Below are 66291 nucleotides of genomic sequence, written 5' to 3'. Positions count from 1 at the left end.
CCATCTTTTCCATGGCACTTTTATCTGCCTCCTCAGCCTGCTGTTCTCTCAGGCCAGGTGATTTGCTGCAATGCTTGGCCTCCTTTCCAAGACCTTCATTCCTCTCACTGTTGTCCTGGTTGCTGAACTATAAACCTGTCCTCTCATCTGGTGGTTGCTCACCAGCTTTGTCAAGAAATTCTGGTTGGATTTCCAGGAAAATTCTTGATTGGATTTTCAGGAATCCTGGAAAAATGGCCGTGAAACAGCATTTCTGTGTATGTGCAGTGAATCTGATTTTTAATTTGCTGCCTGTGCAATCTGGTGGGGCTGGGAGCAGGTGGCACCTGGCAGATTTGCTGTGTGTGTTCAGACCAGCCCTGGCTGTCTGGTAAGGTCCACACAAGGAATGTGCTGAGTTTATTGTTCTTGGTAGCAGATAGTGCTTTCACTGTGAGGCTTTCCCCCTCTTCCTCCTCCTGCTGTGCTGAGCTCTCCCTGGCTGCTGGGCTGGACTGTCTTGTCCTCACAGACAGACAGAAACTGAGCAAGGACAGACTTCCCCTTCTTAAACCCCACTGCTTCTGTAGGCTGGGCTCAGAGCTGTCTGCTCCCTCCATGCAACCAGGAAAAACCACAAAATTTGGTGTATCCAAAAATTGTCTTTCTGTGAATTAGTGCTGTCTCTTGCTTTTTTTTGACTATTTTTGCCACCAGTGTCAGACCTCTCCCAAGGTTTCTGTAGCTTTGACCTCGAGGGTCTGGACCACATGAATTGCCGAAGAGACAGTGTGTGTGTCATGCTGCATCCTCACCCTTGGCTGCTGAGCGCTGCCCTTTCCAGAGCTGCAGAAGGAGCCCAGGGCCCGCTGCCTTCCCTCAAACTGTCAGCAAGATTGTCTCCTTTGATCTGCATTCAGTGTTGGATTTTATCCTAGCAGCCAACAGGCTAATTCCACAAGTTTATTCTACAAAGCTCAATTAGAGCAGCTGGCGCCAGCAGCGTCCCTGCTGGCTCCAAGCCTGCATCAGGAGAGGAAGACTGGTGCAGTGGCTGGGGTATGAGCTTGAGAGTCCACAGGCTCAGCTGCAAATCCCTGCTCTGTGGCTGTTTTCTAGGCGACACCAGTGAGCTTCTGCAGTGGGAACTTGTCACCTCCATGCTGTGCAGGGAGGGACAAGATTCCCTGCCTGACTGAAGGAGATACAAGCTATGGTGATGGGGAACCCTGTCAACAGAGGCTGCTGCTGGGAAATGCTGCATAGATGCAGCCAGATCTACAGCAGGGAGGAGGATGTGGCCCTGGGAGGTGGAAGGCACACAATGCCTTCTCAACACTGAGTTAGCAGTTTGCTTTTCACCTGCTGGAGCCCTGCTCTGTGCCCTGCCATTATCCAGTGCCTGAGTCGTATGCTGCACTGCCCTCAGAAGGATCTCAATGTGAGCAGAGCTATGGGCAACATGGGTTTTCTTCACAAGGGCCCTTGCCCAGCACATAAGCACTCATGGTTATTTCCTTCAACATCATCAGTGTTAGAGTAACCTCCATGAAAAATCAGAATCTTCTGGGGCTAAACATGCTGTGCAAGTGCTCTTGCCTGGCTGGTCTCTTCTCTGGAAGGCTTAATGTTTATGCCAGCCAGGAAAAGAGGTCTAAGCAGAATATTGGGAGGCAGAAAAAGAGTGCAAGCAATTTCTGCTAGGAAACACAGTTGAACCCTATTTGCACAAGACCTACTTTCAAGGCAGTAAGGAGCCAAAAGCTGATGCTACCTATGTGTAACAAACTATTCCCTTCCTAGGCACTGTCAGGAAGGTTCCGAAAAAGAGAAAGGCAACAAGGGATAAGCAGCAGCCCAGCAAGTCCATGGTAGCCATTCCCTTCTCTGCTCCTTGGTAAGTCAGAGACAGGGCTGGCCGACACGCTTGGCCGCGGACAAATGTGCCTCTCGGGGTACAGGGAGTGTGGAGGGTACAGGGAGTACGGAGCCTCGGGGCCATTCCTTCCTCTCCTCTTGAGCAGATTTCAGCGCCATCTGCTCTCTTCTGTCTTTGGAGGAGTCAGCCGGGTGCTTTTGTCCCTTCTGGCAAAGCTGTGCTGCGTATGTCCCCCATCGGGCGGCAGGTACCCCGAGGCAGCTGGGACGGATGCACACTCTCAGCCTTGCTCCAGAAAGCTCCCACTGCAGCAGTCCAAGGTCTTTCTTTCTCTCCTTTTTCCTGTCTGCAGCCTGTTCCTCTGGATCAGGCACTTCCCAAGGTCACAGCTGACTCCCAAGGTCAGGCCCAGGCTTTGCACTTGGCCCCTGCTGTAGGGGATGGGAAGGGGTTTGGGCTGGGAAGGAACCTTCCCTTCACCCCTTTTTCCCCAAAGGATCCACAAGCAGCACCAGATACTCGAGGGAGAGTAGCAAGGGCAGAAGGAGACATGGGGCAGCCATGGGGCTCCCTGGCCTTGGAAATGCTTTGTGGAATTATTCTTTTCTCTGCATGTATGAAATATTACCCTATTAAACATTCCTAGATGATCCCTGGCCAGGCACCAGTCAGAGCTGCAGATTTTAGAGTAGGAGAAGCAGGGGGACTTGCTGATGATAAGCAGCTTCCTGGGCCATGCTGCCTCCTACCTCATGGCCACACCAAGCTCACACTAAGAGCTTTGCTGTCTGCCCTCCCTTCCTAAAATAATATGTCCCCCTGTGCTGGCTGGAGCCCATTACAGGGTGGGTCTAAGCTGAACCCCCGTGTAAATTATGTCCCTGTGTCCCCTTCTGAGATGCTGTCAGGAGAGGGAGAATGAGGAAAGCAGGAAGTGAGGAGCCCTGGAAGAGTGGAAAAGTCTGCTGGCCACCCGTGTGCCCTAGGGGGACACCGGGCAAGGGTCCCAGCGCTGCATCTTCCCTGGAAGCTGTGGGGCTGCTCCAGCTCCCGCACAGTGCGGCTGTGAGGCTCCGCTGCTGTGTCGAGCTCGTCCCACGGGATGGCACTGCCTGCTCAGGAACAGGCAGCCCGGCCGGGGCCCCTGGCAGGCATAAATGCAGCAAATTAAACCGTGCTGGCAGATTCTGATTGACAGGTCCCTAGAGAGCAAAGTCCCTTGTTTTTTCCATCCCCGAGGGGATCAGGAGCAGCAGGAGGAGCAGCAGCAGAGAAAACCCTTTCCCAAGCCCGGTACTTTGCCCTTGTGGATCTGTTTCTGGGACTCAGCCCACAGCCGTGCATCTTGACCCCTTTGCTGAAGCCGTGGGTGTCGGCCAGCCGGCTCCTCCACTGCGGGCGCTCCGCAATGTCAGCAGCTGACCGCTGCAGAGGATGCCGAGCCTGCCGGGGCCCGGCCCTCGTGGTGTCCATCAGCCGTGGCACCCTCGTCGCTCCGAGCCCAGGGTGCAAGGCCCGGAGGTTTCAATAAAGGGCAAGCGAAACGAGGTCAGCGGGGTTTGGCGTCATTCGCACGTTACTCCTCTCCACGGTGTAAAATTGGCACAAGTGACAACGCTCTGCCAGAATGGTTCACGTCTGTGTTGGCTCTGCCAGAGCCAGGTCAAAGCTGGGTTTTGCAGCCAGGAAGATGGAGGCAGTCACCCAATTTTTGCTGCTGCAGTTGTGGGAAACAGCATGGCCCACTGGGGTGTCCTGGATCCTCTGTCAGGGTCCTCAGTGTGGCTCCCATGTCTGGCAGGTTCTCAGCACCCCTCTATGGGCCAGTGGTGGATGGCTTGAGTAAGGCATAGTCACCATGGACACTGGGACATCACAGATGTCCTCCCTACCCTTGTGGGCACAGATCCCCAGCTAAAGGTCTTTTTATGGCCATGTCTGGGTGGCAGGACCCTGTTCCCTCTCTCGGGCTGGAGGGGAGTTTCTCATCTCCGTGGGGCATCTTGGTTGCACAGCTACTCTGGAGCTCTGTGGAGCTGTCAAACTGTGGTACAGGTATGCTTGGTTTGATCAGAAGTTCTGTAAATGCCCTGCCTGGGTGAGGAGCTGCACACTGCACAGCAGCCCATGTGTGGTCCAGCTCCATGCCTCAGCTTAGTGTGAGGGTGACTTGTTCCCCACTCTTGGAGGTAAAACTCAGGCTGGTGGCATTTAATTCACATCTGCTTAATCTGCATAGGTCCTACTCAAATTTTATCCTCCATCTGCCACTATTCCCTACCAAAACTGTTGCCTCTTCTTTCTGTCTCTCCAGAAGGTGTCCAGAAGAGCCTGGGGAGAGGAGGGGAGAAGGCCCCAGCAGCTGGAAGGCCCCTGGGAAGGAGATGCCAAGATGTCTGGACCCACCTCTACCTTTGGGAATACTTCCAGGCCATTCAGATAGCCTGTCCTTTGCCATCCTTGCTCACCTAGCAGCTTTAGTTATGTTGACTGTACCTCTTCACAGACCCTCCTCCTCCATCAGCTCTGCTTCTCAAACCTTTCTGTGTCCTTGGCCTCGGTGCTTGGCTTTTGAAAGGCGAGCTGTGTGGCTGTCTCCTTCCCCTGTGGCAGTCCTCACACACAAGCAAGACAGCAGGCTTGCGTGTCTGACGCTTGGCCTCTCTCTGTAGTCATCTGGCACTAAAAATTATCTGCAGAGAAAAATACTGGGCTCCATACCTGGGACTTAATATCCTCCCTCACCAAACCATAATTACTAATTACCACTCCTGGGTGTTTAAACCATTTGAATGATGCAGTTAAATGCCCGATGTTAATTTAATAGCCAAGTATCTGGGTTTCCCCACATGAGGAGCTCTCAGAGCGCCTCCCACTGAAGCAAAACGCAGCCAGCTCTGGCTGTGGTCCATATGAGAGAGGCAGCTGAGGAGCAGCAAGCACACGTTGACAGCAGACCCACACATGTGAGGGCCTGGGCATTACTCAGCAGCAAGTGCTCCCTTGCCCCACACCATCCCCCAAAGGGAGCCTCCTCTCCAGCTATGCTGTGCCTTCATGGGATAGAAGACCTGTCACTGCTGCCAGTGCAGGCCAGCATCCCTTGGGCATTGCAGGCCCTCTGGAGTTCAGATCCTTTGCCAGAGCCATCCTTGCAAATTGCTCTGTCTCAGTAGGGCAGCACTCTCTCTGGCAGATGCCCTGCCTGCCTTCTACCCATCCCTGGCCAGCACTTGAGAGTGTGTCCTCAGGTTTGGAGGGGCACTGTCCAAAATCATCCCTGTGCAGAGCCAGACAATGCATTCCTCTGGCACCTGAAAGCAGGGAAAGACCATTGGCCCCAAAGAGGTCACGAGGCCGGGGCATGACAGGGACCTGGCTGAAGGCATCGGACCAGACTCTGCCTGCTCCATCTCCACTCTGGCTGTGTTGCAAGGGGCCTGCTGTCTCTCCTTCCCCACTGCTGGGGCTTGGGACTGGGGCAGGAACTTTTCCAACCCAAATATTTTAACTGACCTCTCAGTCACGAGGCCTCAGTGGCTCAGTGCTGTGGAGGAGAGGACCCTGGTGCCCTGCTCACCCCTGGCATACTCAGGGCCTGTCAGAGCACACAGTCAGCAGTGGGAGAGGCAATCACGTGGAATGGGGAGCACTGAGAACTAGGAGGGGAGCAGGAAAACATATTAGGGTCTCTCACCTACCTAAGTGTTAACGTGCCTGGGGAGAGATGGGGAATGAGAGCTTCTGCCCACGCACAAGTCGTTTGCTTTCGATGCTGCCCCTCTAAGACATCACTTAATATGACATTAATTAGTTAATGTTTGCAAAGTGCTTTGAACATGAAAAGTGCTGTATAAGTGCTGAATATTAGTACTAATTACTATGGCATGGAGGCTGGTGCAGTCTGAAGAGAATTCCCCACACGTAATTTCAGGCCGGAGCTGCTTCGCTGCCTCATCCCAGAGAAGGGGAGAAGCCTCTGCAGCCTAGGAGGAAATGCACCCCTCATGGAGTTGTGTGGAGGGGGCGAGCTGTGCACCCCCTTCACTCCAGGCAGGATATTGTGTGGGAAGTGTAGCCACATCTCCCCAGTGCCTCACTGGCACTGAGGAGGATAAGGGAGCACACTCTTGCCCCAAGCTCTGAAGCAGACCAGGATTGGAAACATCATTGGGTGGATGGAGGATATGCAGGGAGGTTCCTTCAGCTTATCCCACCCTAGCCCGAGCAGGAGCACTCAGCATGGGGGGAGGCTTCAGAACCAGGCAAGGAGATGAGGAGGAGGTGAGAAAGTTTTGGGGTCTGTGCACTAGATGGGGTGGGAAGACAGGTGCCTCCTAGATGTGCATGTGGCAGGGCCAGGAGCTCCCTGGTGTCCCCCAGACAGGCTACTGGCCTGCTTTGCTGCCTCTCCCCTCCCTGTGCCCTCCTTCTTGGTGAGGACGCTGCTGGGAAGGGTCCCTGGAGGAGGAGCAGAAATGGGTCGGCGGGTGCCCCCGATACCTTGGCAGTGGAGCGTCCTGCCAGCTGGAATGCTGGGGTGGGTGTTAGGTGCTACCAGGGGCCCAAAGGAGGGGGATGAGCTGGAGGAGCTTGTGCTAGAGGGGGTGCAGTGAGGGCCAGAGTGGGGACCCACTGGTGCTGCCCAGGGGGTAGAGATGCTGAGCACAGGTATCAGCATGTGTGAGGTGCATTGGGCAGCAGGGAGAACTGCAGTGCTGTGATCACAGTGCGACCCAGCAGCACCTGCTGGGACTCCTGGAGCCAGCTGTGCCTTCCTTGCTGCTGCCAAATTAACTGCCCTGCTCTGACCTGCTCATTCAGCTCACTTGTGTGCTGTGGGTCACACACAGAGAAGCTTTGTCACTCAGATGGCTGTCCTTCCATGTCATCCCTCCGAGCTAGCAGTCACAGAGTCTGATGGGGATTCTGGTCTGCTTCAGAAAGCCACGGAGGGTCTCATGGGAAGTGAGAGCCCAGTGCAGGGTGAAGGGAAGCTCATTGGTGACACCCTTGCTGCCAATGGTGAGTGGGAGGTGAGGGGATGTGCCTAGTCCCCTTTGTGGGGATCTCGCCTCCCTGCTCTGCTGCCACCTTACCTGTTTCTCGGTCTGCATCTCCAGCTGTAAGTTATTCCCCCTCTCCAAGCTCCTACCTGAGCTTTTCTACCAGGCACCCACTGCCAACCCAGCTACTGAGGAAATTGCCGTGAGTGGCTGAACAAAACCCCAAAACAATGCTGGAGTCACTTTCTTTTTCCTTTTTGAGCTCTCCAGTGTGTATGAATTCTGACCTTGCTGGCAATTCTCGGCTTGCCATGAAACCACTGTTTGCAGTAGGAATTGGAGCATCAGCCTTTGTGGTATCTCCACACCAGGAAGAATGGAACAGGAGGGGAGATGCTGGAAGCTAAAGAGAGGCTGGAGCAGGTGTTTTGGAGGGCAGCAGAGAAAGCCCATGTATGACTCAAGTTTACCCACACTTACTTAGAATAAAAAGTTTTGGCAAAACACTCTTCTCTTGCCTTATCCATTCCTGTATCTCGAAGACTATCTTGAAGCAAGCCCATCCTCTGAATTTCCAATGAGGATGAAATTGTCCACAGCAGTACATTCTCTTGCTGGGTTTTGAGGTACTCTTCAGGCACTACAAATCCCCCCCAGTAAATCCACATAAACGAGGACCAAGTTATAAAAAAAAAATCTTTATTTCATGTACCAGGATTTTTTTTTTGTCATTTTCTCTTTTTAAAATTTTTTTCTTTTTAACAGTCTGAAAAAAACCCACGAAATAAAGGAAATGGAGGTTGGTTTCTTGTACTGGTTTGAGCTGGACATGAGCAACACCCTGGGGAAAATTCTTCCCTTCCAGCCCTTGCCTCCTGCCCACGCTCTCCCGGCGCCCTCCCGCACTCTTCCCTTCCCTCCTGGCCCCGGGGCGCGCTCAGCCCTGTGAATGCTCCCCAGCTCCGAGCAGTGTTGGGTGGGGATGGAAACCCCAACGCCACCTTCCCTCTACGCTGGAATCTGGGGAACTGGCTTTGACTTATTCCTCGGGAGGCATTCGAGGGGGTGAATATCCCCTGTGAATCGTTCTGAAAGGGCTGGGGGGCCACGGGAGGGGATGTCATTAGTGGGGTGGGGTCTGAACAGCCAGCCGAGGCGCTCGCATCCGCCTCTTGCCCCGTGATGCCGTTTCTGGGGGTGACCCCGTCCCTCTGCTGCTCCCCGCCCTACCCCGGAGCGGGGAAGGGGGGGTGGAGTAGCAGCGGGTCGGGGGTGCGGGGAGGATCTGGCTGCTTTACAGCAGAACCCCCGCTGGGACCTGGAGCGGGGACTGCGCAGCTCCTAAAACTGGAGCAGCAGGAATGGGGACGGACAAAAAGTCGAAAAGTGGGTCTGAGCTGCCGAAGGGCTCAGCGGCCCCATCCTGCAAACTCTCGGCTTTGTGCCTGCCCCGAGCGCTTCTGCTCTCGGGGGCAGCCCCAAAGGGCTCCCGTCCTCCTGTCCTCGCCCCGGGCTGGCCGCTGTCTGTGGGTGTCACAGGGGCACCCCATCACCCCTGTGCCACCTCCCCTCCCGCCTCCATCGGCAGCGGCTCCCGCGGAGGGAGCTGCATGGAAAGGAAAGCTGGCACCCCTGTGCCCCCTTCCCCTCCCCGAGGGGCGCCAGGGAGGGAGGGGGCGGCAGCCAGGCCAGGGGCCGGGGAGGCTGGGGGGCCCAGCTGGCCTTGCCCTGCTGCTGCGGAGGGCACCACGGCGGTCGGGGACCCCCAGGAGGAGGAGGAGGGCGCAGCGCGGCGGGCGTGGGGACACCCGCTGGCTTGGCACCTCTCCGGCACGGCTCGGGGCCTCTGCCGTGGGCACTGGCAGGGGCACGGATCGAGGCCGGGCAGCCTGTGGCCGGCTTTGGCTCGGGGTGTGCTCACTGTGCCCAGGCCAGGACGGGAGCGCTTTCAGGGGCGGCTGGGCGGCCTCACCGTGCCCCTGCATGGCTGCAGCCCCGCTGATGCGGCCCAAGGGGGATCTGGGCAGATTTGAGGGGTGCATGGCCACCCTGGGGAGCCTCTGGAGCATTCACAGGAGAGCGTGCGCCCACCAGGGCAAGAGTGTGTGAGCGTGGGCACACGTGTGCGCGAGTGCTGTCCCTCCCACAGCATCCCATGTGTGTCCCCCCCACAGCATCATCACCCTGAAAGGATGGGAGCCCCAGCTGCCCTCCGCCAGCCCTCCCCACCCTCTACCTGTGCCTCCCACACAGCTCCCTGCTGCCTCTTTTCTTTTTGTTCACAGTTTAAAGCTGAAGAAAACAAAAATTAAAAGAAAAAAATACTATCTGTTGTTCTTGCAAGTAAATCCACTTATTATATTTACATTTATTTATAGCTGTTGTTTTATTAAAAAATTGCCACTTTATTTTTTTAAGAAACCTCTTTTGTCCTTTTTTCTTTTTTTGTCTGTGTGTGTGTGTCTTTATTTACTGTGTCTGCTTGTTTTTTGCACTGTCACCATTAACTCCAGGGTCCCCAGGGCTGGGGAAGTGGGGACCTCCCTGGGGACACTGTGGAGGGTGACTTAGCATCAGCTCCTGCACTCTCTGGGGTCACTTTAAACCCCTATGGATCTGTGGAGGATGAGCAGATCCCCACGGATCCCAGGGGAATGGAGTGGATCCCCGTGGGTCTCAGGGGAACAGAGTGGGTCATGGCTAACTCCGGCACCCAGGATCCTGCATAACTGGCCCAAGGACACCGAAGTCACTGGTAGCCGAACCCCCATTCCCTGTTCCCCAAGAAGCCAGTGCTGGGTTAAAGGTAAGTGGGGAACAAACCATAAAATAAAAGAATAAAACCTCCCAAAATTAAAAAAGCTGCCTCCTCCTCCTCTTCCTCCCACTTGATTTATTGTCATTTGTTATTTCTTGGTTCCCTTTTATTTTTTTAATCTGTTTTTATTAAATGTTAAAATAATGGTACATGGGAAATCATGCATTTTCTTTTAAATTTATTTCTATTTTTTAAATCTCTTTCTCTCAGTTTTAAGGATTTTCTTTTTTTTCTTTTTTCTTTTGCTTTTTTTTTAAATAATTTTTTTCACTGTTGTCTCTTTCCTCATGTTTCCTTTTCGTTTGTTTGATTTTTTGTTCACTCACTTGTTTGTCTGCTTATCTGCTTGTTCCTTCGTTGTTGTTGTTTGTTTTTTTTTTTTGTCAGTTTTTTGTTAGCTTTTGTTGGTTTTTTTTGTGGATTTTTTTTTTTTTTTTTTGCATTGGGAAGGTCCCCACTCCACCAAGGGGCGCTTCCACCTCCTCCTTCCCCACCCCCCTGCTGCCCCCTGCCCCCTTCCGCCCTCCCCACCCTGCAGCCCACCCCTGTCTCCTCCTGCCCGTTCCTGCCCCATTTTCAGCTCCTGGCGACGGCTTCATACCGGGGTGGTCCGGCGGTTGGCTGTGTTGGTGTGGATAGAGTCCTTGTTCTCTTTCTGGATACAGTTGTGAACCTGGAGGAAACTGTTATCCCTGTCGGAGTTGTAGGTGGCGGTGGGGGTGGTGCTTGCCTTCAGCGGGTCCCTGGTCAGGGTGTACATCGAGATCTCTGTTGATGGCAGGGTGTTGAACCCTTTGATCCCGACGGGAGAGGCATCCCTGGAGTGTGAAGGCTCGGTGGAGCGGGAGCTGGAGCGACTGCGTCTCTGATAGCGGTACCGGTAGCTGGGGATGCGGGTGATGGCGGAGGACTGGAGGTAGTCCGTGGCACGAGCGTTGGCACGCAGCTGTTTGTGCCGGTCTATGAACATGTGGACAGCCAGCACTCCCACCATCTCGGCTATAATGAAGGACAGGGCCCCGAAGTAGAAGGACCAGCCGTAGGAGTAGCTGTTCTTCTTGGAGTCACTCTTGGAGGGGTCTCCAGCGTTGGCTGATATGTATACGATGATGCCAATTATATTACTCAGACCTGCAAGCCATCCGGAGGGGGAGAGAGAAGGAGATGTCAAGAAGGTCACACATGGCAGTGGTGGGGCTGAGGGGTTGAATCCCCTCCTGGATGGGCAGTTTGCCTTGGCAAACCCTCCTCATGTGCCTGCCACATCCCTGGATCACACTCCTGGTCCCTGAGAGATGTCAGATGTTAGAGAAACTCTCCCTCTGTCAGCTCCCAAGCAGGAGGAAAAGCCTCTGCCTGCCTGCCTCTGCTGGGTGAGCAGGCAGGATGGAGAGGTGTCCTTGTGATGCTGCTTTCAGCCCAAATAAGACTTATCAGGGCTGGGAAATGCACACACTCCTGCCTAGGCAACTGTACCCCAATGTCCTGGCTGGGCAGCCCCCCAAGCCCTGGAGCCCACCCCTGGGGCATCAGGCCCTGTGCACCCCTTTACCTGCAGACACGAAGAAGATGCCGGCACTAAGGATGATGTTGTGTCGGGTTTTGTAGAACTCGCTGGCTGCAATGCAGAGTCCACCCATGAAAAGCAGAATCACACTCAGGATCGGGAAAATACTAGAGGCTCTAACAGCCCCTGCAGAGGAGAGAGGGAGGGCAGGGCAGAAAGAACAACACAGGTGTGAGAGAGAGGAAAAGAGGGCATGGAAATGACACCAGAGTGAGGGGGACACGCAAGCGCATTTAGTGGGTGGGGGTGAAGGGGAGAGACAGAGGGCAATGTGCAGTAGGGGAGTAATTTAAGGAGAGATAAAGGCATTGGGGAATGGAGGGAGGGAAGGAGAGAGAAACAAAGTGTGTCAGAAAAAGAGAGTGGTCCAAAGCAACTCTCCCATGCCCTGGCCACTGCTGCTGCCACAAAGCTGGTGGTTCTGCATGGCGAGGCAGAGGAGGCTGTGGGGCTGGTGACTGGGCTGGGAGCCTGCCTGCATTGTCTGTACCCCCTCACACTGTTTTTTCCTCTGTTTTTTGGGGGACTGTGGGCTGGAGGGGGAGCCCAGGCACCATTCAGCTTCTCCTTCTGCAGGGCTCTGCTGCTCAAGCCTGCACTTCAAAGAACAGCAACCCAAATGCTTCCTGCAGAGTTGCTCAATCTCGAATCCTCCCAAAAGGGCATGAGCATCTCAAGGAGATTTTTTTTTTTTTTAGGGCTGAGAAGGAGCTCGTGGTGCCATGCACTGCTCTGCAGCTGCAGTGAGGACTGAAAAGAAACAGTCCCAGCCCTGTGTGCTGAAATGCGGGGCTTAACCTAGTGATTAAATGACTGGGCTGCTTCCAGAGGGCAGTGATGGTTTGGATGTGCCAGCTCCCACACACGCACACTCTCCATCGGTCGATATGGGAAGAGCTCAGCCAGCAGAGGGCAATGGCATAGATGCACAGATGCACGTATATGCTCGTATGTGCATGCAAAACATACCCCAAAGCTTCTGGGGGGTCTGACTCGTGTTCCTGCAGTGAAAGGCCACGTCTGTGTGTACGCACACCCACACACACGGGCACACACGCACACACCGCTCGTGGGCGGCTCGGTGGGAGCCAGAGCTCTGCCTGAGTCTGTGTTGCGAATATTCCTATTTTTTTTTTAACTAGGAAGGCCTTCTCTCCTCCCTTCACAAGAGAAAATAAGCTGTTAAAGTGTGAAATGAAGCCTTGCTTGATAAAGAAAGGTATCAGACGGGCTGGTGCAATTCTGCTTGTGGAGCAAAGATCTGGGAGGGGGGATGAAAGCTAATCCTTCCTTGCCTGCAAGAATGAACCCAATGAAGCAAATGCAGGACTTTTCCCTAAGTGAGCAGAGACCCCATTTCAAAGACCCTGTTGGCCTCTGGATCCTGCTAGGCTCAAGCAATGAGCTTTTTGAGGGGGGCCTAGCGCACTGCTTGTGCATGGGGAATGCAGAAGGCAGGGAGAAACCTCTCTTGCTTGCTTTCCAGCTCTGCCTGGCTGTGTTTCAGGGAACAGGATAACAGTAATAACCATCTTAACAGCTTCTGGAAAACAAGGTGGCATTTCACGATGGGAAGCTTAAATGGCAGGAAGCAAACGTCAAGCAGACACCCACTGTTGAGAGCCTTTCTAGGGGGATGCTTGATCAGTCCTGTAACCTGGTCCTGACTACATCAGTTTTATCTGTGTCTTAATTCTGAAATTCACATCTGTGGGGAGAACCCAAAGTTGCTGACTGACATGGGAAGCTGCAGGTGTCATGTGATGGAGAAGGACAGCAGTCTTCCTCATCCTTTCAGGAGGACCATGCCAGCAAGAGAGGAGGAGAATATCATCCAGCCTTCCTGGCTCGAGAGCCCGTGGCCTAAAGAAAAGGGGCTGGTGGCATATGTTCCCTAAACTCACCTGTGTCTGCTAGCAAGGAAACACAGGGATGTTTCTGCTTCCTCTCTGATAACAGGCATTTGATTTCAAAAATCCTAAGACACCTTATGTGGACGGCTGGCAGAAATAATGGCTAAAACCTTCTAGCCAGGCCATGGACCCTGCTCCATTACTGTCCTGGTCCCCTGGGACATGAGGGAATTGCCTACTCTGTTACAGATAAACAACTTCCTAGCTGTTTCTGATGGTACTGCCAGGCATTGCCCATGCAGAGCACCCAGGGACTCTGGTTTGACAGAAATTCTGGGAAGAAGCTGTTCAGTGGGGTCCTTCTTCAGGCAGGTCTAAGCCAGCAGAAATCCCAGTTCCCTCAGGAATGACCCAAATCATCCTTTATTGACTTGCCAAATCCCTCTTTGAACCTGGTTCTTTCTTAAAAAGGGCTCTACCCTGGGGACACTGTCAGGTCCTGACATTGGGCCAATTTTTGTCTTCAGATCTTGTTCTCTCTGAGGGAACAAACTCGTCCTTCTTGTGATGTTTGGCCCCTTCCCCAAACTCTTTTTTCTGAAGTGCAATTGATGCTGCAAGCAGCTTCTTTGCTCCCAAGCAGCTCTGCAATGGCTGATTTGCCCTCGGAGGCAGCCTGCAAACCTTTGGCATCCCTGTGCCAAACCGGATCAAACCTCTGTGTTCAGCTCTGCTGTTCAGGCGCCATGCAGCAATTAAGAGACCAGTGCTGCAGAAAAGCAGCTGAAAGAAGCAATCTCCCTCAGTTATTTACAATTTACAGTGGATGAAGGACTGTTTGAGAAACCAAGAGGAAGCAGCATAAGATCTGCCTCTTTTCACATACAAATGAGCCTCACAGATCCGAAATTATCTCTCTCATCCCTGCCGCAGGGCTGGGTTTCCACATCTGGCTTGGAGCACACCCGGATGACAAGGAGCTATTCTGAAAGACTCCCGGTCTTTGGAAGCCTCTGATGATTAACCTTGGAAGGTCAAAAGCACTTATCTCAAATTTCTGTTGGGAGAAGATCTCATGATGTCAAAAGACATTGGGCTTGTGGAGGGAGGGCAGGATAGCAAGGTGGAGACCTAAAAGGAGTGTTCCCTGTTCAGCTGTGCTGAAGGAAGAATAAGCACCTGCCTCTAGGGTGGGTGGAAATGCTGGCTGGGGAGGCAACCAGACAGGGCAATGCATGATGTGGATCTGTCCTGCTGGCCAGGGCGCTGCTGTGCAAAGCGGTGTGAGCTTCACTCACACATCTCAGCTGGGACTTGAAGCTCAGACTAGGTCTCATTACAGACATGCCTTGTGCCTAGGGTTCAGCACCTCTCCTAGGGCCTCTGGGTGAGCACCAAGTCTTTTCTTCCAAGGGCTCTGCTGTCCTTATTCCTGCTGCCTGCTCCCATCACTAAAACCAGCAAAGGTCAGACCTGCAGTCTCTGTAGAGAAGCGGTGTTTGGGGAAAGGTGAAGACAGCAATAAGAGATCCTCAGACAAAATCCAGCTAATTTCTTAAGTCTGGTGCCACCAGAGTATCAGATAAGGAAATATAACTTTCTCTGCTTTAGGAGGACATGCACACTCACACACACACACTGCCCCAGCTAGGCCAGTCTGACCTTAGGCTCAATCAGCAGCTTTTCAGTGGGTTTGAATTAAGACTCTAATTTTATATCACAGTTAATTGCTGCTTATAAAAAAATGCCATTGGTTGTTTCTGTGAGTTCGAGTTTGCACTGTTTCATGGGCAGAGCCCCTGGGAAGTGAGTGGAGTAATTTTTAGGGGGTGATGAGGCTCTGGGGTTTCCACTGAGCCTCACAGGTCCCAGTGTCTCCACCACCCTGGGTTCAGAAACAAAAGGCACCCAAGCCATTGCAAAAAGAGCCCGTGGACTTACGGAGGAAATATTCTGCTGTATCGGCTTCATAATCTGCATCCTCAGGGAAGTGATCGATTTGCTTACACAGACCTTTAAAATTCCCTAGGGAACAAGAGAGAAAAAGAACAAATGAGAACACCAAAACCTGCCTTGCAGGAACAGCTGCCCTCTGCGTCACCTTTTGTGCCCGCCTGCCTTCCTCCAAGGCAGCATGCCCACTCGGGTGTGCACGCCTGGGAAATGCCCAGGGCCACTCCTTGCACACTTGCACGTGTATTTGCACAGGAATGTGGGTTTGCTGTCAGGCTCCGGCCTGATGCCCATCTAGCCCAGCACGCCTCACTCTGAGAGGAGAGCCCCAGGAGCTCCGTGACTCCTGCTGCAGACAGGAGGGAGAGCACTGCCCGCCTGGATGGGAATGGGAGCCAGGCTCTGGGCAAGCACAGGTGTCAGCGTCCCCTCCCTCAGCATCACAGGCACAACTGTGAGTTACAGCATCAGACCCCAGTGTTTCCCCTGGCGTGGCCTCCCTGGATCCCAGCAGTGAGGGCATCAGGGCAGGATGATTAGGTGTGGGTTGCAAAAGTATTTGTTTCTCTCAGCTGTGAATTCATTGCCCTCTAATTCTGTGGGCAGGATACATCCTTTTGTTCCGGTTCGGTGATAGAACAAAAGTCCTTAATCTACTTTCTCCATATGACTGCTTGTTTCTGCATACCTGTGTCAGGCCTGCTCATGTGTCCTCTCATGGACCGAGGCTACAAGAAGCTCGGTGCAAGTGTGTGTATGCAGCTCAACAGCAAAACACCCTGGTGCTGGGAGAGGAAAATCTTCCACCATAAGTGAGGGAAGCTGGGCTGGACACAGTTCCATCAAGCTGGTGTATATAGAAACTGAAACCGCCAGTTTCAGTTATGGGACACCGTTTTTCACACTCTCCATGACCAACAAGACCATCCCAACAAGGGGCCAGTGACATCTTCCAAGTCTTTTGTTAGCTGGGATGTCTACCAGGCTCTTATTTTCATCACTCATATCTCCTCTTGACAACAGGAGTACCACTCCAGAGAGGTACTCCTCAAGCCACATCATAATTTTCACCATGACCACTGATTAATTAGTATCTCAAATGATCAGGTTGTCCATTCTTGTTCAGGGTTGCCCATGTGAAAGACAATTTCATTATGTCTCCTGGGGTTCCCACAATTTTTTTCTCCTATCCTCCATTCCATTTCCCTCTGGACACTTGCCCTGACTGGCCATTAACACAGAACTGATGGACACAGTCTGTCCAGAAAGGAGAAATGCATTGTCTGCATGATGCGCGTGGGTAGGCATGGTGGTCCTGTGGGCCTCCTCACCAGATGTCAACCCACAAAGGTGCTCAGGCTCACTGGTCCCTCAGCAGAAGCATTTGGAGCCCAAGTCTGAAAAGTGGCAAATGCTGTGGCAGCCTGGGTAAGCTCCTGCCACCCTGACCCTGAACCCAGCTTCTGGAGCAGCTGGGTATGAAGGGCAAGGGGAAAATGGAGCCACCACACTTGAGGCTGCTGCCTCTGGGAAGAGCAAGAGAGCTCTTCCAGACCAAACCTTCCCAGGCTGAGAACTGCAGTCACCATGTCAGGTCCCCAAGTCATGTCTTGGAAGGTCTATTCCAGATGGATTTGAATGAACTTTCAGATATTTGTGAACACATGGAAGAAGGACCAAGGTCAAAGGATTGTCCCTGAGTTGCTTCTTGAGGCCAGCCCTTGATGGATTAACATTTGGGATGCTTTGGGAGGCAATCCTGAGTAAATATCTGAGTAAATGAAAGGCAGGTAGGTGGGTTCCTTTAGGTCTACCTCCAAGTTTGGCTTCTTCTGCATCCATCTGGCTTGTGTCTAATGCCTCCAAGGTGCCTATTGCATTTAGCTACTTATTTGAAGAGCTTGCATGAAGAGACTGGAGACAGCAGAGAGGAGTGCGTGCATGCATTAAGAGGTAAGTAATATGAGAAGAAAGTAGGAACAAAGCTTCTCTGTGTAGCTCTGACATACTATTCCCACACTAAAACTGTGGGTTATGAAAGGTTATTAATCACCCATCCCAAATCCAGTTACCTTGTTCAAAAAGTGTCTGCTTCTCAGCCACGGCTCTTCTGGAAGGAAAGCTTCATAGCCAAGTAAATTGCCTTGGCAAATTTCCACCCTGCTACTTGCCCACTAAAATCCCCATGAGGCAGGCAGATACAGCATGAAGGGGGTCCTTTCCCTGCCTTGCTCCTGACTGCCTGGGGCCATCTGCCTGTGACAGATGAGCAGCTCCTCATCCTGGTCCTTTGGCTGCTGTCACTGCTGTACAGTGCATGTGAACACTGGCACACTCTGGGGCACTGGGGAGGTCTCCAGCTTCAGATTTCAGTTCCTCACCCAGCAGATGCTGAACACTGAGTTCCTCCTGCCCGTACATGCTGGGGGAGCAGGCAGAACCTGCATACACCTCCCAGGTGATGTTCCTGGCACACAGCCGGAGCCTCCCAGTTAGAATCAGCCAGGGAGGGAAGACGCAGTGCATCTGGAAACCCCCTCACTGTGTGACATCCTTTCCCTGCTTCCTTTTTCTCCCTCTCCCCCGCTCTGTTTCTTGCTGAATTTGAGGCTGATTAATTCCTATGTAAAGAATTGAGCTGCCTGGGGAAGATGCTGCATCTGGTGCAGGCTGTCTTTTCTATGGACTTGCGTGGGATAGCTGGTTAGAGGTTCAGCCGCTGAGGCAGGCTGAGGGGATATGCAGGCTCTTCGAAAATCTGCTCCTGGTGCTCAGTGTCCCACAGGCTTTGCTGACCTGGCTCCGCAGGGTACTTGGCCATCGGAGTGTCCAGCCTTGGCTGGCTTAAAATGCTGTGACATTGTGGAGCTGCCCTTCTCCACAGGCTTGTATGCCGTTCCAGGTTGATTCCCCTCCCTGGATCAACCCTACTGGGGTTCATGAGGGCAGCGTTGGTGCCACTTTAGCCCCTGCTTTGTCTGTGCTCACCCAGTGCTGTGGGTTTGGATGCTGACTGTTTGCCTGTGCTACCGCACCCGCTCCTCCAATGCCTCCTAGTTCCTCTGGGCGATGGATGGGGAAAGGATGCAGAATTTAGGTCATTAATGCGCTAACTGGGAACATAAGAGAACAAGATTCAGTTTTTGCTCTGCCACAGGCGTGCTGTTAAAACCACTTCTCTCTGCCTCAGAGTCCCACCCTTTAAAATGGGGGTGACAGTGCTCCTCTGCCTGGTGCTGTACGGGGATGTGTTAAACAGGGCATGGTGTGGGTGTGCTGTGCCAGCGGCTCCCAAAGCGCACAGAGTGAGTGAGTGATGGATGGCAGCGGTTCAGGAACCCGCTCGGTGTGGGGAAGGCCTTGATGTCACTTCTCGTGCCAAGGTCACTCGGCAATTCTCTGACGGACATCTGTGGCCTGCTGAGATGGTACAGCAGCTTCCCTGGCACCTGTGCTGGTGGAAGCACAGAGGGGGGATGGAGCAGCTCAGCAGTGCTGCTGAGGTCTGACACAACAGCCTTTTCTTGTGCTGCACGTGTGGTCTGCGAAGCCAGGGATGGTGAGAGCCGTGTGCCACCCTACAGTTAATACTCCTGAATGCCTGAGCAAGATCAAATCATTATGTGGGAGGGCATGTATGGCTCTGAGAAACCCCAAGGAAGCAAGAACCACATCTCCTCTCTGCTTGAGTCCCTTTGCCCTTCACATTCTTCCCAACTCAAGATATTTCATGCTGTGAACTTTGAAACGTGGCACGTATCTCCGTCTTCTCCCATACACTTCTCTGAGACACTTAAGCCACATGCTTCCACCTCCTCCCTGTAGCTCTCCCAGTGCAGTCTGGGCTCTCTCCTCATCCTTGCTCATGTTGACCCATCAGATCTTTCTCCTGTTTCTCAGTCCCTCTCATTCATGCAGCCACCTCCCTCTCTGTGCTGTATCAGTGTGGCCATCCTTCGAACAGCCTGCTTTGGGGTGTGCAGGCTGCAAAGAAGGTGGGGATGAGCATCAGCCTGTCTCAGGAAAGGAAGGATGCAGATGCCCAGGTCCATAGAAAAGCATGTAGCAGTCTCCACATCCCTTGTGTGTTACTGGGAGTTGTTAAGCAAGACCACCATTGTTTGCTTGTTGCCTGTCCCAGCTTTGGAAAATGCAGTTTAGAAGAGCCAGGACTGGTGCAGTAGGCACCCCTCCAGTGCCTGGCCAAGGACAGAAGTTGCCCGGTTGGGTCATTAAGAGCAATCTCTCATACTGCCAAGAAGGACTAAATGTCTAAATGTCTAAGATGAAATTCAGCATCAACTGTGTGTTCATCTGTGAGAGAGACCTCCTCCAGTGTGGCAGGATCATTGTTTGGGTATAAGCTGTCTATCCAGGACAGCTGGCAGCCACCAGCCCTGCTGCAGCAATACTCAGACTGAGCTACCCCCGATGAGAACCTGGCTCTGTATTGTTGGTGATAGTTTATTTTTGTGCCTCTTTGTGCAGCCTTCTCTCTTTCAGAAGTCTTGCTTGCCTGCAGAGTGCAATCCATTGCAAAATAGTAAGTTCCAAAGAATGAAAAGCTACTCCCTTCCTGCGAGGTAGGAACACTTTTAAATGGTCAGGACCATACATCTGAAAACTGTGAGCCAGAGGCAGAGGAAAAGACATCCAAAAGGAGAGAAGCAGACAAAGAGGGATGAGAACAGAAAGACCTGTTTTCCCAGAATGATTTGTGATATTTCCATTTATGGAGAAAAGCAATCCGCTGAAAGCTTTCCTTCAGTCTCACTCTCTAATTTAGCAGAGGTTTTGGCATGATGGCTTCTAGAGAAATAAATAAAGGGGGCTGGATATAGCTGTTGTCTCTAAAAGCTGAGAAAGATGGTTTGGTGTTGGCCAAGGATTCAGTATTGCTTTTTGTCACATGCTCCCCATATCATTTTAGGCAAGCCACTTACCCTCCCCTGATCTCTTCTTTCACTCAAAATGGGAATAATGTGTTTCCCTGCCTCAGGAGAGTAGGCTGAGGTTATTTGTATTAAAAATATGAAAGTGATCAGACACTGGATCATTTGGGCCAGATAATTCTTCCCACCATCTAGTTCAAATGTGACATGCTCATTTTTGATGTGACCTTCTGTGCATGAAGGCTGTGCAAACATGACAGTTCTCGGAAGTTCCCACTTGTGCTGCCTGCCCTAGGAGTAAACTTTGGTGCAGATTAAACTGTTTGTTATCTGCCCATGAAAGAGATACGAGAAATGGCACATGATGGGCAGGTAGTGAGACACAGACACAAATGATTCTGCTCCAGGATTCTGTTTCTGAGCAGTGTCCCTTTGGTACCAGGTGGTGAAGTGGGGCTCAGAGCCAGCCTCTGGGCTACGGAGACAAATTCCACAGCTACATGGCAAACTGCTGGCATGCCTTTCTTACTCACAAAAGGCTTCCAAACCAGGAGAAGAGCCTGGTTGAAGAACCCTAAGACCATCCCTGTCAAAAATTGACACCAGTGACACTGAGTTGTTAATGCCCAACCTGACATGACTGCAAGAGGAAGGAGTGAGGTTTCATGAAGTGACAAAGAGCACAGGAAAATCCTTTTGAAGGCATTTTGATTGCTCTCCTCCCTTCCAAGAATGAAGCACTTGAGAGCACACATAATTTTGGGGGATTTGGAGCTGATGAAAAGTGCGGTGGCAGGGAACACAGACAGTGCTTGTGGGAATCTGCTTTTACCCACATGTCCTGATACTCCCAGAAGAAAGACTGGCCCTTCAAAAGGGCTTATTATCCCTCTCTGGGGATCTCTCCATAGATAGCACCTTACAGAAATTAGGCCATCTTTTCACCTGCCTCAGTATGCAGGTTACAGGGTGTAGGGCTAAACCAGCACACAAAGCATAAGGGATGGTCATTCTGGGGCTGGAGCAGGTGCTGCTCTTGCAGCTCTGACCCTGCACAGTGACAGGGGATGCTGTGCTAGGCTAATACCTTTTGACCCAGCTGGGTAATTTTAAGAGTGAAGAATGCTCAGCTGTCATTAGGAACAAAGGGATTTTCCACCACAAGGTGAAGGTCAGTGGGGCAGTAAATGTGGTGTGAGGAGTTGACCCTGGGACAATAGCAGAGATCCCATGGGAACTACAGGCCATCAAAAATCTTGCCACCTTTCTGTCCTAATGCAGTGCACCTGCTTTGATGTGGTCTTCTTCAATGCAAACACGCAGCAAAGCATATGTTAAAAATCCCAAACAAAACCCTAGCAACATACTAGTACGTGGCATACATAATTCTCTCCCTGGGGAGAGGATAAAAGAACAAACCACATGTGACTGATATCAAGCTCCATCACTTCATGTGCCAATGGAATTCATTCAGATATTGTGCTGAAGAAGCCTGTAAAAGAACTGGTGCAAAATAGAAATTGATCTTATAGTTATGAAAGCATATCTGCCCCTGCCTATGAGGTAGAACCACTATGCCAGCTCTCTTCACCTTATTATTAATAATCATGTTTATTACGGCTGTTGCCAAGGATCAGATGATAAAGGGAGTTGCAGTAAAAATGTTACAAACACTGTCTTACAGACCACTGCTGCCTTGATGAGCATGGAGGAAGAGGTGTATCACAGCACATTAGCAATGACCAAAGCTACAGCAGTAAAACAGCCTAAAACATACTGGCTCTGAGGAGATTAATTTATTTCGGAGATGGCTGATAAATAGAGAAAGAAATGCAGACAGAGATGGGAGAAATAAGTAGGAGAAGCCAGTATGGCGTAGCATTGAGGAGGAGATGATGAGATGGAAGGAGAGGGGTATAGAGAACTGCCAGTATTGAGCACCAGGGAGATTAGTCTCATTCAAAACAATACCAGGCTCCTGCTCTGCCTTTTTCTGCTCTTCTCCTCATTTACTCTCTGCAGCCATCCCTGACAATCACCTGGCAAAGGAGAGGGGGCTGATGACAGAAGGGTCATAGAATCATTTAAGTTGGAAAAGATGTCCTAGATCATCGAGTCCATCCTTTGACTGATCACTATCATGCCAACTTAACCAAAGCACTAAGTGCCATGTCCAGTTGTTAAATAAACTCTTCCAAGGATGGTGACTCCATCACTTCCCTGGGCAGTCCTTTCCAATGCTTAACCACCCTTTCAGTGTGATGTCCACATGTGCAGCTGGAGGTGACTCAAGTCCCTCCTGTAGAGCCTCAGCAGTGTGGGAGTGCAGGAGAGCCCATCCCACCCTGGCATTGCCCGCATGGTTCCTTGCACAGCTCTGCTGCAGCAGCCAAGGGGGCCCACGCTGTACTAGGGCTGGACTCTGCAGTGCTGTCAGCCTGGAACCGTTTTGCATTTTTCCTTGGAGGTGGCAGCCTCCCTTCCTTCCCACCCTGCTCAGTGCTACTGCTGCACGCTGCTAAGTAGCCCATAGACTGTGCCTCAGAGCTGGCTACAGCTATTCCATGTACGTGGGTGGAGATGCAGTGGTAGCAAAACCTATTATTAAGATTATATGAAGATTTCCATTTATAAACACCCTCTTTTTACAGGGTTGTAACTTTCAAAAATATCCTTGCTGTGGCTTGAAATTTCCTGTGCTTTGTCACAGGCAGAGAACTGAGATTGGCTGGGAAAATTGGGCAAAGGCTCTTGAATTCGTTTTGGTGCAAACGCAAATCCAGCATGTTTGAGCTTTACAAACTGAAACATTGCAGGTGGCTGCATTTCAGAGTCTGCTACAAATCTGTCCAAGTCACAAAGGAAAGATCTCAACACAGCAATAATAAAAATAATTCCAAAAATCCTTTTTTTGCAGACACCCAGTACAAATGTCTCCCATGGTAAACAAATGCCTCTGTTCCTAGACTTTGCCAGAATCAAACCTGGACTGAATTTCTTCTGAAAATAGTACTTAACACAAAAATGTATTAGGCTCATCTGAATCATTGAAAGCTGTGGATAACTGTGCTACTCCTAATGTTCTATTTCTCACATTTGCCTTCGGCACTGACATTGAAAATAATTTTACATATACATATGTAACAAATGTGTGATTTCATTTATATGTCAATGAAATAATTTAGTTCTTATAATGATATTTGCCTGTGTGATTCAATGAATGAGTAAAGCATGAACAATATCTCTGGTTCCTCAACAAAGAGATCAGAAACTATTTCTACTGCTGTTAGAGTGACTAGTGTCACTCTAGGAAGGAAAAAATATATGAACCTTCTGGCTTACAAGCCCCATAACAGTTTTCAAGGTATATTAGCTGAGTTAGTAGAAGTACTGCCTTTGCCTTACAAGAAGAGACAGAACTAGATTTGAAATGAGCTGGGAATCAGAAATAGAATTCAGAAAAATGTTTGTAAGTAGTTGTGCTCAGATGTTGTAGCATGATGTTGGGTTTCAAATTTGAAGAACATAAGTGCTGGACTTGCTGTGGTGGAGGATAAACAAATAAAAGCAGAAGTTGATCAGGACATGGAGAAAAGTCCAAGCAAAACAGGAAGGGCAAGTAAAAGAAATAAAGAAATTATAGATGATTAAAAAAAATCTATCAATTTGTAGCAAAACCATTTATATGTATGTGTGTGTGTGTTTAACGAGTCAAATGTGACACTACAACTGTGAGTCGAGTGACAGGAAGGGTGATGCAATTATCTGCAGTGAGAGAGAAGTGATGTGCATAAGGTGTGGGAGGAGAGGAGATGCTCCATAGCTACCACAGGCAATCCCAATCCACGGCTGCATATCCAGATGTGACAGGAAGGAAGACAGTAATGTAAGCCTGCATGGAAAGGGGTGGATGGGATGGAGGAAGTATTTAAGAGCTGGTTCTTCTGTTTTCTTTTTTTTTCCTTTTCCCTATCACGGCAACAATATTGTAACTAGGACAGTTTTTGCATATAGAGTTACAACATCAAACTCTCAGAAATCAGAGCATGTAAACAACATCCTAGCTGGATGAGGGCATAAGGACTGAACCATCTCGAATTTGAACTCAAAGATCCAGAGCTCAAATGGATTAATCTTTCCCCAGAAGTATGTAGAGGAAAACCATGGACTAGAAAATTTCTGATTTAGTTCATCCTATTGTGTTGCATTTTTCTGCTCAGATGTAACTGTGTTGCTGATCTATGAGTGCGCATAAGAGGACAAAGCCAGGCTCACCTTGTACAGTAGGTCATGTTTTAGATCAGTGATGAGACTGTAACTCTAGTGGTCACTGGAAGTAACTGTGCACAGACATGAATTCATAGGCAAGAAAAGAGGGCAAACCAGCCCTGCTTACACGGTGAAAAGTGTCCTGCACAGCGTGGGACGAGCCACAAGCTGCGCATGCCTTGGTACAGTTATGAGCTGAGCCCCTAACTCAGCAGGAGCCAGGGCTTAGCTGTTCCCAAACTCCAAATCTTGAATCTTGCAATTGTAATGCTGTATTCACAAGGCTTTTTGAATGCAATTTCCTTAGTCATTTTTAAATTATGAAGGAGGAGAAAAGGCACTTCAAATCTTTCATCTCCAGCTCCACATTGCATTTGTCTCTGACATATCCAGCTGGATCTATAGGGAGACACTGTCCTCAGTTAAACTGGTGTAAATCTAGTGTGACTCTGAGCTGCTCCTTCAGCATTTAGGGCCACAACCAAGAGAGGAATTAGGCTCTCAGCTGTTAATTAGCTTATGAAGTATGTGGTGTGCTTTAGGGTCCTTCAGAATGCAAAGCGCTATATAGAAATTATTATTAGTTATTAATAACAAAAATACCCAAGAACCCCAGGGAAATAAGCCAAAGAATGGAACAAGTCAATGACAGAGGCAGCTTTTAATCCATCCTCCCTCTTCTGTGGCACTTAAGCTCTCCTCCCCCGTCCCCTCCGAGGCTCAGACACATGGAGGAAGGGACAGCCCACCATCACACATGTTTAGCAATTTGGCAGTCTCAGCAAGTCTCCTGTGTTCTCCCACACAACATCATCAGCCTGCAGTAGGAATTGTGAAATCTGTAGCAGAATTGACACCCAGCAGTAAAAATTTTGGGGAATAACAGTGTGTGGGAATTCCTCAGCTTGCCTCTCATGGAAAATTGCAATCCTGCTCAGTGGTCTTCAGGGTTTTTCATTTCATTGCCCTCCCTTCCTCTGGGGAAACGATTGAGAAGGTAGGCACCACTTTCTTTAAAGGTGAGAGATGAGACCCCCCTAGATGAGAACTAGGGCTCCATTTGCTGTTGCCTGAGTTGGAGCGAGTGGCTCCACTGGAAATTCCCAACCTGTTCTAGCCATTCCAGCCCAGGAGATGATTGTGAAGTCTATTTCAGGTGAGGAAACAGAACAAGGGAAGGGCTGGACTTTCTCCAGTTGTTTTTTGCCCCAGGGAACCCAAGGCCCTTCATGCAGCGCTGACAGAGGTCCCGCGGTGCGGAGGCTCTGCGGATGAGTGTGGCAGCCATTACGCGCTCACTGAGCGCGCACACACTTGCCCTTGGAGAGCGGAGGCGGCTTTGCCCAGGCAGGGAATATTGGTTATCCCTTAGTCTGTTCAGGAAGTGTGCTGGGAATTTTGCTGTCCCTCCAGGCAGCCCACCAGAGATGGCCAGGAGGGAGCTGGGCATAGGATTTCCTTGGTAGGAAGCCCTGCTGACTGCAGTGCTTCAGGTTGAGTTGCAACGTGCAGGGCCAGGCACTCACGGAGCTTTTCTACCCTGTGTCCTTTCTGCCCTGGAACGCACCACCTACAAATTAGAAAATGAAAGCCCTGGGGAAGAGGTCAGGACTCTCCAATTTTGCAATTTCCTCTGGCAGTCACTACATCTCACCCTCCAGCACTGGTGTTTTGGGAGAAGCCTGACCCAGAACAGATACCCTGCTGTGCTCTGGGGAACGTGCTGGGATGAAGGGAATGTGAGTGTGCTGAAGGTCTCCAGGATGTTCACTCCTGATGAATCCAGTCCTGACCTGGACCTCACTCACAAAATTATCCAAAGCCTCCCAAATCAATAAGGAAAAAGAAATGTGAGGGAAAACAGGGCAGGAAGAGCAGAGGACTGATTTGATGCATAGCAAACCTCTTCCTACCAACAGCTGAGGAGGAAGCCACTGGTCCTGAGCTAGCTACTTGCAGAAAGGGTTAGCCGTGTCTTCAGGGGACAGCCTCCATTTCAGTCCCCTCCCCCTACCCCCAATCAGCCTGAATGCTGAATCCAACCACGGCTTAATATTGTTTCTTGCATTTCACAGCTGTGCTAGGATTCAGGATTTGAAGAGTTGTATGGATTTGCACGTATGGGTTCCAAAACATTTTAGGCTGATAGATCCCTGTGCTTATTTAGGTGCAATTGCTGGCAAGGCAAATATCCAGAGTAACAACAACACTGGTCTGTGAAAGTTGTAGGAAAGCATTGCCCTCTGTGCTGAAAGAGCCAGGACACAGAGTTTGCTTTGTTACACACATTATGCTTATTTTTCACTTGGGTCACTGGAGTTCAGAAAATGTTGGTAAACACAGATTATATCCCACAGGGCCATGCAGGGTAGCTGTGAGTCTGATCAAATTGCCTTAGCACAGCTATGCCGAGGCTCCCAATGTCTCCAAACAAGCTACTGCTGTTCTAACTTGCTACTTTACTCATAATCCACATCAAACACTGGGTGTTAAAGTAGATATTGCACAGATTTGATTTTAGGTCCCTTTCTATGCAGCTGAGCAAAAAACAAATGCCAAGCCTTACAAATGTTGCTAGCTTTTAGAGGCTGCTATTAGAACATTAATAATTTTATTATTGTTATTTCCTCAGGGTTGCGGGTACCCTGGTGATTTACAAGAAAACAAAGTGATTTGGCCCTCTCCTTAAGCTCTTACAACAAAAGTTAGACTTAAGCACAGCACTGGGCTTATTTAACAAGCAAACAGTGCCAGCAGGGTGTTTGGAAAAGGGAGGTTTATAGCAGCACAGGATCATGAGACATTTACGATTGTGTGCACGTGTATATCATGTTAGTTTATGCTGGCTTTTAAAAAGAAAACCATAGAGGGGGAAGGTGTGCTGGAGTTAGGGATAATGCCTGCAAGAAAAACAAGTGGAAATCAGTGAGGGAAGGATGATTTGGAAAAGGGAGGCTGAAGGGAAGGCTGCAAAGGAGAAGTGTGACTCTTCTTGTGGCACAGCCAGGGAAGGCATATGGGGGAGCAGGTACTGCTGCTCAGTCATAATAACTCTTTTGAAGCTTGACTGCAAGTCGTGCTGCTCCACCAATATTTTTTCATCCACTGAGCATACTAATTTATTGCAGAAGAGTCTGTAGGTGTGAGCTATGTGCTAAGGCTAATCTCTGAAGCGTTTTCAGCTACTCTACACGTAACATTACTCTTGCGTCCCAGGGAGGAGGCTATTCATAATGGAATAAAATTTACTCACAATACTAGACTGGGGAATATTATTTTTAATGTGATCTGGTCCAGTTACACTCAGTTAGAAACCTGAAAGGCCGTTTCAGGGTTTTGAATCATGTCCAAGCAGGTACCAAGCCACCTTCTATGTCCTGGATTGTACTGCCTGGAGACATCCATCAGAGCTTCTTGTACCAAATTGTACCTCTGTGCTCCCCACCTACACCACACATGGAATAATGTAGGTCTCAGAACTGAAACTTCCCTGCTTTAAAGTCTTTAACACGAGAACTTGTCTCCTAAGACTGCCAAAACCCAAATCCATTTCATATCTGCCCACTTTTCTTTGGAAAATATTATCAGTTCTCCACTGGAATCACTGGTCTGAAGTACCAGCCCCTTTCTAAGTTTCTAATTTACTGCTATAGCTGCAGCAGTCTGTGAAGTAACAACAAAAGTTGTGCTGCATCTTAGATCTTAACCTCATTCTCTTACCTTTGAACTCAGTTGCCAGACAAGAAAAGTGCTTAGATCAAAGAACAGCAGCATCTCAGCTTCACTGTGTTTGTCTCTCCATGAGTAAATCCCTTTTTTTTTGCCACAGCCACTGCTGAAAGTCTTTCTGTCTTGAAGTTGGTCAGCATTTTTCATTGAACATTTCTCAGACGGGTGCAGGGACTTTGACCTGGTCACCTGAATCCCAGGGGAATAAAGTGAATACCTGAACTGTTGGCTTACTGACAATTTCGGTCCATCTAACTCATGGTTTTGGTTTAAACAAAAAAAGGCATAAAAACCTATCTTTTTCCCACCTCAATGTAGAACAGCAAGTTTTGTAAATCCAGAGCTCTGTGGGATGGGAAAGTAGTTGTCCATGTTTTTCCAGCCTGGTCTCTGCATCTGCTTCACTTCTTGTCAGCTACCACACACCTTACTCAGCACATGTTTGCAGCTTCTCTTTGGGTCCTGCTGGGACAGCTGTGGCTGCTGAAAACTCAGCTGGCCAGCTGTTCCTTGGACACCACTTGGCCACTTTACTTAGAGTTGCCACACCTCAGTCTACCAGTCTGCTCCTTCAAAACTGACCTCTGGAATCCATTGTGCACCAAGACCTCTTGATCAGCATGGCTTTGGAAGGTGGTGGCCTCGGTTTTGCTGAGCCAACACCAGAGTCAACCTCAATCATGGAATTCAGTCTGTGCATTAGTCTCTGGTCCAAACTGTCTCTCGTGGAGCCCCTTTTTTTAATTGAGTGTCTAAATGAGTTTTGGCCAAGCTGGAACCAAAACCATGCAGGTTTTCTTCTTGTTTCCTGTGTAACCTGACATAACAAATGGATTGTACAAATGCCTCTTGGGAGCTGCCCTCCACTCCTCCTGAAGGGCTCCTCTTTTTCTGTAGTGCACTTCACAGTGCACTGCAGAGCAGAGGCCATCGATACAGCAAAGAGAGAATGAACAACTTTGCCTAACCCTGGGATCCTGTAACAGCCCCAGCACTGGAGATTCCCCTGCAGCGGGTGGGAGGGGTGTGGGTGTGGAGAGAAGAGAGAGCATATCCTGACAAGTTGGAAGCCTTGTGTATAGAATACCTGTGGAGACTGGCAGGGAAAGCAAGCAGGCTGGGACTGGATGCCTTCCAAGCATCAGAGCAAAACTGAGTCTCTCAGTGGAGGATGCTAAATTCTGACAACGGGAAAGAAACAGATAGACAAGGGGTGAGTGGGAGGGGAAAGCCTTTTCCTGATAATGCTGTCTGCTTGTAGCTTTAAACATTATTATGTATTTCAACATGCCGTCATGTGTACACAGCATTTTACTGGCAGCTAAAGAGGCAGAATTTTGTCCCCAGGATTTTGCAATGCAAAGACCCCAGCATGTGGGGCACTTGCGAGTGAGGATACCCAGCTCTTCACAAGAGACTCTCAGCAGCCATTAGGCAGCAGCTACAAGGCCTGGATCCTGCTCCTGATGAGGTCAGTGGGAAACAGAGGGGACAAGATTGGGCCTATGACTTGCAGGATGAAATGAGGGAAGTGCCTGAGAAAGGTCACAGGCTGAGTTATGGCATGTTCATATCTTGTTTGCTCCTGGCTTTGGCTGTGTGTATCTGAATCATTCTCATTCCAAAGATGTAATATAGTAAACAAAGTTAATAGTCAGAAGGGGCAAAGCTTGCCAAGGGCATAGGAGAAGTGGAAGTCATTAACGCAGGGAGACTAACTGCAGTAAATGAGTCCTGAGGGCAGGCACGAGGGAGGTGAATAAGGCTGTGCAGTGGAAGGAGGGGAGAGGACAGCAGGAGAGGAGGAGCAGAGTCATTGCTGCAGGGCAATGGAGGGGGCTGAGGAGGGGCAGATGTGCTGAGTGAGCACACAGTAGCATGGGAGGGGAGGCAGGGAGCAAGCTCCAAGAGAGCCACGTGAGGCCTTGAAGATGAAATGAGAACTGAACTTTGATGTAGAAGGAGTCTGGAAGTCAGCACAGGGATTCAAGAAGAGGGAATGACACAAGTAGAACAGCAGGTAGGGAAAAGATAATGTAACTGCTGCATGCTGGGTGTTTTAGTGTGAGTATTAAGCCTCCCCTACAGTCCTGCTGGGCCTCTCTGGCTCTGAGAATTGAGCGGGTTTGTGCTTTCATGATCTGGTCTAAACAGCTGGGTAAAACATTTTCCCTGTATTGCTTTTGCCTAATCAATCATCCACACATCAGGAATGTTCATTCCTAAGGGAGGCAGTGGAGAGGGCTGTCTGCGAGTGGTGGGATGGATACCACCAGAGCAGCAGAGCAGTGTCACTGAGGGGCTGAGGATCTCCCAGCACAGCCCACTGTAGGATGCAGAGCATTTCTGCAGAGAGAAAAGTTGTGGGATTTCCTTCAATCTCATGATGTCCTCAAAAGTTGATCAAGGGGATAATCCCAGCAGTAGAACATTTCCCACACTCTGCAGGTTCCAAAGAAGATCAATATCATTGTCTCTGTTGTTTATTGTATCTTCTCTAGGTCATGTCTTGTCAAGGGTGTTTCCTGCAGGACAGAACTACCAGAATAAGCAAGAAACATTCCTGTTCCTGTGGCTTCTTTTGGGACAAGCTTCATCTCCCATCTCTGAAACCTTGAGTAGATTTTATGTGTTTTTTTTTAACAGCTCATCTCTCCATTCCCCTTTGAAACAATTTTCTACATGTGAATTTCTTCTATTTTCTTACCTTCCCTGATCTTTTCGACTTCTTAGTTTTTAGCTTATTGTTCCAACTCTGGTGACTTTCTTCCTGCTGCCCCTTCCTCTTTCTTCTCCTTCCTTCTTAACTATTGGCATGCAGTTTCTCAAATGCAGCTTCCTGATCTCTGGGACTCAGTCCTAATAAGAACTTTTCCCACCCTACCCAGTGCTGCCTTGCTTAATTTGCACCAATCCCTGTTGTCTCTTAATTTCAGAATTACACTAAAACTTTGATTCCCTTCAAGCATTTTCCTCATATGCCTATTAGTGCTCATCTGCAGTTTGCAGTTTGACTGGCTCCCTCCTTTCATCTCTCTGTCCATTATGGCAATACCTGCAGTGCTGAGTTAATCTTCATTTCTGTCCAACACCATCTGCATTAAAAACCAAACCCAAACCTGAACAAAATCCATTACTTCAGGATCTTCTTCAGGATGCTTTAGCAAGTCTCTGATTTTCAATTGTTTGGGTTATACTTTCAGGAACAACAGTGTGAATCCATCCTTCATATCTATCAGGAGACTTAGGGCAGCTTATAAAGGACAGTCTTGCTATTCCTTCTCTGCCCTTCCTCCCTGTTCCTCTGACACCACTATTATTCCCAGCACACACATGTTGTCTTCACCTCCTAGCTCTTTTCCAGACAATATACTTTTCTCATCTTTCAATCACAGATTTCCCTGATTTATATTGTTCAGACTTAACAGTCCCCTTTCCTGAGCCTTTCTCATGCCTTTCCTCCTACTCTCTTTGCAGCCCTGGAAGCATCTGGCATAATTCAGTCGCTCAAGAAAACAACTACTTCTCTTGACCCTGGTACCTCTCATCATTTAGGCCTATCTCTTTACTCTGTCTTTTTACTTTACTCCAGTGTGTGTTTCCAGTAATTCCATAGCTTCTGGTACTCTGCTCAGCTCTTTGAAAAGAAGCCATTATCTGCTGTGTCCTCAGGCTCCTCCATCGACACCGCCGTTCCACTTAACAAGCACCCAGAGCCTCCTTATTCTTCATAGAGCACTTAAGAGAGTCACTCCCTGCAATCTCTCCTACATGACTCTCCTCATCCATTTTCACTCTAGGTTCATGCAGACCGCAGTGCAGGAATCTAATGATCTCCTCTTTGCTAATGATGCCTGGTCCCATTTCTTTTTTTACCTCGTGGCAGCCTTGTGAAATGGTTGCCCACTCCATCCGTCTCGAGGTATTCATTGCGATGAAGGCACTGTCGTTTCTTAGCAACTGCTCAACTTTCAAGTGGCTCTTTGGATGGGGATGCCTCTTCCGTGCTGGGATCCCTTCCCCAGGGATAAATGATGCTTTTAATATTTCTTTTTCTTATATTATAATCATACCTAACATTCATACTGCTTTTCACTCATAGAGCTCAAAGAATTTTGTAAAATCAGTAAGCATTGTTTTCTCCATTGTAGGGACAGAAAAGCTGAGTCACGGAGACACTAGGGCCAATATTTTCATGTGTTCATTCATTTTATGCATCTTCATTTCTGGGAACTCAGTCTGAAATAACTTAACCTAATTGCTTTGCTGTAGGACATGAAAGGGAGCAGTAGGTCTTGAGCACCTTTGAAAAATACAGAATAGAACAGTAGGTGCAAAATATCTCAGATGAGGCACAGAGAACTGAGTACCTATGAAAATGTAGTTGTATACCATCTGATCAAGACCACAAAGAGCTCCCTTACTTCTGACATCAGAGCCAGAGACCTCCATTCATGAGCCTACTGCTGCTTCAGGGTCTTCTTTCTGCCTTAAGTGGTGGAGAGATGTGATGGTGCAAAGCATCAGGGTATTTTAGAAGTTTCAGAGTAACTCTTCATGCTGTGACATATTCATACCTCCTCAGTTGTTTTTTATTTTTTTTTTCTGTGAGGAAGGTAGAAAACAACCCTGTCCTAGAAGAACTGGTGGACTAGTAGCTAGATTTAATGTTGAAATGGTGGAAACTGGTTCAACATTCTTATCACCCAGCAAAGACTTCACCCTGGCCTTCCCATATTCTAGATGAGTTCATTAAATATTTGGTTCTTCTGACTGCTTCTTCTCTCCTTCTGGCCAGCGAGTCCATTTCAGATCTAAGCAACCTCTTCCACTGAGATTAGAATGTATGTTCCTGCAGAGTGTCAGTTTAACAAACTGTCGTTCACAGACAAAAAATGTATGAGTAAAAAATTTCTGTGAGCTCTATTGGCCACGTTAATGTCAATAGTACTCAAATACACACAGTTTTATAACTTCATTGGCTTGTCTCTGCTACCTGCAGCCTCTCTTGCCTAAGGAAGTTTCTGGATTTGTATCAGCTTTTCTCTGTTTACTTCTTCACGGGTAGAATAGTTCCTCTTAATCTAAAATCCTTCAAATAATCGATATAACTTTTCTGTCCCTGTTTGAAACCCATTCTGCTTATGTTGTGTGATGGCTGATGAACAACTCAACATGAGCCAACAGTGTGCTCTCTCAGCACAGAAAGCCAAAGGAATCCTGAGCTCCAGCAGCAGGAATGTGGCCAGCAGGGCAAGGGAGGGGATACTCCCCCTCTACTCTGCTCTTGTGACCCCACAAGAGTCACAAGACTGGAGTCTGTGACTGACACACCTGGAGTGCTGTGTACAGTTCTTGTGTCCCCAGCATAGGAAGAACACGGAACTTTTGGAGCAAGTCCAGAAGGGGGCCATGAAGTTGATAAAAGGACTGGAGCACTTCTCCTACAAAGACAGGCTGTGGAAGTTGAGGCTGTTTAGCCCGGAGAAGAGAAGTTTGTGTGAAGACTTCATTCATTTTTTCAAATCCCTCTCCTTTATTTTCCAATCTGGTTTGTTCCAGTCTGTGCCATTACTCAAATTTCTCTGCTAGCAGGGGCTTCCTTAGTGTCCCACACCTCCAGTTGTTGACATGTCTTTTTCCAATACTGCTTCCCTTGCCTGGACTAATATTTCTCTCTCTGCTTTTTAAACTCTCTCTCTCTCTCTCTCTCACCTATCTCTCCCCTGTCTTGACTTCAATTGATAACAGATTTGTTTTGCAATTGTTTTTTTAAACTTTAGTCCTGGGTTTTTCCACTGTGAACCCAAGCCAACTTGCGCTTTTCTAACACTCAGTACAAATGTTACAAAATATAGGATTGGTAAGTAATGTAAAACTGCAATTCCATGCATGATCAACAGAAAGTCGAATTTCTTTTGAAGAGCCTGGGAGATACCCACTTCCTCAAAACCATTAGCAGTCTCTCCCATGTGTTTTAAAATAATTCTTGAAGGAACATAATAGTTTCCCTTAATTTGTTTGTTGATTGACTTTTTTTTTGACAGCACAAGGGCAATTCAACCTCTGATTTGTTTGCTAATCCGTTTCTGCCAGCATGGCTTTAAGTATATGAGATGTGAACTCCAGTTATTTTCTAACTGGAGACATGTACTCAATGACTTTTATCCTATGCCATCAATTGAAAATGGAAAATATTTAGGTTTCCAGTTCCCCCCCCCTAAAGAAATAATGTAACAAAAATATGCCCAAAAAACCCAGATGCTTTTGCAGGTTTTCCCTCATACAAAAAATTTCCAGTAACAATTTGGTAGTTGCTTTAACTTGTTAGTAGTAGTGTCTCATCAGAGTGAACACTTTTTGATTATAGAATCAACATTTGCTTTTTACAAACATGTTCATGTAAATGTTGCCATTTAAAGGAAAATCCATGCCAGTAAATATGTTTCTGGAACAGTCACAGAAGGCAGACAAATGGAGTGGGAGCACAATTGAAGCTAATTTGTTTAAAGTAAACTGAATGATCATACATAAATATTTTGTGTGATATTTACTAAAACCTATGTTCTTGCCCATCAGATGACAACTATGTAATTTTTGCAAAGTAAAACAGGCGTGTAAGAGCCTAACCTGTCCCTTCAAATGGTAGGAATTAACCAACACTGGGAGATGTATCATGCTGAGTTTTTGTTTAAAGGGTAGTCTTAAAATTCAAGTCTCACACACTTTTCACTCCAAATGCATGTATACACTCAGCCAAAGTTTGACTGCATCCATAGAATCCTTCTTTGATGAAGAAAATGTGACTACAGAATCAATACTTTAAGGTTAATGACACGTAGAGGGTATGAAAAGCTCCCTTCTTTTGGTGGAAATATATCATCTTTCTTAATTATTTGTCTGTCCAGCTCTGTTTCTTTCCTTGGCTGCTACAGGAATGCTGCTGTTGTAACACAGATAATCTTACAGGTGCTATTAAGGAGCACCACATCTCTATCTTGTTTATTGGACAGCAAGGGGCAAGTGTGGAGGAATCAGTCCAGCAGAAGTTAAGGTGGTTTAAGCTGTGTGAGTTACATGCTGGCAGAACAGGGAGAAAGCCACATTACAGCAGCTCACACTGCTTTGGATTCACTCAGTTCAAGCTGTGAACGTAACCAAATAGTTACATTTTGCTGGCATTTTTATTAGTTATAGACTTCCATCTTTCCCATCCAAGCCAGTGAAACAGCTCATGTAGCTTGCTGGGTGAAAAGCCTTTGCTCCTGAGTGGGGAAGTCCCAGAATTATACCCCAGATATTTTATGCAGTGAAACGGCTGCAGCACAAAGTAATGGCTGTGAGTAAATAAAGTTGGTATTAGAAATTTATGTTGCAAACATCTGATGAACTGTTCAAAAGAGAGATTACAGAGATGACAGTGTTGTCACATCTAGCTCTGGATCAATCATGCCACTGTACACTATTACATGCCTAACATATAGATTATAAACCAGCTATGAAACTGATGAGCAGCCCTGGGAATCACACATATTCCAAAAGGAGCAAACCACCAAGGGCTCATCATGGTGCATACTGGTGACTGTGAGCAAACAAATCTGGGCCTGTTTGCAGAGCCATATGACTAGGTTCCTCTGCTACACAGCCTCAGGTTTGTAATACTGCATCTGTCTCCAACATAGCCCCATTTCCCAGCTGGCCTGAGAAGCCAGCTCCAGGCAAGTGGGATTAACGACACGCTGACATGCACACGTGCAAGGAATTAAGGGAGGCGACAGTAAAGAGGAGATGCCTGTGACCAATGCAGCCACTTCTACGTCGAAGGGGGAAGCTTCTGATCATACAAGAGGCCCAAGCTCTTACCAGGGGTCTGCACAAAGCTGTTTGCAGCTTTGTGTCTGCAGCATCATTGTGCAGTACCCAGAGGTGCAGCCTCTCCGGGAGCTCAGAGTTTGGAATGGCTCCTCTGGCTGCGGGTTTGAGTGCCCTGACCAGGCTGATCCAGTGGGCAGCCTGAAGCCTGTTTTATATGTTTGTCTAACATGTATCACAGAAGGAGGTACTGCTTTATGAAATACACTTTCTAATTGCAACCCAGGGTTGTCCAGCCCAGTGGCATTGGCTGACAGACGTTCACGTGGTCCCAGATTGCCTTTTACTGTGTTTCTCATCCTCCCATTTATCCAATAGACCATTGAACTATTGAACAGCTCTGGCTGACACATTTTTGCAGCTCTGAGACCTACAGCACATGACCCTCAGTATATGGAGACTATGATCTCTTGTCACATAAAGGGAAAAAAAAAGGATCATTTTTGTCTGAAAACAACTGAATTGGTTGGTGTTGCTCTTAAAACTTGTCACTGCATGATGAGAGTTGTATGATCCTTGAGCTGTTGTGCAATTTCCCAAGTAAGGAGCCAAATAAATGGGATTTCAGAGGAATATTTTTTCTTTGTTCTTCCTGGCAAGACATTATACCTCAGTGGAGGAGTTCAAATCTGGTAGCATCCATGCTGACCAGAGACAACTTCACTGTTCCTGCTCCAGGACTCTGACGATGAGCTATGATATGGTGATTTATCCAGCCTAACCCTTTGCCAACAGTAAGCAGTAAGTTCCTGTTTCATGCTCAGAAGCCTATAAGAGTTAGCTCACAAAGAGAAGTCCACCCATCCCCAGGACAGAGGGGAGCCCCCTGTGCATTTGACTTCAGGGACTAGAAACAGGGTGCGTGGGATTTCACCAACTGGTGCAGAGAGGCATCAGACATGTTCCCACGGGTTCAGAGCCTTCAATTCCCACACAGTGAGCTCCCAAGGAGCTTGATTCTGCAGAGCACATTTTCCTACATTTCTTACTCTCTGGCTACTCTCTTGTTACCGTGATAAGGTAGATGAAACACTGCTATCTCTTTCCTTGTGCGCACAACCTAGGAAAAGCCATACAAGGTGCTTCCTTTGGCTTTCTTACAAGCATGTGGCCCAAGCAGGGCTTACAATTTTTATTGATTTGAGATCCAGGATGGGCTATTTTCAATTCTTGATGAGTACCCACTGAGAACTGCCAGAGTGAGGTGGGCTAAGTCTCAAAGGTGTGATGCACAAACCACTAAGATGGAAGTATAAGTTTTTAAAAACCCATATGTCTCTGGAACTTTGGGCATAGCTGTTCTTTAGTGATACACCACATTCACTTGGAGTTCTGCTGGGATGTGATATGCATGAAACCTAGCTGCAGCTGAGTAAAGCCCTGAGCAAACAGGCCTGGGCTCAAAGCTGACCTGCCTTTGAGCAGTAGCTTGGACTAGAGAATTTGTGAGGTTCCTTCCCACCTGAATGTTCCAGTTATCCTATGATTCAAACTCAAATACCACACACAAATGTCTGATCAACCTTTTCTTTATCCATAACCCTTGTGCTGTGTCTAGAGGGTGTATATGAACAAGCACAACTGGAGGTGAAAGTCAGCGCTATGCCATTGCAAAGCCTGTAAATAGAGTGATTCAATGCATACACAACGTGGTAATGACCAGACTATAAACACCTATGGAGCAACTCTAAAATTTCATTCTACCACAGGATCCAGCTGCTGAAATTTGTGTTATAACTAGAACTTACAAGGAGAAAAGGAATTGGATTGAAAAAACATACAGGGAAAAACAGACTTTCTCAAATCGGCAACATGTTGACAGATTTCTGTCAGTGCAACATATATTAAAGTAAAAGAAGCTTCCATGCTAGTCCAAACATAGGAAATGGGTGAGTGCTCCAGCAGATCCACCCCATTGGCTGATTATGATGTTCTTCAAAACTCATTAAATCTCTGAGAATATTTTGGGATGGAAGCCCAGGCTTCCAGGCTAACCTAAGATTTATGATGCATTATTATTATTATTATTATTATTATTATTATTATTATTATTATTATTATTATTATTATTATTACTACTATTATTTCCAACTTACCAGGGAAACTGAATCATTAAAAAACAACTGGAACTTAATTCTAACTCAGGCCAGGGATGATTTATTCAGCTTGGGTTGGCCATGGATCTCACCATTTGAGAAGATCAGGAAAACTGGAATCCCAGAATCCCAGTGAAGCAATCTCAACAGCCAAAAAACAATGCACTTCACTGCATGTTACTGCATTCTGATGGGAAGTAAAAGAAACAGCTTGTAGTTTACATGAAAGTGCAGCAAAATCCAAAATCTATGGACTTCTAAAACCACCAGTAAGCCCCAGTTCTTCACCTATCCAGCCTGGGGCATAAACTTCCCTCAGAGGCACATTCCTGTGCATGCACTTACTGAAGTGCATGCACAGGAATTGTAGAAGCAGAATTGGGATTATCAGCTTTGTCCCTTCTCCAGTGGGGCTTGTACAAGTTCATTCCATTACTGCACTGATGAGACTGGTGCAAGCAATGAGGTCATGACTGCAGTTACCTTGGACCTTCGAGGGTCTCTGGGGAATCATAGCCCTTTTCTCTAGGAATGCAGCTGCACGCTTTCAACCTGCATTTATCTTACAAAGCAGTGTGTCTCCATTTGAAGCTCTGCACAACAGGATCCTTCATAATGGACTTGACAAATCTGGGGCAGTGCACAGAAAATCTCCCTTCAAGGGAACAGGTTCAGGTGCACCGACACTGATTTTCACTCTTCAGCAGATGGAAGGCTATTTAGAGGTGGAACACTGAAGATGGCATTATTTGCCAAGAGTTGCATTCCAGAGTTTAAAGGAAAGGACCTGTCAAAGAGAGAGGTTTTGCTGGTAAGAAACTCCCAGACAACCCCAGCTCCATTGCATCAGGAGGACTAAATGATCAGTGATCTTGAGCAGATGCTCCTCCAATGGGAGCAGAGGCCATCGGGAAAACTTTTTGTAGCTGTGGGATGTGTCCAAGGAGAGATACGAGGTGTGTATAAGGAAATAATCTAAGACAAAACAAGAAAGTGTACATCCATCCAAGCATCTGGAAAGAAGTAGCACTGGCTGACCTGACAGACTTGTTTGTATGTGCATGGTGAAGCCTGAAGATGAGCTGCCAGGGATGGCTGAGCACATTCTCTCCCTGAGGATTTCTGGATGGGATTCTCAGACTGGGATCTATCTCCCTGTGAACTCACTGAAGCATACACCAGTTCCAGACTCTGTTGCCATGCTCAGTAGCTTGTGGGAGAGGAATAGTGTAGTCAGTTCTTGCCACGCTGGACTTAAGAGGTTACTCTGAGAAGTGGGAGCATGTCAGGATCTTCATTCCTCTGCTGCAATGAGGGAAATGTCCCAGGCAGGAATAGAGTTCTGTGGATAGGGGTGTATGACATACAGAATAAAGCTAAGGTGCAAAGATGACCATATTTCAGCTTCTGATGAATGGTAAAAGGAGAAGGATGAACAGGCTCCTCCTTTTTTTGTCCTATCATGCTGTCCTATCCTCTAAGGCTGCTGAGGTATTGCTAACTCACTGTGTTAGAATCTGCTTGTTAACTCTCCATGGAGTTAACAAGAGAAGTGAGAGCACATTTGGGAAAAGGTAGAAAGAGAGAGAGTATGGAAAAGATCTTGGAAGGAAAGCCAAGGACAAGCAGATACAGTCATGATGCTTTGGCTGGGACATATATTGAATAATACTTCTGAGTTGCCCATAAAGTCAAGCTCCTGGCAGAGGGTGGATCTGGATGCTAACTCAGCATTTGTATGCCATGAAGAGAATAGCATGGGGACTCATTCCATTTTCCTCATTGAAATGATCAACTCAAGTGAATTAACTTGGTTTCCAACTCATCCAACCCTAATCATCCTCCTTTGAAGTTCTCCTTCCTCATTCATGCTGTAATTGTGCCCTATATAAAAAAACCCAATGTGTCTCAAAGGCAGCTGGAGTACAAACCACAGAAGGGATGTGGAGGCCTTTTATCCAAGACAAACCTACACTGAAAATTAATCCTGGTTTTGGACACAGTAATAGCTCTCAGATTAGAGAGACAGAAGAAGGTAGCATGGCTGGACTGTTAACTATGCCTCTGCTTGCTGCCCTTGAAAGGGACTGATTCAGGGGACTTTGTTCACCCAGACTAAAATACTTGCTGAGTTGGAGGAAGGTAGAAAACCTTGTTCTGGTGTTACATAAGAACATCATGTAAATTAAACTGAGGGATCAGTTCAACTCTGTAACTCTGAGCAAGCATAACTGTAGTGAAATAAAATTGTTACAAGAAGGAGTGAGAAGGGCTTTAGAGACTGACTTTTCTGTCATATCTCTTGGGAAGAAAATCTCAATGAAAGCCACCAGTATTAATGAAAGCCAATTGGAACTTGATAGGAATTATTTTGCTATTTTGTCAGCGTTGGTTGGAACACAGGGATTTAGGAAGATTTCCTTTGTAGAAGCACATCTAGGAACACTGTGCTGTCTCCTCTGAGCTGTGAGATACACAAGCCTTTGGGAATTTGTATTTCTCTCAGGATCTGGTTTGTATGCAGCTTTTCAGATTTTCATGGAAGACCAACAAACCCACATTACTGGCATCTGTTAACTGAATGAGAACACACAAGCCCAGACCCAAATCCTACCTACATGCCGTGAAGGAACTAGAAGGATAGAAGGGAAATTCAGGTTGCCTGGAATCACTGTGCCTCTTCTAAAAAATATCCCCATAAACAAATACCTTATCACAGCGGGGTAAACTGCCAAGTCCCAAAGGCCCCAGACAATGGGCTTCGAGAAAGTCTTTCTCAGGTTATTAAACAGGTCCTATCAAAGAAATGGCAAATGAAAAAGTGGCCTTTGTTTTCCACAGTCATGATGGGTCTAGGGACTGGAGTGGTAAGGTGGCACGGGGACCAGCACAACATATAGGGGTCCCAGAGAATGGAGCATTTTACAGTTGAGTCATTTCCTAACTGCATTTGCTGGTGTCGCACTTGGCTCTGACCAGAGCATTTCATTGCTTTTTATTGGAAGCACACAAACATTCTGTCCCGTTTGAAAGGAAGGAGAGGGAAGAGCTCAGCTGCAGCAAAGAATAGAGAAATCAGAGAGTGAGGGAGGGAGCTGCAAAGAAAAGAGCAGGTATAGTGCATGTCCGATGAGGTCCATCTGTTCCTCATTAACCAGATGTCTCCCACCCACCTCCCGAAGTGCCATTGACTGCGTATTGTCAGGACAAGAAGGGGATAACAATGCCACCATGGTGCAGACATTCATACACCAACAGGAGTCCTGCCATGGAGCCATCCCTCCCTCTACTACCCTTCCAGATTGGATGCCAAGTCCCTCTTTTTCATAATCAGCTTTTAAACAGTTACATGCTCATAAAGCTTTTGCATTATAATTGCCATTTGTTTCATCCCGCTCTGAAAATGGCAAGTTATTTCAGCCCACTTTACCAGAATCAGACCTTACTTCCTGTAAGTGTGTCACAACTTCCTGCAGCATTTAAAAGAGAGAGAAGTGAATACTCGCTTTAAAAAGTGGTTTCTACTTGCCAAACTTCATCATTTTAAGAGTCAGAGAGTCCTTGGATTCACACCTGTATCCAAAGTACAGCAGTAGATTTATGGACAATTCAACGTACTAAAGATTATTTAGAAATGCAGGAAGAAGCATAAATTACTTTCTCTATGTTGTTAGCCAAGGATCATTTATAATAAGAGCCCATTGAATCATCCTTACTCCAAGGGTGATCTGTGCAGTGGTCCATGCGTGGGCATGTCAGCCCACACAGGAAAACTCTGTCTTATTCTCTAGGCTGTATTCACAGCCTGTTCATGGCAAGTCTTCCTTTACCTCCATATCCCTGAAGAAAGCAAAGCACTCTGTCCTCAACCCTCTAAATCATTCCACAGCACAGCTCATAAATTGTAGTGTGCAAATGGAGCATCTGCTGAGCTGCAGCCACAGATAATGTGATGCTTCCACCTATTTTCCTTTGTAAAAGCATGCAGGCTATGCTGTGCACTGGGCCCGTGATTCATGTAACAGTTAGAAAATAGCCTGTGTCTTAATCTTGTCATTTTGGTCCGAGCTGCTGCACACTGAACTTGAATGGCTGGAGGAGATCTGGGTGGGCATATGTCCTCCAAAAGCAGCAGCTCTGAGCGCTTGCCAGATGAGCAGCTGAAGGCCTCAAGAGCTTGTTGAGATAAATATCTGTACCTCTTTCAGAGTCATTGTACCTAGTGAGCCTGTAACGCTGCTAGAATAGCACTAGGTTTAAATGCCTGTTGAACAGCTGGTGCTGAGCCTCATGTTGATGTGAGACCTCTGCATGAGCTGTGCACTCTCCTTGATGTCACGGTGTTATTACATTGCTGTCACTACGAGAATAACTCCAGTGTGGATTCCTGCTCACTGTGAGGCAGAAGAGTCCTTCATACATCAACAGCAGTTGGTCCTTGAACCCTGGTGGGTGATGACTGAGACTGCACGCAGGGGCAGTAGGATTGCTGAGCCCTGTGCAGGCTGCAAAAGGCTGAACAAAGCCAGGTAAAGAAAGACTTGGTTGAGCAACAAAACAGGAAACTTCATCAAGAGACAAGAGAGAATGGTTTTATAAAGAGAAAAGGCTCATTTGGTGAAGGGAATAGCCAGGAGTAGAAAAGACAAATTATGAGCTGGCATTGAAGGCAGGAGATTTCCCATTGAGTAAAAAAGAGAGGGAGCTGTTGGGGGGGACATTGTTTTTATTGCTTTTTCATTATCTGTTTTTTCTGAGAGGTGATGGGTTCAGACATTATATGCAAATTTCATCTTTACCACAGATGTGTTACATCTAGCAGTGACTGTAAGTGAAAGAGTAAGGTCATGCCTCATGATAGGTTTCTGTGAAAGGCTGTACTTAAGTTACCTGGGGAAGTTGTGTGAGCCTGCAGGGAGAGGCAATTGCAGTAGGAGGTCAAGTTCTCTAGAAGGAATGGTCGATAGAGCTTTGTGCCCCTCAAACATCCCTGGAGATGCCCAGTCAGGTGTAGTGCTTTTGTCTCTCTTTACACCAGAGGCTGAAAGGATGCTGGAAACTCAGCAGCTGGATTCTGCAGCAGCAATCTGATTAGTGTCCAACAAATGGCTCCTAGCCAGGTTTGTGACAACCTGATCAATCAAATTCAGAAAATCCCTTTTTAACTTCACAGCTGACATTGGGAAAGATCTGGGAACATGTTTGAGAATTGAAGGCACCTGCTGAACATGAATGAGAAAGAAAAAAAACCAGACAGGCGGATGGAGAAAGAAATGAATGGAGGCTTGTGTGATGGTGTTTGGAAGAAAGCAAGCCATCTTAGGTGCCAAATTATGTCCTTGCCTGCATCACATGGCAAACATGAGACTGCACTGTGATGGCAACTTAATGTGGATGCATTTTCATGTCTTGCTTTTGCCCTAGGAAAACACACCTGAAAGTTTCTCCAGGTGAGTTACAACTGACATGTAAAGCCTGAGGAGAAAGCTGGGATCCAGCAAGACATGGGAGAACATACCCAGAGTGCCTGTTGTTGCTATTAAACACCATCTGTCACAGACCTACGCAGGAATTCAGTATGGGATTCTTCTTCCATCACAAAGGCTACATGAAATAATCTGTGTCTTAGCCTCACATGCATCATTGCTGAACGTAAGAATTAGTAGTTCATGCTCACTTTTAGTAGCCATGGATTGGACCCAATATGTCAACTTCATGACTTATTTTCCTGACACTGCCCAAGACTTAAACAGCATGGATTTTCTTTTTCTTTTTCTCCCTTGCTGTTTTCTTCTCACTCAAAGCATTGTAGAAATGGTTTGTTTTTTTAATAAAACCTTTTTTAGGTGCCAAGTAAGCCTGCAACTGCAGCAGGAACAGTACCCCAATGTTCTCTCTTTCCCCTTTGGTTCTAACAACCTCTGAGTATCAATCGAGAGTTGCTTCGCAGAGGAAAAAAAAGATAATAATGAATGACTTAAAATACCTCTGCTCAGGAAAATATGAACTTGATTTCAGTTTCAGAGGGAATGACATTTTTCCTGGCTCACTCACTGACTCTAATTGAAGACCAGCAAGATCTGGTGTGGCTCCAGCAGAGACCTCCTATGTTCAAAGTATCTGGGAGCTTGAAAGAAGTACCGTAGAGTTTGAATTGGCTCTAATATGCTACTGATTGCTATCCATGACGTTTCCCTGGAGCTTTAGAGAATATCTGTGTACTTCACACTTGCAAAACAGTCAATATCCTTCCATGGTGTGATAGGCAGTGGGGCCAGGTAAACAGCACTTTGGAAGGAAGGCAGAGTGATCTAATAGGGACTTATGGCTTGGTGAAAAGTGAGTTCAGCTCTGCTGCAGTCTTTGTGTATACTTGGCTTACCACTTAAACTTCCCATGTCTGAAATTTTCCACAGGTAGAATGGGCATGGGAGTATTTTCTTGTGCTCCAGAGACACTGGGTGATGGAAAGCATCAAGGGGTGAAAAACCACACACTACCAGAATGGCTTCCATTTCTTTGAGCAGAGGACAGCAATTGCATGCATGGAAAGCACAAGCTGAAACCTCACCCAGCAGCACTGGTTTTGCTGCTGCAAATTGGGACCTTGGGTTCAGTACTTTATCTGTTTGCCTTTGTTTACCTGACCAGTGATGACACTAGTGGGTTTGGAATGTCATCTTGATTGGCGCCAGTAAAACTTTCAGACCATGATCTGCCACTCTCTGTTCTAGAGGGGCCATGTGTGTCATGGAAAATAAATTTATTTTGAGGAGTTTAAAAATGTTATCGAGACTATTCTTACATTGCTTTTCTGCAAAAGCAAGCATTAGTTACTTCTCAAATAACCACACAGACCTCAAAGGAGGCCATAATGATCCTTTAAAAATGCTAAAATAGTCTCTCTATGCATAAAAATGCCAACATTTTCAACTCATGCCATTCAAAGTGACTTCTGGAGGGAAGCTGTGGATTTCCAGCTTTCTCAGTGGTGTCTGAAGCAGGATGGTTTGTGTGGGGGCTAAAGGTGGCATTATGCTGCATTTCTGTTTTTCTGATCACCAGACCAGAAGAGATTGGCTTAGTCTCTGATACAAGCTGGAGTACCTCAAGGCTGTTGCAACATATACCTGACCAAATCCTAACTGCAAACAAGGCACCACTGTAGCAAGGGACTCCTGGAACGTGATGTCTTGTACTGTTCGTCCTTTGGCCACATCCCCTCAGTGAGGGAAAGCTTATGCATTTCTTGGCTATGTGGGAGTTCCTGATAACAGGAATGTAAACCACCAATGTGCAGCAATGTTAGCAAAGGGCAGGATCTGACTCCATGGAGTCAGGCAGCAACAGAATTAACTGAAATAGCATGATGCTTTCTGTCTGAAAAAAAGGAAACCACTGCCTCAAGACTAGATCTTATTTGTTTTGGGCCTTGGGCAGGTGTTGTTTTGGAATGCAAAATCACAAATGTCACAGTGTCTGCTTAAACTAATAAATGAGAAAAATGCACATTTTCCAGAGAAGAGATACTTCAGCCATGAGAAGCAGCTTTAACTTAGTGCAGTAGAAGGCTACATGGCAAACCCTTCTCATCATTTCCCTGATGCACTCCAACAGGGCTCCCAATGACTATCTGAAGATCCCAGCATGACCTCGAAAAAACCTGTGTGACACAGCAGTACCTGATGGAACCAGTGCAAAATCCCACGATAAACTAGCATGACCCACAGGACTGACCCTGTGACAACATTTGATTTATGGCAAATGACATGGATTTAATCACTCACTGGAGAATGCTGAATGACGCAGCAGCGTTGCTCACTGTGGCTCTACTGAACTGGCACGCTCCAATTGGCTTTGGGAACACACCCATTGGGTGATTCATACAATTAAAGAGCTGCCAATCCTCCCAACACTAATGAAATGCATCTCTGCTTTACTGGTAGCACTTTCTAGCAACCCATTTAGGCTTTTCTGCTGCTCTCATCACCCTAAGGTATGAGCGCATCACAATTGATGGACAGCTGGTTTGCTGTTGAGGTTAAAAGGAAAACCTGGCTCCAAATAGGATGGAATTGAGTAATTCATGAGTTTATAAGCAGAGTACAAATATTCAGTCAGATAATTAATTACTACACTGACTTAAAATGGATTGGATGAGGTACCCCCACCTTGGGAGGGGGATACATTAACATTAATCTAGGAATGCTAAGAACTGTGTGTTCTAAGTAAACGAGCATTACAAAATTGTTGTAGTGTATAAACTATATCTCAAATGTGGTTTGAGGTTTCCTGCAGACTGTGAGAAAGACACTCTGGTTCTTCTCCACTGGAGGGAAAAGTAAAGATAGCTTCAAGGTGCACAGCAAGCTGCCTACTAAGATCACTGATGTATGAGCATATATCAGCCAGAGCAGGTGAATAGGAGTCAGTTTTCAAATTCATTCCAGTTGATTCAGCCCATTTAATAGCACAAAACAACAAATAATTTTGCTTACATTCCATCTGAAGACATTCCATATATAGGGGAAATCCTGGATGACATTGATAAAGGGACATGTGGTCTCTGCTTAAGTCTCTTTTCTCTTCCTCTGTCATTCTGGACCAAGTATGACCCAGACATGCTGGAAGAGGTAGTCTATCTAGGACAGGCAGTTGGGTCTGTCATGAACTAAACTAGTTCAATAGTATTCTCTCAAACCTTACAACAGACTTAAATTTCCTATTAGAGCCTCAGTTTCCTTTACTTCCTTTGGTTTAACACCCATGAGGATCCAGCTCACTTCCTTCCCTGCATGAAAATGAAATCTTCCCTTGCTGTAGGGTCTATGCTGACTCCCCACTCATGTTTTGCTGCTGTACAATTAAAAACCAGATTGTCCCTCATTCACTCTCCCCATCCTCCTAATCTAATGCCCTGGTGTTATCCTGATTACAGCATGTAGAGATGTGAACTGATCTGCCTCCCATCTTGTCATCTTCTCTCGCATATCCGACCCAGTTCCCAGGGTCTGATTTTGTACAACTATGAACATTTAGTCTTGAAAATTGATCACTGGCCCAGAGGCTAGATGTTTGTTACGCGAAAAAAAAAAGATGACGTTACAGTTATTTTAGGTCCTGAAAAGGGCAGGAAGTCCTACTACATTAGCAGTGAAAGGATCAAGAGTGGCTCAAGAGGGTCTTGGCAGGTTCAAAAAGTCACAACATTTGAAAGCATAGTCCACATTTGATCACCTATCAACAATTTATCAATAGCTCGGTGATTAAAAACAAAGCTCTTTCACTTCATTAAACACATTCAGTGCCGTTTGCTCTACATTCCAAATGGCTGAACTGATGTTCCAGTGCAGCCTATTTTTAGTCTTTCTGATTAGTTCATTATTTAGGAAAAGCTACTGACTGTGTATCTGTTGCAGAGATCTAATTCTTAATGTGGATCCCAAGGAAGAGAAGAGCTTCACATAGGTCTTAAGAATTTATTTGAATGTGGGGTTTGACCACTGTCCCTGCTGTGGTGCAGCTCAGTGAACTGATGAGCCTAGAGCTTTCCTCTCCTTGAGTCTTTTCCTTCATTTTTGTTATGGGAAGAAGCCCTGTAATATATTATAGTTTTTTTCCCTGAGAAAACTAAGATACAGATTGACAAAACTAGCAGTCTCAGTGAGAATTAAACAAGATACTCAAAATAAGTGATCTCTTGGGTGTCTGTGTAAATCACCACCTCCAGATCAGATTTTATTTATTTTAAGAACAAACTATTTCTTTGCTGGTAAATCCTGCAGTTTTGTCATGAATCCAATGAATTTTTCTCTGGTAAGCTGGTAAGTGACAACCCTGGAGACAGAAGTGGCCGTGTATCCCCAGGGCAGATACCACATGGGCAAAAGCATTCCAGCATTGCCTCTTCAGCAAGCTTCAGCCCTCATGTAAAAGGACAGGATCTGCAGGTCACATGGAGATTAGTCTCTGTGTCCTTCAGCCCTGCCTGCTAAAACTGCAAAGGAGAAATCCAGCTGTGATGGCATCTACTGGCTCCCGATTTCTCAAGCACTTGCACACACGTCTGGGCCAAGCTCCATTTTAGAACCCAAAATAACACAATGCACCTTCCATAGGGACAGAATGAGATAGGATCATTCATTTATTTCAGACCACCTGTGGTTACCAAGCATGGGGGAAAACCCCTCCAGCCACTTAGGTATGCCTCTTTGGGGATATGGGAATTAGATCTGGACTGAGAACTAAGAGAGGTTCTTACTACAAGTGCCCATGGCACAATGGAATGTGACCTTGCATGGGTTTTGGAATCTGCACACCTGAGTAAACACTGCATCCTGACAACTCTCAGATGCACAGCTAATTTGCCTGTGCAGGGCACCATGCTTGAGTGGCCATTAGAACTTGAAATACCTAAGCTAGCTTGCTTAGAGTTATTTGGGAATCTCCTCCTGGCACTGCCTGGTGTTGGGCAGGCAGGGTCTGTTCTGCATTCTGCCTGGAGAAGGAGATGAAGTCAGTTCTAGGTGTAATACCCTCTTAGTAATGTCAAAAGCAACAACACAGAAACAAGTTGTACACTATTGCTGTCTTCTGCTTTGCTGCCTTTCAAAAGTCATTTGTCATCTTAGAGTGTCACTACTTTGATGTAGGGACAACAGTTTTGTGTGTGCACAGTGTCTAGCATAAAGGTGTTTCCACCCTATGTGAAGCATTTTTTGTGCAGCTGCAATGGCATAATGGCAAGAAAAGGTAAAATTCTCAGAAAATCTCCACCAAAGAACAGCAGCCAGAGAAGAGCATTAAGTGTTAGTTCCTGTGCTTTATCAAAGGTAATCTAGCCAAGACATGGGTTCTTTGCCATGAAAAATGTACCCAAAGACTCGAGGAGGACAAACTCATGTGCTTCCAGTATGAGACCAGCACAGAGCCTCAATATATGAGGTGGCCGTGCCTGCCTTTCTTGGCATCACCAAGTCAAGTCTAAAATGTCATGCTCCAACTAGTTTGTTTCTTCTTTTCTTTTTCAAACTTCACTGTATAGAGTCAAAACCACTGGTCACACTTTCCAAATTGCTGGAGGTCCAAGACTGGTTGGTCTATACGATTGATCCTGCCCAGTCTTTCTATGTCTGAACCCTTCTTTCTCCCACAGACTGGGGTAGGAAGGAGTGAGAGGGAGCACTGTTAGTGGTGGTAGATGTTGGCATCAGCAGGTGAAAATCCATCCCATTCCACAATTCAGAGAAGATGGATGAGGAGGTCTGTCTCTCCATCCATCCAGCTCTCTCTGATACTCCTGCTTCTCTCAGCAATTCAAACCTCTCCTACCTCTGAGTCCCAGGATTTCTTCTGACTCATCTTCCTCTTTCAGACCATGTATCTCAATTATCTCCTTCCAGCACACTGCAATCCTATTACCACCTTCCCTTGTCGTGCTGTGGCCAAGTCCTGGGTCCTCTCTTGCCTAATGTTTCCTTCTGGCGAGCTGTGCTTTCCAGCTGTCACAGACCTTTCCAGCCCCAAATGTCCCTCCATTTCCAGCGTACAGAAACGCTTTCCTCCACATCTGAGTTGGTTTATTCCCAGAAACAACCCATCCCTTCAGTTTCTGCAGAAGAATAAAAGTCCTCCCTGGTCCTGGTGCCTTTATATTGTCACAATGCTCTTTCTCACAGTCTTGCTTTTCTCTGAATGCTTTCCCCCTCACTGTTCCTGTAAATGTGGGCCAAGCTGTAATGATGCAGCACACAGAAAAACACCTTTTTCCTGTGATCTTAGACAGCCCCTGGAATTAATTCCTGGAAAGTCATTCTTGTCCTTTCTGAGTTATGCTTTCCTGTGAACAGATGGACAAAGTGATTGATGAGGAGGGGAAGAATGGAACAATGATTGAGAAAGAGTTGTGCAATGATTAGGTGCTCACCCAAAATTTAGAAAAATTGTCAGTCCCATGCATTTTTCTGTGCTGTGCTGCTGTTTGCATTGCAGTTCACTCAGCAGGGTAGACATATTATTTTCTCTTTTGCTCCCTTTCCCAAAAGCAAAGCAGCTGCACTGCTCTGCTCTGCTCTTGGCAGTTGTTCCCTTTGAGGCTATTGAGTACAGTTCCAATGGAATCCTCAGCTAAAGGACACTGTGCAATGTTGAGCTCCAATTATCTCCAGCAGCAAGCCTGTTCACAGCTGCTCTGTTGCCCCAAACCCTTGCATTTCATGAGAGATGCATTTCATGAGAGACCCTATCATCCTCCCAGGCTTCCTCCCAAATTCTCCTATTGAATTTTTTCTGTGTATTTTCTCTTCCTTGAAAGAAATACATGGCTCCTACTTTTGGAGACACATGAGCAGCAGGAAAGATTAAAATGACTCCATGTTTGGAAGACTTAGAGGTCTAGCCCATTGTGCAATCCCCCCAAGCCTGGAAGATATGAAGGAACCAAAGCCTGGTTATTTTTTAGGGAGCAGCTACATGTCTCCACTTCTGTTATTTCACAGGTCAACTTACAATTTCTGTCTGTGCTGCATACACTGAGATCATAGGGCTCCAGGCAGGCATTTTGAGGAATATCTGGGACAGAAGCTTCTACACCAAACTGTAGCATCCCCCATACCAAAAGCATGCACTGCAGTACTGCTTGGAAGTAATTGGAGGAGAAAGGAGCCTGGAGATAGCTATTCCTGGACCTTTTCTCACTCCTGCCCAGCTGCATTTCCACAGTGCAGTGGGGATCTCAGTCTCTCACTCAAGTGTTTCCACTGGACACTGGCCCCTCTTGCTGTCCCCAAAATAAACTAAAACAGCTCTTCACCCTGCTAAAAATGTTCCTACTGTCTGTGGCCAATTAGGAATTCCCAAATACAGGGAAACCATCCATCCTGTGGTTGTGAAATTCAGTAAAACTTCATAGTGGCTCCAACCCATTCCCTGTACTTTTTGTCTCTGAATATTTAATTTCCACCCCCCTCCCCCCTGCCTTCAGGCAGGATGACATTCTTTTCTGCTCAAGTCCTTTCAGTCCTTTCAGATCTTGAAGCTCCCAATTACAACCACTTTTCTTGTGATGGTGACACCTTAAGAGACAACAGCAGCTGCCTATAAAGGGCCTCTGCCATCTGTTTCCTCTGCCACTTCTTTGAGACAGCTCTAGTTATATACAGAAAAATATTTATCACAGTTCATTCACTCCTCACTCAAAAATGAGCAAGAGAAAAATGCCTTCTTTCATGGTTCTGCCGCTGCCCTTCAAAAACCCATAACCCTCAGCCTTAGGAAAAGGACAATGCTTGAATCTAAAACAAAGCAGCAGAAATTCCTGATGGTTGCTCCCTTGAGACCCTGTACCCTGAAGGCAATTCTGGGGGGTATCTACATTTGGGAATGGCTCCTCATGGCTGCCTGAAAGGCAAAAGTCAAAATCAAACCACTTCATCTTTCATACCAATCATATCTGAAAGGGAGATGCACGTGTGCACATGTGCACACATGCACATTTGAACAGACTTAGTTGTCAGTCCTTTTTCACCACCTCTCCAAAGAGGCTGGATGGGATGGGATCAAGTCCTCCTCCTACCCAGGAGGACTATGGGCTAGAAATGTAAAGGGAAGAGGGGAAACATCATCAAGGGTTAGGACTGTGGGAGAAAAATCCACACATGAGAGATGATGTGGAAAAAAGAGAAGAGATGAAGAAACAGTGAATTCTGAAGAAGAATGATCAAGAGAATGAAGAAAAATGAAAACCAAAGGTGAAGAAAAAATTGAACTAAGAAAGAAAAATATTATGCAACATCCTCAGGAAGAGATGAAGCTCCAGGAACAAGTTCTCGGAAATTTACTGTTTACAATGGACAGGTCACAGTAAAGTTGCAGAAGTCAGCAAATAGGGTTGGATGAAAAGTCGCTTGATTCACAGTGATCTGTGATACTGAATGAACACAGCCATAAACTTGGGAAATATTCAGTGTTCAAGCATTATCCATCTCACTGCAGCTACACTGGTGATATAAACAAGACCTGAAGAAAGAGAGAAGTTCCCTTAGTGATAGCAAATTTAAGAATGAAATGTTGTTATGAAGGAGTGGGAGGAGAAAAATAAAACCAGCACTAAAAAAAAAAAAATCATGTTCAGAAGGAGAATGAAAACTGAGAAATAGGAAGAGAAAAGTCAGAAAGGGATAGAAAATCCAAGAAACGGAGGTGGATAGTGTTATTCTTTATTTGACAGAATGTATTCTTTATACAACAAGCTAAATCAGAAATTTATAGGTGTTTGCTTCTAGCAAAAACACACATCAGAAAAATCCCTACCCATGAATAGGATGACATTGCATTCTCAAGTTTTTGTATACCATCCTCATTTTCTGTTTTTCACAGCTAGAAGATAGGAGTATATGCTCTGGGGGAATAGGAAATGCAGCATAAAGTCCATATGCTTCTCTGGGGAGTTAGAGATTTGACAGGAAGCTAGTATAAATACTTTAGTCACCTGTGCCACAGAAACAGAAGTGGATTTTACCTGTACTGAAGGGCTTGATATGAAAACTCTGAGTAGCTTTTATGGGAGGAATTTGATGGGAGAGCTTTTCTGTAACACAAGGAGAATAAACAGGTCTGGGAGACAGAAAGCTGTCAATAAAAAAGAGAGATTCAGATAAAGATAGAAATGCAGAAAGAAGAGAAAGAGAAACGTGAATGCCAGCAAGTTCATGATCACCTCTGCCATTTTACACACTCACCCATCCAAGGTGAGGAATCTGTATGAGAATTTTTACCCCACAGGAAAAGCAGCCAAATCAAATTTTCCTGATGAGGGTGAAAGATGATGAAAATGGGAATAGTTAAAGAAGGAACTACTGGACTTGGTGAACAGCTGGCATAAATAAATGCAGAATCTCATTACCTTTGGGGCTGTCGCACCCACTCACACTAGAAGTGAATTTAGCCCCTGGTTGTTTGGGTATGTCACTGGCAGAGCGGGGACACACGGTGACCTTGGGGGCATGGATGCTGGAAGCACGCACAGCCCTTCCTCAGCCTCGCTCTCCCCTTGCCTACACAGGCAGCGTAAGCAGCGTGGCTCCATCCAAGTCACCGAGGTCACATCAGAGCAACGAGGGGAGAACTGGGCCTCCATCTCTTGTGCATAGAAACACTACAGTGTTGTACGTCATTGCATGCCAGTGCAGTCATCATTTCCACAGATACAAGAGGAAAGAGACACCCTTGTTTCTAATTTAGTTGTGATAGCATCAAAGAGACCCAAAGCCTATTGCTTTCTGCGAAGCAGGGACTTCAACAATAATAATTCTTTGCACATATATAGCACCTTCATTGCCAGCTACTTACTTTATACCCTGGGGTGTGAAGAAAAAGGACTCCATTTGATTCCATATGCTCTTAATTGCTCTCTATCCCAGATCTTTCCTAGCAAAATATGATAGAAATACCTAAACTCACTGTTAATTTGTCAAATTAGGGCAGTCATTGACACCAGCAGAAATGCAGGCCTAGTTTGCATCTTACATTGCAACTGCACAGCATAGCATCTAGAAACAAAAGAAATGACAGACTAAGTAAATCTGAGCTCTGTTTAATCCCCGACAAATGTTTCAGGGAAGAGGCAAGAACCACATGGCAGTCAGATAGGGGATAGACTGCCCTTGTGAAATGTTATCCTAGTTTTTTATGGCGACTGGCTTAATTGCTGAATTACAAAACACCCAAAATGCTGTTCACATCCATTAGGAGGACGCTTAATTTTCGTGAACTCTGTCGTAAATGCCCACTTGCTTGCTAAATGTTGTTAAAATCTTGGCCATGAGAGCTCCAGTGGCAGTGAGCTCCACAGCCCTGATATGCATCAAATGAGAAAGCTTTAACTGGGTCTCCTGTGACTCATGTCAGGTCCTCTTGTCTGTGTGTTACAAAATGGGGAAATCAAGAGCTACTGATCCACCTTCTCTAGTCCATTCATTATTCAACACAATCCAATCACTTTCCCTCTCAGTTACCTCTTTTTTTCCAGGCAAACATGCCTAGCCTTCATACACAACCTTCCTACTCTTCCTTGTCCCTGTCCCCCTTTTATGAACCCTATTTTGACTTTGCAACATCCCACCCTTGGATAACACTTGCTTCTGCACTCTTGCTGTCCCCTTTGCTTCACTCCTTATGCTTGGGGACTTGCTGGTGGTGGGTTTTCTGTCTGCAGCCATGTGCTCCATTAGACCATTAACAGCAGTGTCCCCTTCTCTGGCACCCAGTGAGTCACCATGGTTCATGTAGAGCCCTGTGTGGTACACAGTCCCCCTTTTCTCACCAGCCAGTGATATCCTCTGCCCCTCCTCACAGAAGTTCATTCAGACAACCATGGGGCTTGAAGCCCCCAGCCTCATTCACCTTCCCACCTTAGGTATTCCTGAGAATCTCAGAGGAAATCATTCCCCTGAAAACAGTTCAAAAAGGATGACTGCTCGCTGAGACTCTTCTCCCTGACAACCAGAGATCCTTCACTGCAGTGCACAACAACTGCCCCAGGGTTATGGCTTGAGAGACCCTTATTTTCCATTTGGATCCTGGCCTGATCCATGTCTGAGGGTTGCCAGGGAGGGCATTTAGGGCTGCCATGAGCTCCTTCCGGCCCAGTTGCTGGCTGCACGCAGATGAGCCAGCTCATCAGCTGAGCTGCCAGTGAGCCCTCCGGCCATGGGAGGTTGGAGGCAGCAAAGTGGAGGGAGCTTGGACTGACCACAGGCAGTGAGCAATGAGGGGAGCAGAGGGAGGGGCTAGGGTTTCAGCCCCCTCAGAGGTAGCTGGGCTGCGAGTAAGAGGAGACAGTGACAGCAACTGGTGTCACACACTGCTTGGAGGAGGGGGCACTGGCTGGAGAAAGGAGGAGGGGGACAGCCAGAAAGAGGATGGAAAAGTGTTTATTTAGAGCACACAGGCAGCACAGCTCCAAAAGAATGGGGTCCTTTAGCTGGAGGGAATGACTATATGAAAGATGGGGTAAAGACAGGGGGAAATGATGGCAGGGAGAAGAGGAAAGAGGATAGAGAAATGCGTCAGCATCAGCAAAGGGGACGGAGAGGAGCAAGGACAAGATAATATAACAGAGGATAGGATAATATAAGATAGGATAATATAACAGAGCAAGGGGGATGGGCCTCAGAGAACTTGGAGACAAACAGGGAGAAATAATGAAGGAGAAGATGCTTTTGAGAGAAAGCACAGAAGAGACATAAAGATGAAAGAGAAAAATAAAGAGGAAAAACAGGGGAGGGAAATGAGAACAAATTAAAATGGAGATGGATAGAATGAGTCAAAGATGGAGGGTGAGGAAAAAGCTGGGGTTATATAGGCAAGGGAAAAATAACTTTTAAGTGTATTGTATTTACACTGCGATCTGCATATGCCTAAGCAGAGGCTGCCTAACTGGCTGGCTGCTGCCTTGGACTGGGGGCTGAGCAGGGAGGACATGAAGCAGGACCCCTGCTGTAAGCCATTCCTCCGGCAGCAGCCCCCTTCTCTCCTTGAGAGCCCCCTGCAAGGGGGAAGGTTTCATGCCCGTGAAAGGAAGGCAGCAGCACATCCCCTGTCAACGAGTGCGATATGGAAGGGAGAAGCAGCGCAGAATGGAGCAGCGAGGGCTCCCCCTGGGATAAACCGGGTATGCTTGATTGGGAATCTGCTCTTAAAACAGGGGCAGGGGGCAGAGCCATCTGAGAGCCTGAAATGTTCCCTGCTCCCCCCGGCAACCGCCTCGCTACTGCTTTTAAATTAAATAAATATGGAGATTCTGCTGTCAAACCTCAGTGGTTCTCCTCCCCCAAAACTCTTGCTTAGATCATACCAAACCGCAACCAAGTGAGACGGGGGCTCAGAGGGCTGCATGGGGAAAGGGATGGGTTAAAAGTGAAACATTAGATAGGAATAGCTCCTGGTCTCCCTGGCAAAGAGACATTTGTTCTATCTCTGTGTAATTTCTTTATACATTACTGCTGCCACACTGAACCTCCATGTCCCTCCCACTGCATTTCACTCTCACTCTTTTCAGCAAGGCAATTTCTGGTGCATTTCAGGACAGTATTAACCCATTCCTCTTTCTCTGTCAGCAGGAAGATTCATAATTTAAAAGCAATTTAGAAGTCTGTTCTAGCAACTCACTAGTGAGGAACAGCATTTCTTTGTCAGATCTTACAAAGGAGCTGAGCCTGCAGGTCTCAACCCCTCACATGCCTGTCTTCTCTGTGACTTCAGGCAGGTGTGAATTTAAGCTGAGAGGAGAACCAAACCCACCCAAGTCTGGGATCCTGAGTAATTCTTCCTCACCATCTGCCACCCCACTTTTTAAAATCCTTTATCTTTTTCTTCTTCTTCACCCAAGGCCTGTCCAGTTTTGAATCCTTTTTTCCCCGTTAGATGCAATGCCAACAACAATCAGCTCTGTGCCTGGTCATTTCCTCCTGCTGCATCTCACGGCTGGGCTAGGATGCTCCTGGTCCTGAACTGTGAAGACATGGAGACCATGATTTAATCTACTGCTACACGCATTGAATTTTCAGATAAGGCCCTGGATTAGGTCAGCAAGGATGAAAGGAAAAGACCCTTTGTAGATTTGTGGATCCTTGGAAGTAGGACGGCAGGCAATTCTGAGAGCAAAACTAGGGACACTGACAGGAAACAACAGCTGAAAGAAATAAAATCATGAAAGGTAAGAGGGAAAACAGGGAAAAAACCTACATATAAAATGGATGTGAAAGGAAAGAGGTGCCCCAGGAACAAACAGCAGTGGGAGAAGGCAGTGAGAAGAAGCGACGCAGCGCCAGAATTGTCTGGCAGAAGCTTGTCCACTGCCTGTGCCCTGCCTCACTTTGCTGTCAGCTCTTCATTTTTGCAAGCACTGGATCTGCACTTAGCTCTCATGCACTGTTCAGATATAACAAGCTGGAAAGGGAACAGATCAGCTCATTAATTCTCCTTGGGAAGGGTCTCTAGGCAGGAATTATTTTCTCCACCAACATCCATTCAATTACTTGCCTTCACACCAGTCAGATCTACAGGGATGTCTAACCCCATGTGCATCACTCATGCCTGCCTGCCCTGGACTCTTCTCTCCAGCCTTCTCAGTACAAAAGCCTCCCAGACCTATCCGTTTCTTAATAATAATGACAACATGACAAAACCAATAACCTACAGATACGAAATACATTTCATTTGCTTGCTTCATAAGACCCTGATAAGGCATCGTCCCTCACTTTTTGAGATCCTGTAGGAGATCTACAGGAGCTAATGAAAGAATTAGACAGGGCATCACTCATAATAAAAAGCGGTTTTAAAACATTCAGTGCCAAGAAGGAATTAGGCTGGAATATCCGCAGCCATTTCAAAGTTGTAAGAGGTGCAGCATCCATGTGGGGCATGAGCTTGCAGATCTCAATTGTTCAGTGTTCGTGTGTGTTTTGTGCCTATACAGCTAAAGGGTGGAGAAATTTTTCTTGAAGGGCAGTGACTTTTGAATGGCCCAGAGATACATTTGGGCAACCCCAAAGTCTAAGAGAGAATCATCTGGAGGAAGATTAGGGAAGAAAATCAGAAGCATGATCTGCAGTAATGTGAACTGACACCACCTGTCTGCTTGAGTCCCACCATGGAACAGGGGCTAACTGTAGGACACAAGAAAGGGGGTAAAGAAATCCCAATAGAGGAGGAACTTCCCAAATTACACTCTTCTTTGAAGTAATACAAAGATCTGAAAGTGCTGGCTGAAAGTCCATTGTAGGGAATAGAATGATTGAAGAGAGGGAAACCCAAAAATTGAAAGCCTGGGAATGAAATTCTCCAAGAGGAGCTTGCAATTCTGACAACAATGTGTCTCTGCATAGAGACCAAGATAAGTACTCACATCCATTTTTGCTACTGGATCTCTTGGCCAAGAAGAGAAAAGACAATTTAGTATGATAACTTGAACATGAGGTGTCCACCATCTCTGACAGCCTACAGTGTTGACTAATGCCAGCGTTCCTCCACGTTTCCAGAAATGAAGGCAACATTATCAGAGGCTTCCTACCAGTAGCAGATGGCAGTTTGAACTCCTCCTTTGATTATTTTCTTGTTACAAAGCCTCCTGCCCTCCTCTTCACTACCTCCCTCACCCTACAGACCTGCTCTGACATCTACCCCAGGGAGAAGAGTGCCTGCCCCACATCATTTATCAGGTCCCTCTGCCACACCATGGGGAGGCTGTGCACAGACCAAGGTTTTTTGTCCTTTTTACAGCCTCCTGAGATGAAGCTCTTTCCTCCATAAATCTACCCACTCTATGTATCATGGGGGAAAGGAGTCTTTGCTGCATCCTTCTCTCTCCTGTTCACCAGCAGGAAGCTTTCACCAGGGAGAGGGAATCAACCAGGGACACAGTTCTGATTCCTTATGACAAGAAAGAAGATACCCCCCAACTAAGTTGATCAGGCATGACAGTAAGAGCCCTGCCATCCAAGGGCTGGTGGGGATATTTGGCTGTGCTGTCCTGGGACCAAGGGAGTGCCAGCCAGCAACCCATGCAGGCTGTGGGGCTGCAGGAAGCCAAGAAGAGGCATCCCAGCAGTGCCAGTGCCAAACCTATGCTGTGCCACCTCACGAGGCAAATCCATGCTCAGGCCCTGCTCAGCGCATGCCCATGGGGATGGTTTTGCCTTCTGCTGAGATGCTCCTGAAACAAAGTCTTTATCCAAGTTTTAGTGCAACCGGTGCCCTCAGGCATGGCACTCAGAGCTGGGCTCAGCTCCCCTGTGGTGCATTGCACCCTCCTACCCCACTTGCTGCTGCTGGCCAGCATTGAGGGGCTGAGGGATTGGGCCAGCCCGACCCTCACACATGTGGGGTGAGTGAGAGCACCCTGCCAGGGCCATGCAGGTTGTGCTCAGGCTGAATTTCGTGCCGTTCATGCAGGGCTATGAGGGTTTTAGCCCACTGGAGAGCATCAGCAGGGAGGGCAGGGAACCTGGGCTGGCAGCATAACATTGTGGAGGCTGGGGGCACTTCAAAGCTTTTAATTGGAAGCATCCTGGCACATTCTTTTGCCATGCAAGCCACTTCTCAACAGTGCCTGTGGGGTCCTGTCAGATGTAAAGGAGAAGGAGCCCCGAGCTCCTCCAATCTGACAAACCTCACCCGCCCCTTCCTCCTCCCCCTCAGACCGCGTCCCTCTGGGTACGGCTCTGTGGGCAGATAGACATGATCTGAATTCACTGCCTCTCCTGGCTGGGGTCCTCATACCTTCTATCTCAACCCCAGCCTCCCTCCGCTTCCAGCTTGGGGACATGGCTCAGGAAGGGAGCTCATCCCTGCAGCCTCTCTTTCCTGCATGGCTTTGCATTTGGGCTTTTTTTTTTCCCCTCTCTCTCATTAATTTTTAATTAAGGAGATGTCTCCTTCCCTGATTGTAATGAATATCTGTGTGAAAGGCTTTTCATTTTTTATTAATATATACCTCTATGTATTTATCTATTTGCAGGAAATCTGTGCGTGTGTGTGAGCAAGTGTGTTTAAAACATCCCCCATTAATTTACTGCTATTGATTTTCTGGCGTGGATACAGCATATAGTATTCAGCATAGAGCTCCTCTGCAGGATATGTTAAAAGGCAGCAGTTTGGGTTGACAAAGGGCACTAAATGCAGTATGCGTCAAATAGACCATCGCTCAATGAAGTCACTTAGCTATTCAAAACATGTCCAGCCATCACTCAACCATTTGCACCAAGAACGGGGGGGAAATTCATGCTTCTTCCTGGACACAACCATTTCCAAATAGCAGCTTTAGCTTTCTTTGGTGAGAGACATCAAAACATACATAGTTTATTTCCCCCTTCCCCCTGCCTTCCATCTCCCAGTGCTGGGTTAAGAAAATAATTTCTGCGGTACCCACTTGCCGTTCTCTCCCGACAGGGAGCTCCAGGCACACCCAGCTCCAGTGGACACCAGCAGGCACCGATCCTATCCCTGCATGCCCATGAACCCCAGCAGCCCACTGTCCAGCTGGGAGCTGATTTACAAATAGGGCTTTCACAACGGGCTCTAATGTGCGCTCCTGTTCTCTCACTCTCTCCTCACTACGTGTGTAACACAAACTGTGCATTTACATCGCTTGCCCCTCTCCCTCCAGCGCAGGCTGGAGACCACCTCCCCAGCCCACATGTACGCCAATAGCAGTACTCAGCAACACATATTTAAAAGCGAATCACTGGCCCCTCTTTTCTTTCCCTCTCCCTTTAGAATGTCTGATTCCAGAAGTTGGCTGCAGTGGTGTCTCTTCTGTCATCAGACATGTCACTGAGTTGCTGTTCAGATTCACCACATCAGACTTCAGCTGATTTCTCCATTCAGAGACCTGTTTATTTTAAGCCTTTACCATAAACCTTAGAAAAAAACAACCAAAAACCCCAAAACCAACCCCAAACAAAACCCACCTCCCAACAACAAACAAACTGGGGAAAAACCCCAGCCCCAAACCAAACCAATCAGCAGAAAACTAGACCCCTCTGCATTCAGCCCAGTGAGATGTGGTTGCCTACAGATATTACAAAATGCTCTGAACTCTGTTTGAGATGACTGGTATCATTCTGAATGAGACATTTTGGATATAGCACGGTTGCTTCCCTTTCTCTCTTTTTCCTTCCTAAAGTGAACTAAATTGCATCCAAAGTGCTTTGCAATCACGTCCTCCCCACATTGCCCCTCACTCACAGTCTTGTCTTTGCAAATAAGCCTTGTGCAAAGAGAGCAATTATTTCACTCTCTGGTTGCAGTCGGAGCACGGCAATAACACAGCATTTTGGCATTGCTTACCCAGGCAATACAAACAAGCTGAAGACAGGCAGACTGCACAGTTGCTTTTTGAAAGGATCCCTTGGTGGTTTTGTAACACACACATTATTCTAGTTGGAGGGAGGAAGTGAATTTTTGGAGAAGGTGGGAGTGGGGAGGGTGGGAAAGAAGAAGGAGAAGGGAACAGAACAGTGAATGTTTTGCCTGTCTTCTTGCCTCTGTGCTCTGAGTAACTGAGCCCACCACTCTCAATGCACCGTGAAAGGAATGAAGTGAGAAAATGGTGGAATGTGGAGGGATTTATTGGGGGGAGGAGGGAGAAACGTGGGGTGGTGGGAGAGGAAGGGGTGGGGGGGGGGGTGTGGAGGTCCAGAATCAAATACCTTCTAGGCAGCAGGTTCTCCATAATCCAGAATGGGTCATGACTTCCTCGTTCTTTTTGCTGGTTTCGTTCTCACTGACAGTTTTAGTCTTGCAAACCCCTCTGGAGTAAAGCCAGTAGTCGGTCCCCACAGCTATGGTCATCAGGCTGAAGGCAGCGAAAGCACCAACGGTGGTTAAAAGCATCTGAACACCTCTGTCAAAGAGCCCCATAATTCTTCATTATACAAATACCCAACCGCCTTCTGATTCTTGGGGTGTGTGTGTTTAATAAAATAAAAGAATAATAATTCCGACTAATAAGATAATGGGTATAGAGAGAGAGAGATAGATATCAAAAAAGGGAGGTAAGAAAGCCCACGGAAAAGAGTGTAAATTAGAAAGACCACACGGGAAGAGGCTTGCCTTTTAAATCGGAAACGTTCTGGTTGAAATATAAAAAAAGGAAAAAGGAAAAAGAAAAAAAGAAGAGAGAAAAGAACCAAGAAAAACCAAACAAATAAAGAGAGAACCCCCCCCAAAATGAGACGCCTTAATCCCTTTTTCTAAAATTCTGGTCTCCAGTTTCCATATGTAATGGCTAATTTGGAGATGGCTTCCACAGTGAACAGGGGAGCAGCAGCAGCATCCTCAACACAATCTCTCATTATCTGGACCTAGACAGTTAGAGACTGTAAGAGCAGAGATGCAACCTTCAGTCTTCTTGCTTAGCTCTGCAGCCTGCGCCATGAAAATCCTTTTCCTTCCCAGTTATCTTCCTTGGGTTTTTATTTTTTTTTTTTCCCGGCAGCGGCAGTCGCTCCAATCCTCTCTCACTTTTTCTTGCTTGCTTCTCCTTCCTTTTGCTCGCTCCTACCACCAAGCCAGAGTGCCCAGTATACTGTAAGCCCTTGATTTCAGCTGAACAGGTGCCGAGGTCTTGCCTCCCATGGCTTTTCCGCACAGCCGCGGCGCTCGCTCCCGGCGGAGGTGGGCGAGGAGAGAGGGGGGCTCCTGGAAGGGGGGATTGGGGAGGGGGAGGAGGGGGACAGGCGCGGCGCCCCTCCCGGGCGGGGGTCGCGGAGCGGAGCCCGGCTGCGGCACCCCCTGCCCCGCGGCGGCCCCCGGCGACTCCCGGGCCCCGCTACTGCATCAAGCCGGCGGCGGCGGCGGCGTTGGCGGCGCGGCGCTGGACGGCTCCCCCGCGGCAGCGACAGCGGCGGCGGCGGCGGCGGCGGCGGCGGTGTCGGTGTCGGTGTCGGCGCTGGCCGGCGGTGCTGCAGGACAGCTCCCCGGGCGGCGGGGCGGGCGGAGCGCTCCCGGGCCGCCGGTGCTGCAGGACAGCTCCCCGGGCGGCGGTGCGGGCGGAGCGCTCCGCGGCCCGCGGTGCTGAAGGACAGCTCCCTGCCCGCGCCGCCCGCCCTGCCCGCGCCGCCCGCGCCCCAGCATCCGCGGGCGGCAGCCTCCCTCCTCCTCCGCCCCGCTCCGCTCTGCGCGGGCAGGCACAGGCAGCAGGCAGGCAGCGAGGGGCGGGGGGGCAGCCTGCCCCCGCCCTGCGCCTCGCCCGCCGCTGCCGGCTCCGGCAAGGGTCGCTTCCCCGCGGCCGCCGCGGAGCCCAGGGGAAGACGGCGCTGGGTCTCTCCTTCGCTTATCGCCTTTCCCCCCCACCGCCGCCCCCCAGCTCAGCCTTCTTCGCATCCCCGCCGTAGGCACCCGGAGCTGCGAGTGCGACCCGCACACCGCAGTTAGACCCGCACAAAACTTCAGTCAGCCGTTTCTCTCCCCAGGAGGCGGGTGAAATGTAAGGTGGAAGGGTAATTTAAAAATAAGCATGTATTTCTGCTCTTATTGCTGTTGTTATGATTTTTAAGTGCTTGCTCTTCACTCTTCTCGGGTTTGCTGCAAGTTGCATATGTCTTGGTGTTGCTCGTTTTCCGTCCCTCTGCCTCCCCCTGACCAGCGTTGTGTCGATCCCTGTGTTCTTACTTTGTCTTTGGGGATTTCACTGAAATCCCAATGCCTGCTCCAAGAAGCAGACATTTTGGGAAGATTCTTCATGAGAAAGGACGATTTATGATAATTAGTATCATTTTGTTAAGGAAAGACACCACCAAAATTGAATACCTCCGCCCCCTCAACCCTGGGAAAGCAATCCACCTTTCACATCCTCATTTTACACAGAAAGACGCATGAGCTGAATGGATGCAGACTGAAATCTATCACTGTTTAAGTTTTCTGTGTCAGACACAACCCGATAGTACAGGGAACACATACAAAATTGTGCAATACTGACATCTGAGTATGTCATAATCCTCTCTCTCTTCCTCAGCAGTATCATTACACCAGGTTAATTACATTAGTCACCTCCTGGTTCTATACATGTAGCTGCTCATTAATGCAACAATCATGAAGAAAAGAAATAATCTAATTCTTGATGCAACCAATTTTGTTTCTCTCTGATCAGATTCATTGTTCAGTCAAAAATTAGACCAGGAGATCTGCTTGAGGTTCACTGCTGCTCTATGCGGGGGAGCAGCGCTGGGGGAAGGGGGTGCTGGGAAGTTGAACCAGTTGGAGAGCTTCAGCCATGCTGCAATTTCATAACTCCAGTTACCTCTTCTCCCTACTCCCTCTCTGGGTGCAGACTGGGACTGCCCTTCCAGGACAATCTGTCCCAGGACCCATGGACATTAAGGGCTCTATAGCAAGCAGTCAGGGGGCCACTGGCTGCCCTACAGACCCGGGGTCATTTCCCCCATTTGGAGGGCACAATCCAGGCTGCCCTCACACCGGAGACTAAGGTAGAGGTGTTTACCAGTAAGCACTCATGGTGTCCAGCATCAGCCATATACAAATCACCACCAGCAGGCAGAAGAGGCCCCAGGGAAGTCAGAAAAAGGGAGAGGTCATAGAACACAGTGCAGGTCGAGATCACTGAAATCTTCTTTGTGGTCAAGCATAGTACCTAGTTCATCTGGGGGAATCCTAGCCTTGCCCTCTGCCATTGGAGCTGGGGGGGCTCTTTCTGTACCCTGGAGCTGCTGAACAGCTAGGGATGAACCAGGGGGCAGGTGCATACTGTACTCTGCATTTTTAGTACTCTGAGTACAGCCTGCTGCAAGAATGTGGAGGATGGTAGCTTGTGGACAAGCTCTCTGAACTGTTGTCCTTGGTGCAAAGGAATTTGGGAGGCAGAGGGATGTGGAGAGCACCCCTAAGCTGGTGGGAGATTATGGCTCTATAAGGGATGGCCTGTGCTGAGGAAGCTCCATAAGGCTCTTAGCTTGAAAGCTAGGGAAGATCACCCAAGGACCTCTCCTCCCCTTATATATCTCCTAAAAGAGGGAAGGGGCCTTGAAGAGGAAGGCATAAGGGAAGAATAAATAATTCTTGGGGCTCTGAGCATTTTGTTTTTGTGTTGGTGGTTGTTCCTTTCCAACCCCATCCCAATATTCAAATCTTCTCATTCTTCAAAGAAAGATAGAAAGCCTGGGCCAGGAGTCTGAAAGATTCTGAAGAAAAAAAATCTTAATTTGGCTATTCTTGCACTTAAATCCATCAGGCACAAATATCTCATGTGTGGACAAGAAAACCACTCTGGAAATCTGGACCTCATACTTCCAAGGAAGGCTGGCTCTCAGTTACTCTGTACTCTCAAATACTGTATTACAGCAACAAGACAAGGCTATGTACTCTCCAAAGAAATTGCCAGTGTAAGAAGGCCATGTTAGGGTAGCAATTTCTATAATCTCTGGCTAACAGAAGTCAGACCTATGAGAGCTCAGTGCATCTCAGGATCAGAACTAAACATGGCTTCCTGCCTCACACTTCCCAATTTCCAGAAATAATTCTCTTCCTACTACCCTACTTATATACTCTTAGACCATTCACAATAATCCCTCTACAGTTCCAAATGCCACAGGAGAAGAATGGAACAAAGGCAATGCAAATGCCAGACTGTCCTGTGTGACTGCTTGTGCTGTAGTTAGATGCTGTGCTGAGATTTCGTCTTTCCTACAAAGAATCATTAAAAATTATAATACAAAACAAGAATACAGAATAAAATCACTGTGGCAGATTTTTACAACAGTCGCATCTTCTGAATAGCGCAACACAGAATGACATCTATAGAAGAGTAAGGAGAGAGAAATTAATAGTCTGGAGGAAATAGAGAGATTTTAAATTACATTTTAAATTACTTGAAATGAGAAGCTGATGAGACAGGGAGCCACAGGAAGTCTGCTTCCAATGGCAAACCAAGAGTGCTGCTATTTGTGGAGAGAAGGGGCAGTGCTGTAGGAAAAAAAGGGGCACGAGAAAGATGCAGGAAGCGAGATGAAGGGCACAAAGTCGGAAGCAACTCCATGGGATGGTAATGAGACTGAATAGTGTTTGTGGATTGAGTGCTGCAGTGGAGCTCTTTGGCACATAGGATAAAATCAAACAGCAATAGCGTATAAAAATTGGATCTAGGAATCTTCATCCTGGGGAGGCCAGCTGAGAAGGAGCTGTTGTAATGAGCTGTAAAAGAGATAGAGTTGGTGCAGCTGCATTTGCAGGCAGAGCAGAGGTGTTAATAGGGAAACGCACCAGCAGAGGAGATGTTAGAAAAAACAAACTGGGGTTAGGGTGATGATCATAGAACTGGAAGCCAATGGGGCCGAGAAGAGAGAAATGAGATATGGCATATAAAGAGAATGAAAATGTAAGATATTCTACTGGAGAAGAAAAAAGTCACATATCTGTATTAGAAAAGGAGATGGGGTGATCAGACCAGTCATCACTGACATCCAAAGCAGAGGGTCTCAAAGCACTTAAGAAACATTAATCATATCATATCTGCATACTGATGCTTTTCTTAGCCCAGTTCAACAAACTAGAAAGCTATCGAAAGATTTGTGGGTTTTGCCAGAGACCTGCAGGTGAAGGAGCTAGAGATGGAGATGATAGACATAGGGAGATAAATGCAGATGGAAAAAGCCTCCCTGGGCCTCTCTTCTTATCTTCAGGTTCATGTAACTTGAAGATCAACAACACAGTTTAAACATCAGACAATCAATACTACAGCAAAGTAATCTCTAGTGTAACCCTGTGACCAAAATTTAAAGACGAAGGGAGATACAGGATATGGAGGTCTATCAATTAAAATGAGCAGATTTCCATGCAAAATGGGTGTGGGTTCTGCCCTGGG

The 66291-nt window shown here is 47.4% G+C and overlaps 1 protein-coding gene across 2 annotated transcripts; it reads right to left on the bottom strand.

The window, feature by feature from the left end:
- Nucleotides 1-10215: 10215 nt before the first annotated feature.
- CACNG2 (calcium voltage-gated channel auxiliary subunit gamma 2) lies at nucleotides 10216-62117 on the bottom strand. Of its 2 annotated transcripts, XM_036400700.2 has the most exons (5): nucleotides 61814-62117; nucleotides 61124-61269; nucleotides 15044-15127; nucleotides 11235-11375; nucleotides 10216-10813 (listed from the first exon to the last, which is right to left on the bottom strand). In XM_036400700.2, the coding sequence occupies exons 2-5, from the start codon at nucleotides 61263-61265 to the stop codon at nucleotides 10278-10280; spliced, it is 903 nt and encodes a 300-aa protein (XP_036256593.1). In that variant the 5' UTR covers nucleotides 61266-61269; nucleotides 61814-62117; the 3' UTR covers nucleotides 10216-10277. The 2 variants fall into 2 exon arrangements, with proteins under 2 accessions (XP_036256593.1, XP_036256592.1); XM_036400699.2 differs by having other exon boundaries at nucleotides 61124-62117.
- Between the last annotated feature and the right edge of the window lie 4174 nt (nucleotides 62118-66291).

Source organism: Molothrus ater, chromosome 5 (genome assembly GCF_012460135.2).
Source record: "Molothrus ater isolate BHLD 08-10-18 breed brown headed cowbird chromosome 5, BPBGC_Mater_1.1, whole genome shotgun sequence".
Taxonomy (NCBI): Eukaryota; Metazoa; Chordata; class Aves; order Passeriformes; family Icteridae; genus Molothrus; species Molothrus ater.
The sequence above is the reverse complement of the archived record's forward strand: the minus strand, read 5'-3'. Positions and strand labels throughout refer to the sequence as shown.

Bases quoted from the DNA above. Each gene is read 5' to 3' on its own strand.
- CACNG2 (XM_036400699.2), bottom strand. From the start codon at position 61,334: ATGGGGCTCTTTGACAGAGGTGTTCAGATGCTTTTAACCACCGTTGGT. The intron at 15,128-61,123 runs GTATTTGATTCT...CTTGTTCCCTAG, and splicing joins GAGAACCTGCTGCCTAGAAG to GGAATTTTAAAGGTCTGTGT. The intron at 10,814-11,234 runs GTAAAGGGGTGC...GATGGCTTGCAG, and splicing joins CATCTTCTTCGTGTCTGCAG to GTCTGAGTAATATAATTGGC.